At 60.7% G+C, this 68,541-nt stretch overlaps 2 protein-coding genes, 1 long non-coding RNA gene and 1 pseudogene across 3 annotated transcripts; 3 read left to right on the forward strand and 1 right to left on the reverse strand.

Moving 5' to 3' along the window:
- Window positions 1-23,464: 23,464 nt before the first annotated feature.
- On the forward strand, window positions 23,465-24,747 carry LOC123357924. Its single transcript, XR_006575621.1, has 3 exons — window positions 23,465-23,529; window positions 23,975-24,076; window positions 24,566-24,747. It is a non-coding gene; the product is annotated as an uncharacterized LOC123357924 (long non-coding RNA).
- Window positions 24,748-24,900: 153 nt separating this feature from the next.
- Window positions 24,901-34,046, forward strand: LOC123357925 (coiled-coil alpha-helical rod protein 1-like). Its single transcript, XM_045000811.1, has 15 exons — window positions 24,901-24,919; window positions 24,973-25,367; window positions 25,692-25,813; window positions 25,898-26,015; window positions 26,326-26,436; window positions 26,740-26,883; window positions 30,057-30,167; window positions 30,665-30,771; window positions 31,140-31,252; window positions 31,569-31,647; window positions 31,893-31,948; window positions 33,015-33,116; window positions 33,206-33,357; window positions 33,484-33,619; window positions 33,865-34,046. Exons 1-15 carry the CDS (start codon window positions 24,901-24,903, stop codon window positions 34,044-34,046), a joined length of 1,947 nt encoding a protein of 648 aa, XP_044856746.1.
- Window positions 34,047-36,403: 2,357 nt separating this feature from the next.
- On the forward strand, window positions 36,404-40,850 carry LOC123357927 (annotated as a pseudogene).
- Window positions 40,851-44,699: 3,849 nt separating this feature from the next.
- Window positions 44,700-48,898, reverse strand: LOC123357926 (POU domain, class 5, transcription factor 1-like). The gene is made up of 5 exons (XM_045000812.1): window positions 48,386-48,898; window positions 46,744-46,855; window positions 46,229-46,359; window positions 45,272-45,433; window positions 44,700-44,972 (listed from the first exon to the last, which is right to left on the reverse strand). The coding sequence occupies exons 1-5, from the start codon at window positions 48,896-48,898 to the stop codon at window positions 44,700-44,702; spliced, it is 1,191 nt and encodes a 396-aa protein (XP_044856747.1).
- Between the last annotated feature and the right edge of the window lie 19,643 nt (window positions 48,899-68,541).

Raw genomic sequence — 68,541 nt, forward strand, 5'->3', positions numbered from 1 at the left:
ATGACCTTTCAAGGTCCCTTCCAGTTCTAGGAGAGAGAATATCTCCTATTATTATTATTATTATGACCACCAACAGGGTCCAAGTGCTGCACATGGGGAGGGGTCCTGACTCCCCTAGCTAGTGGCTAGTTCCACGCCCCCCCTTGCTATGGGGCGCAGACCCTCCCACAGCCGGTGGGGAGGCAGCATTTACGCAGGACTCACCCCCAGCCACTCACGGTCCCAGGGCCCCTCACTGACACTCGGCGGGGGGGGGGGGGGTTGGTTGCCAGCTCCCAGCACTAAAAGGAAGTGGGAGGGTCGATGGGAAACCAGAACCCTGAGACTGACAGTCCCCAGGAGCAATGGGAAGAGGCCAACGCTCCAGGTCAGGGCGGGCGGGCTCATGAGGGAGTCAGGAGGCCGGGGGGTCCCGTGTGAGCTGGAATAGCCTGGGCAGAGGGGGGCTGAGCTAAGGGGGAGCAGGGGGGTGAGCTGAGCTGGGCGCAGAGCCGGGCCAGCCAGAACCAAAGACGCAGCCCAGGGAGCAGACCTGTGCTGGGAGCAGGGCTGCAGCCACAGATCCAGAGGGGCCAGAGCTGCAGCCACAGAGCCAGACACGCCCCAGGGAGAGCAGATCCTGTGCTGGGAGCAGAGCTGCAGCCACAGAGCCAGAGGGGCCAGAGGAGCCGCCCAGGGAGCTGGAGGCAGAGCAGCAGAGAATGGGGCTGGGCTGTGTGTGGGGAGCAGCTGGGAAGAGCGAGGGGGGGGGACCCTGGCAGAGGGCCCAGTGCAGGGAGAGGCCTCAAGCCAAGAGGCTCTGCTGGGCAGATTGGGAGGGGGATTGTAACCCTGACGGGGGGCCTGACACTGGGAAGAAGGGTCCTGCCACCTAGAGCCTGAGGGCAGGTGGCCACCACCAGCGCCCATGTCCAACCTGCAGCGTCCCTGCAGCAGGGCCAGGGCCTGGGCAGGGGCCTGGGCCGTGCGAGGAGCAGACTCTGAACTGCCCTGGCATCCCAGAGACATTGCCTGTGACGTCCCCGGGCCACAGAGCGGGTGACGGGTTTTCCTTTCACCTTTCCCGTGTTTCCTTATTCGTTCTTTTTTCATTGGTTGCTGTTTAATAAATTGTATTTGCTTTGAACTGTGTGTGATGATCAGTGGGTCAGGAAATGTCCAGTGCAGAGAGCTCCCCCGGAGTGGGGACACCCCAGCCCCTGCCCTAAGTGACCACAACAAGGTTGGGGGTCAAGCCCCCCAGGAATCCTGGGCCCAGCCTTGTCGGGGTTACGAGGACTCTGCCCCACAGGAGGGTGAAAGGGGAGCCCTCGAGGTCAGGCAGCCTCTGGATGAAGGACTCAGATCCCTTCACTAGCACATTTCACTGCGGTCATGAAGAAGCCAGGAAAGTTCCCACAATAGCGGGACCATCCCCACTGCTTACACAGGGTCTATTCACAGCTCTGCCAGGGCCCCGCTGGGTCACCTTCAGTCAGTCACTGCACTGCTCGGTGCCTCAGTTTCCCCCTCTGTACAATATGGGTAATGACACCCCCTCCTTCGTGAGCCATCTCCATAGAAGAGGGAATTTTAGTCTCGGGGTCCTGATCAGTCCTTAGCATTTCTACTGAAACTGCAAGCCAGGCTGGGAAACCCAGTCTGAGAACCTGCCAATGTACTTCATACAGTACAAAACATCCCCTGAGAGAGAATCAGGCCCACTGCCTGTGCCCCATTCCCTGCACCCCTGAGCCAGTCTTTCTCCCTCCCTGGGGCTGGATCGGAGCCAGCATTCCCTAGAGGAATAGTAGAATTCATCCCCCCCCATCCATTCGCCAGCCCTCTTATGCTTGCCAGTTTGTGGCTGGTTTTCCATGCTCAGTAGAGACTGGAAGAGTGAGAACGACTGGAAAGGAGATTAAGTGGCTCCATCCTATCGCGCCAGTGGATGGACGGACTCTCCAAGTCCTAAATCCCTGGTAGCAACTGCAAAGTGTGTGCGATAAGGCACCATGAGGCTGTAATGTACAAACAGCACAAGCCACTCACCAGCAATTGTCCCCAGGAGAGGAATAAACATCAGCCCGATGCCGATATCTCGTGTCAGTCGGTTGCTGTCTGCGTCCGCTCGTCGTCTCTGCAGCTCGGCCTACGTTTCTCCGAGCTGCCTGTTGGCCTTTTCCAGCATCTCTCTAGCCTCTCTTTCCAACCCACAGCAAGAGTTCAGCTCGATCCTTAAGCGTTTGAGGTTCTCTTTCTTTTCCTTTTGCTCGTCTTGCAGGCTTTTCTTCTTCACTACTAGCTCCTCGGTTGCGGCATCTACAATCTCCAGCTGCCTTCCCAGATCCTCTTCTGCTGCTGACATCTCTCGGGAAGCTGCCTCGATTCGTTCCCGGATTTTCTCGTGTGCATTCGGATCTGCCTCGGCTTCGAGTAGGTGTTGGGTGAAACACACCAGCTCCCTCATCCCTGCCTCAAAACGGTCCTGGACGACCAGCTTATAACCCTCATCTGGTCCAGAGCAAGTGGAAAGAGCCATGGGGGGCTGCCACGAGATGATGTCCTGCCTGCAAGAACAAAATAACTCTGAGCATCACAGACAGATGTTGGGTCCAACTGTTAGCAGAGGCCAGCTGTTATCCAGTCTGTGCAGTTACACCTGGGCAAGTACAGAGTAACTCCACTGGTGCTGCGGGGTTAATCACCAGTGTGAATCCAGAACAAGATCAGAATCCTGCCCTGACTCCACTGACATCAAGGGGGTCACTCCAGATTCACACCAGGGTCATTGAACTCAAACTCCAGCTCTGGCTTCATTGATGGCAGATTCTGGTTCTTTATATGATTCCTCAGAGGTGGAAAAGTTCTGTGGCCCCTTCAGGTCCGAGGGATCTTCTACTGGACAGATTGATTCCTTCCCTGCCTTGTATGTACGTGTCTAAGCCTCCCCTGCCGTTCTGAAACCCAAGGCGCATCAGCTCCAATAAGCCATGTCACGTCTGTAATTTAAAGGCTTTTAATGGGAAACGGTTTCATGTCACCACAGAACAAAGGGGGGCCCTGATTTCCCACCGTGATCCTAGTGTAACATGGGGGTGACTCTCCGTGTCACCTGCTCTCGTGGGGGCATCGCTGTGAAGGAGATTTTAGCCTTGACAGCAGGGAAATGTGATTTTCAGACCCAGCGCCTGTTGTGGGGTACGGGTGGGGCAGGAAGCAGCTCCCTGCCTCAGGTGGGGATAAAACCAGGGGTGAAGGTGGGTTTGTACTGATGCAGTGCAGGGGCAGATGCAAGGGCTGGGGGCTGGAAATCAATTGATTTGGCAGCTCTAACAAGCTCTGCAATTACCCATAGGTCAACAGACCAGCTGATGGCAACATTGGCATCTTCCAGCATCAGGGCCGGCCTGCGGGAAAATGGCACCCTGGGCAAACTTGTATTTTGGCACCTCCATCTCTTCATCCCTGGGCCCCCTGGACTCCCTGGGCTTCCCCCCCCATCATCCCAGGGCCCCATGGGCTCCCTGGGCTTCCCTCACCCCATCACCGCTGGGCCCCGCTGCCTCCCCCAGTGTTTAATTTGGATTGAAAGAGATGCCAGAGCTCAGCCCTGGCACAAATTAAGCACCAGCAGGGTGACCTGATACCAGCAGGTGCTGGCCGGTCTCCCAGCTCTGAAGGCAACGCCACCACCAGCAGTAGCAGCGCAGCAGTAAAGGTGGCCTGGTGTGTGGTGTATTGCCGCCCTCATTCTGCGCAGCTGCTGTGGGTTGTGGTGCCCGGTGCTTGGCGTGCAGCTCAAGGCGGGCTTCAGGCTGTCACATGGGGGCTGCATCCTGCCAGAACCCACGGCCCTCCCACAGCCCTCTGGCTACTCCTGGCTCTCCTGCGGCCCCATTTCAGATTTTGGTGGTGCGGGAAGGCAACTTTTCACCATGATTCCAGGGGATCTTAGGCACCTGAAAACTAAGGGTTTTGCAGATAATTTAGAAATTAGCTATTAACTTCACCACACACACATCTACAAACACATTTCCATCAGTAACTGAAATTTACAGATAGGGAAAGCAAGAAAAATGCTGCCTGAGAACTTCTTAGAGTCAAAATTCAGTGATACAAATTGGGGTTGTTACAAATGGACTAGTGCAGAGGTGTTCACTGTTCGGCCGCGGCTCGTCAGGGTAAGCTGCTAGCGGGCTGCGGGAGTTTGTCGATCTTGAGCACCGGCAGGCTCGGCCGCCGGGAACTCCCATTGGCCACGGTTCACTGTTTCCGGCCAATGAGAGCTGTGGGAGTGGCGACCAGCACGTCCCTGCGGCCTGTGCCGCTTCCCACAACCCAGCTGCCGATTCCCACAGCTCCCATTGGGAACAGCAAACTGCAGCCAGTGGGAGCCCTGAGCCCTTTAAAATCGCCGGCAGGGCTGTCCCTGGGGGGTGCGGGACCTGGGACACCTCCCCCCAAGTCCGCTCGAGGCCCTGCCTCTCCCCACCCGCATTGCACCCCTTTACTCAAGCCCCCTCCCCAGAGCGATGCAGCTGGGACCCAGGGGAGTGGAGTGGGCTGGTGCGTCTTCCTGTCCCTGGCCCCTCCCCTTCTTCCCCCCCCTCGCAGCCACAGTTCCCAGCACGACTGGGATAGGAGGCTGTCATAGGTTTATTCCCCACTTGGAACTTTAGCATCCACAAGATGGGGACCTGCATGGACTCCTCTAAACTAAAATCCTAGTTTAGATCTGGTTCTTGCTGCCACCAGTCAAGTTTTAAGTGTCTGACACACTCCCTGTTCCCCCAAAACTTTCCCTGGGGAACACAGATTCAAACTTGAATCTCAACACAAAGGGAAACAAACCATTTCCCCCCTCCCCTCTCCTAGTGCTTAGGAGAGATACCTGGATTCAAATTCCTTGAATCAAAACCAAAGAGGGATTCACTTTTCCCCCCTCCCCTTCCCCTGAAAATCCAAACAAGGGAAGAAATCCATCAAGTTCCAAAAAGAAAAGATTTTATTAAAAGAAAGAAAGAAAGTACACTATCTCTGTAACACCAGGATGGAAAAATTTACAGGGTCTAACTTATAAGAACTGGAGAGACTTCCCCTCCCTCCTCCTCAGAATAATCAAAGTAACAGCAAACCGAAATAAAGATATTTCTTCAGCAAACACACAATTGCAAATGCAGAAATTAAATTATAAGACTAGTCCGCCTTTCTAATACTCACTAGACTGAAAATACTTCAGGAAAACTGGGAGAACTTGAAGAATATGTCTGGCCTCTCTTAAATCCAAAAAGAGAACAAAGACCCAACAAGGAACACAGAGATTTGAAATTATCTTGTGCCCTGATTGGTCCTCTGGTCAGGTGTTCATCAGGTTACTGAGCTTGTTAACCCTTAACTATCTGTTATGACACGCCCCCCAAATCGCAGACAGTGGGGAACCCACACTGGCGGTGATTTCTCCCTAGAACTTTAAACTAAACAGATTAATAAACCACATGCACTATTACATATACTACTAAGTATGTAAACAACGAGATTTTTCACATTTCAAGAACACTTTTTAACCATTTTATTCTGGGAAACTTTCACGAGAGAGTGCATCAGCTACTTTGTTGGAAGCTCCTGAAATGTGTTGAATTTCAAAATCAAAATCTTGGAGAGCTAAACTCCATCGGAGAAGTTTCTTGTTGTTTCCCTTGGCAGTATGAAGCCACTTTAGCGCAGCATGGTCGGTTTGTAGCTGGAACCGTCGTCCCCAAACGTATGGGCGTAGCTTTTCCAGGGCATACACAATGGCGTAACATTCTTTTTCACTGATGGACCAGTGGCTTTCCCTCTCAGACAGTTTCTTGCTGAGAAACACGACAGGATGGAAGTTGTGATCCGGTCCTTTCTGCATTAAAACTGCTCCCACACCACGCTCAGATGCATCTGTGGTCACTAGGAAGGGTTTGTCAAAGTCCGGGACTCTTAACACAGGGTCAGACATGAGCATCGCCTTAAGCTGGGTAAAGGCTTTTTGACACTCATCAGTCCACTTAACAGCATTGGGCTGCATTTTTCTGGTTAGATCAGTTAATGTGGCAGCGATTTGGCTGTAGTGTGGTACAAATCGCCTGTAATATCTGGCCAAGCCTAAGAAGGATTGGACCTGTTTCTTTGACCTTGGGACAGGCCACTTTTGGATAGCCTCCACCTTGGCCTGTATGGGGTTTATGGTTCCTCGACCCACCTGGTGCCCTAGGTAAGTCACTCTCTTTTGGCCTATTTGACACTTTTTGGCCTTAACAGTTAGTCCTGCCTGCCTGATGCACTCAAAGATCGTTTCCAGGTGTTCTAGGTGTTCGGGCCAGGAATCAGAAAAAATGGCCACATCATTGAGGTAGGCAACTGCATATTCTCCCAATCCTGCTAGTAGACCATTTACCAGCCTTTGGAAGGTGGCGGGTGCATTTCGTAGTCCGAACGGAAGCACATTAAATTCATACACCCCTGCATGAGTGATGAATGTTGACTTTTCTTTGGCGGGTTCATATAGTGGTACTTGCCAGTATCCCTTGGTTAAATCTAATGTAGAGATGAACTGGGCACGTCCCAATTTCTCGCAAGGGGCAGTCAGAGGGTGGTGAGCAGGGGGGCGGGTTGGATAGAAGGCGGAGGTCCTGGGGGGCAGTCAGGGGATAGGGAGCAGGCGGGGGTTGGATAGGAGGCAGGGGTCCCAGGAGGTCGGGGGTGGGGAGTTGGATAGAGGGTGGCGGTGCTGGGGGGGGGGGCAGAGGGGTTGGATAGTGGGAGGGGGCTGGGCCATGCCTGGCTATTTGGGGGAGGCACAGCCTCCCCCCGCCTTCTCTACCCGGCCCTCCGTACAATTTCTCTATCCGATTTGGCCCTTAGGCCAAAAACTTTGCCCACCCCTGACCTAGCACCACTCGAGCGCTCAGCAGGCGGCTGTTGAGTGTGGTGTGGTGTGGTGCGCCCCCCCCCCCACTGCTGCCCCCGGCCCTCGTCTGGAGGGGCTCAGGCTGTGGCACGTGCAGTCTGTCACCCCATCGCCAGCACCCAGGTCTGTGTCCCCGTCTCCAAGTGCTGGGACGGGGGAGGAACGCAATGACGGGGGGATGGGGCAGGAGGTGGGACAGGGAAGGGAGGGACACAATGACGGGGGGATGGGGTGTGGGGGGGTTGGGATGGGGGCAGGAGGTGGGGGGCAAGGGGCAGAGAGGCATGAGCGGCAGGTCGGGGGGATTCTCAGGGGGAGAGGGGGGGAGTGAGGGTGGGAAGAGGAGCAGCACAGGTGGGGCCATGAGGGAAGAGGACGAGGGGCAGTGGGGCCCGGGGCAGAGGGCGGGCAGGGCTCCATCCTGGGGGTCCTTTCAGCTGCTCCCAAGGTGACGGGCTGGCAGGTCTCCAGAGGGAGGTTCCCCACATCCTGTTTGGGGGCCTCGCTTCCTCTGGCCTCTTATACCTGCTTCCCATGACTCAAACAGTGACAAGTCAGAAAATGCCAAATTAATAACTGGCAGGTTTAGCCCATTTGCTGAGGGTCTAACTTATCCCCGTATTTGGGATCGGGAAGGAATTTTCTGTCGGGTCTGATTGGCAGAGACACTGGGGGGATTTCACCTTCCTCTGCAGAATGGGACATGGGTCACTTGCAGGTTTAAACTAGAATCAATGGTGGATTCTCTGTCCCTTGGAGTCTTTAAAACAAGATCTGAGGACGTCAGTGATCCAGCCAGAGGTTGAGGGTCTATCACAGGAGTGGGTGGGGGAGGTTCTGTGACCTGCAAGGTGCAGGAGATCAGACTGGATGATCATGCTGGGCCCTTCTGGCCTTACAGTAACACTCAAAGTGAAGTTTGAGAAGGGCCTTCCAACAGGAGCAGTGGGGTAAACACCCAAACTAGCTCTAAAATGGGGTTTGTTGAGAGTACGAAGGGCATTATATGATGGGCTGCTGTTGTACAGACAAAACTACACAGGATCTTTTCAGGGGTCAAGACAAAGATGCCACATTTATTATGATAATTTGATTCATGACCAATAACTAATATTTTAATCCTTATACACACACATTATACCTAATACCTATATACACACACATCCATCAGATGTTTTGCAGCTGCTGCATAGTTACCAGTCCTGGACATAGCTTGAGTTTGTGGCTTGATTTTGCAGCTGGGTTCGTAGCTTATGGCGGTAACTGGCCAGGAAAGCCGGGCACAAGGACGAGCTGGGTCTCTGTTGGGCCTGCACCGATGTCCTTCCATGTTGGCAGCAGAATGTTGTAGTAAGAGGAGGCCCTAAGATATAAACCTTGGTATCAGAGGCCCAGTATGAGGCCTGAGGCCTGAACTAAAGTAATGGTCAAGACTTTGCTAACATAAAGCAAAGTGAAGCTGTGAGCCAGAGGCAGGCCCTGCTCACAGAAGCTGGCAAGGGAAGGGCTGATGCTGCAAGAAGCTACGTACCTAAAAGGTGCTGGACATTCACATACTTGCACATTCCACACAGATAACAAGAACAGGCTGGCCCATCCCAATGACAGGGGCAAAAGGGTAATATGATGGATAGAGTTGTTTTGATCGAACCAACATGTACAAGGTGAGAGGTGGCACCTTAATACGTAGAGAGGTTGAACCTCGCTGCGTAGAGGGGTTGCATCTCATATGTCAGGTGTGATGTGTAACTTGTTTGTACCTGTGTATAAGAATGCATCCTTGGGGCGGTGTCTTTGTCCGGCCGAGGGGGCAGTGGAAAGTCCCGCCACTGACTGAGCCGGGTCCATTGCCAAGAGGCACTCTGTCGTAGTATGCCCGGTAGACTAAGTAATCTACTGGGACCTTGCAAGGGTGTCCAAGATCGCAATAAACCTGGTCGACGTGCCTTCGTACCTTACTAGACTCTGTGGTTATTGGGGGTTCTCGTCGGGTCTGCTGTGTCAGCTACCTGCAGAGCTGGGGCAGCACACAGAGGGAACACACGCACGCAGCCGAGTGATATCAACATTGGAGAAAGCAGAGCACCACACCGGTAGCACTCTGACAACACTGGTGACCCCGACCTCTGATCTGGTGAGTAAGCGAGCTGTCCACTGTAAGAATCGCAATCTAACATGGCAGAAAACCTCGAGTTAGGGAACCCCCTGATCCCCTCCCTTTTGATCCCCACGGAGTTTGATAACTCTTGGACCCGCTGGATTGCCAGTAAGGGGGGTCCATATGAATTTAAAAAAGAGAGTGGGGAAACATGGACTGGCATATGTAGAGCGATGGTAGAAACCGAGGCTCTGAGAAATAGTAATAAAAGTAAAAAAGCAAGAATTTTGCAACTCATGTCTATGGCACTGAGATGGCTTAAACAGCATGCTGGCATGCTGGCCAGACAAGTAACAGTAACAAAGAAAGAGTTAAAAGAATCAAAAGAAGCTACACAGCCCTGGAATGCTCCCACCCCCCTTGCAGGGTGGCAAGCAGCCCAGAGACAACCAGTACAGGAACAGAGTGAAACACTGGAAACAGCTGTAAGGAACCTACAAAAAATACATGTGCCGTCCCCTGTTATAAATATTGGTGGTAAACAGCAGGCTTCAGGTAGCTACCCTGTGCCTGAAGAATGGGGACAGAAATGGAAAAAGGTGGGCCTAGTAAAATTAAAAGATGAAATGGGGTCCACTGCATTGCAACCATCACCTTATGATAAAAGCCGGGTTCCAGTTAAACTTAAACCGGAACCTAGACTGGTGCCTGTCAGAACGGGACAAGTGAGTGCACAGAAGGAAAGAGTAGGAAACAATACTCTCACTGAATTGGTAAATCAAATGAAGGAAAAAATGGAACAGTTCACAGAGCACAGTAGAAGACAGGAGCAGGTAACTACCCCCAATCTTCTCTCAGAACCAGGATAAAAACCAGGGGCGCAATTCCCAACTGTGCAGGTTCCCAATTGCTTTGACCCACGGAACCACACTCCGCGCTCATATCTAAAAATATAACCTTCTTTCTCAAATATTTTTACATACTGGTTAAGTTTTGTCTTTTATATGTTTTCTCAGTTTGCTAAATTTGCTGCTGCTGCCTGTACTTTCAAAGACCCTGATAGAGTTAATCTCTCTTGGCTCAGGTCTCGCTACCTTCCTAGGTTGTTCTTCACCCACCTCCTTTCCCCCCGCCTCTCCTCACTTCGGCTCTTTTTTTGTTTTAAAAGTTAAAAGTTATAGTTTTTACAGAAACCTCCAAAAAATAAAGCAATTGAAAACAGAACAAAACAAAAAACAAAAAGAAAACAAGGTAAAAACTTTAAATCCAGTAAATTAATTATTTTAACCCTTGAGGAATGCAACAGCTGGAATTATTCCTAACTTTCTTGAAGATATGGTTGCCAAGCAACAGAAATGCACTCTCTGCTAATCCTAACCACTAACTAATATTTGAAACATGGGCTTTTCTTATTTCCATATAGCAGAGTTTTAAAATAATGTTAAATATAAAGTAATGCAAAATTCCTTGTTACCAAATTCATATAATACATTTGGCAAATATTAATATATGTTTATCAAATTTATGCTTGTTGGAAAATCATAGTGCTAATGAAGCCTTTCCGTATTAGGCCTGAGTAAACCAAAGTTATGTTATGCTTCTCCAAACTGTGTTGGAAAGCTTACAGAACTCATTAGACTGAAGGCCATGTATCTACCTATGTCAGCTATTTCGATTATCAGTTTTGTTTGGCTCCCCAAGTATATGTTGGCTCCCCAAGAGTATGCAGCTGTGTTTCCATGTAAGTCTCCAAAGTATTTAGTACAAAGGGTCAATAGATGTATCCTGTCTCCCCCTTATCGTGATAAATGCATCCTCAACAGCTGTATGTATCTTGTGTCCCCCACAAAATGATATACGTATCCTGCGTACCCAATTATCCCCTAACAGATACATGTATAGGTTCTACAGGTCAACCAAATGACGCAGATGAAGGTAGGCTAAGTTGTTTGTTACTGATTATAAAAAGGCCCGTCCGGGTTTGTGGGGTGTGTCTCTTTCTCTGGCACTAGCCGAGAGGAGCACCCGCTCAGCTGACCGATCAATAAAGAGAGTGGTACTCATCTTCCTGTCTCCGTGCCTCCTTGGTGTAATTAGGTAAGCTCCGGGGGGAAACGAGCCCTTTTGGCTAACAAATTGGCGACTCCGCGCCGGGACTTCTCTCCCTGTAGGGGGTGCTGACCGGCGGCCGAGGACGGCTCAGGAGAGTGGCCACCTTGAGCTGTTGGTTTGCTCGAGCTCCGAGTCGCCGCAATCGGCCGGGACGGCTACGCCCCCTCCATAGAGAACTCCAGCAGACACGGAGGCAAGACAGTACCAGAAGAGGGGAGTCCACCTGCCGGACGCGGCCACTCCGGGTGCGGTAAGTGCATTTACCTCCTGGGTTTGAGGATTGACGCCCTCGAAGTGAGGGTTGGGACTTTGGGCCCCTAATGGTAAAAGAGTGTGGGTATAAGCTTTCTGGTTAAGGTACCTAGATTCAGACACGACTAATGAATAATTCCATTAACTCACGAGTCCGTGGGCCGTGCTGAACTATTACTGGGAGCAGCCCCAGGGCTGGCTTTTCTTTTTGGTAGGGGTACTTTTGTTTCTTGTTCTATTGGTATGCTGGAAGCTGAAACTGTGATAACCGGGTCTAGGAGTGTGTGAACCCATCTTCTCTCCCCCCCTTCCTTTCTGTGTGGGCTACTGACAGTCTGATCATCTCACTGGACGCAATCAGAGTAAGCGGCGCCGTCTCCCAGAGACTAGCCGACACTCTTTGCTGAAGGGAGGTGTAGCAGAGTCGTGGTCATCTTCGTTAGTCTCTCCTGTGTGAGTGCCCTGTAGGGAGAGATCCTTAGTTTATGAGCTGCTAGCGCGAACAGGGCACCCTCTCTGTGTGTGTGAGCAGAAAAAGGGTAAGGGACAGTCTAAACATTCCACCTCACCCCCTAAGGGTACCCCAGCATATTATATGTACGTACATTATGGTCCTAAAACCTGCAGGTATTTAGAGAATTGGAATCTTCACACGCGTGAAGATCCATCTAAACAATGTCCATTAGAAGGTACCTTTAATCTAGATAAGATCATATATCTCAGAGGAGCTTTTAATCACCAAAGAAAAGCCTCTGACACAGTGTGAGCAATTTGTTTAGGAATGGGTTAATTTGAAATTCAGCTTGGCAGAGATAAAGGGAAAGTTGCTTCATGTTCAAGGTCAAGAATCAGCACAGACTATGCTAAGTATAAAGAAAAACTGCTTTTAGCCCCAGCTGGCTGTGGAAAAATAGAGACAGGCAAACCAAAGGCAATGTAAGTTACAGAACTGAGATTATATTTGTAAAGCTTAACTGTTCGGTGAGATCCAACAGTCTTTGTAACCCCAGAGCTGGTGTGGCTTGGTAACACTGGAAAAGCCACAGGCAGGAGATTCCAGGGTGTAAAAGAACAGCCGTCCCAAGAGCGGAAGCATGTTGGAAATTCTGAACAAGCTGTATACAGGATAATCTCCCGTCTACCTATTCCCCTTTTCTGAATGTTATATACAGACGTGGCCAGTCTGGATATGTGTAAGTATGGGGCATTCATATTTTTTATGAGTGATGTGGAAGCGTTCCCAACACTTTCTATTGTTGTTTTATTATTTTTAATGAAGCTTTAAAATTTGGTTATATGGTGTGTTTTCTCTATCCTCCCACAACGTCCTGCAGTGTCAGCCTGATCACCTGACATGAGGGATAAATTGGTAACAGAAATTTGTCACAGTTTGGTGAGCAATAGAGAATGGGGGAGCCTTGCAAAATTTACACCATCTATTTGTTTTATCCTTGTTATTTTATGTTTGTTTTGCTTGGTACTGTTGGTGTTATATGTTGAGGATTTCATAATTAAAGGTGTGCCCACTCTCAGCTGCAGTAAGTCTGAGAACTGGAGAAGGGTTTAGCATTCCTCTCTCCACCCTGGTTGACCAGGAAGGGTGGCAGGTGAAAGGATCTACCCCCAGTTGTAGCAGGACTGGGCCATACAGTAGTTGCAGAAAAGGAAAGATGTGTACTTGATAACTAGAATTAAGCAATTAAGAGCATAGATCATGAACCAGGCAGCAACTCAAACCTGCGCCCAGGGCAAGTTGCAGGCCTTGAGACAGGACTTCCAGTTAAAAAGGGAAGCCCTGGCTAAGCAAGTACCAGTCCTTTAGGGACTTGTTAAAATTTAACCATTTGTGCTCAGCATACGCCGTAACAGCAGTGTGTTTGCTACAAGAGGAAATTAAATAGTTAAACGCCAGTGGGCCATGCGTTTTGCCCAGGTGACAAGCGTCACAAGGGAGGACTCGGGTAGTCTTGTGAGTCAAATGTTTTAGGGAAAAGACCAGAAGGGTGGGGGCTAGTTAAGAAGCCCACCCTCCTAGCTAAACTGGTAGTGGAACAAGTTGGTGCCCATGAAAGAAACGGTTCAGCAAAAAAAAAAAAAAAAAAGGATCGGGCCCAGGCGGGCAGGCAACAGACAGAGAGCTTGGAAAACAGGTTGGAAACTTTTGAGGGTGTAGTGGAAGGAAGGAGTAAGTATAAGCATAAGCATGGGGATTTCAAATACTCAGGAGGATATTTGGAATGGTGATTTAAGGGAAGAGCAAGTGATTTAAAGGAGTTGTAACGAGGCTTAGGGCAGGGGCTGCCTGTAGCTCACTCCCTGTGCTGGTAGGCACTGCGCACTATCTCTGTCCTTTGCCTGGGTCCTCCCCCGCTCCCCCAGCTAGTGGCCATGGGTGAGTGGGGCTTGGCCTGGCCCCTCAGACACTGCGCCCAGTGCTAACTCCCCCTCTCCCGCGCAGGAGGAGCGAGCCGCCTTCGACATCCACAGCTACGGGGACCAGCTGGTGGCGAGCTGTGGGCGGCTGGGCGAGTGGCACTCCTTCGCCAGCCTGGTGGCGGGGAAGCCGGCCTTCGAGGTGTGTCGCTCCATGCTGGCCTCGCTCCAGCTGGTGAGTGTCTGGACCCAGGCTGCCTCAGGAGGGTACCCTGCTCCCCAGGGAGAGCAGTCAGCCCCTCCACGCTGCCGTGGGGTGGCTTCCCCCAGAGCTCCCTGCAGTTAGAACTCCCCCGCAGGCTGCTGCCCTCTCCCCTTGGCTGAGCACAACTACCCAGGGTCTCTGCATTGCTGCCCCCATGTACCACTCTGCAGGCCCTGACCTGTGCCCCCTCACTGGGGTGTGCCCCAGCAACAGCCCCTGCCCCCACTCCTGGACCCCCATCCTAGCCAGTCCCCTAACCCTGCTCTTGCCCCCCGACAGGCCAATGACTGCACGGTGGAAATCAGCCAGCAGGCAGGCCTGGAGGAGGCGGTGGACACCATGCGGCTGCGCCTCCTGACCCAAGAGCGAGCACACGAGCGATTCCGCACCTACATGGCCCCCTCTGTGTCAAACTGACAGCACCCCTGGCTCCCAGCACTGATCTGCTCCCTGGGCCGTGTCTCTGGTTCTCTCTGGCTGGCCCGGCTCTGCTCCCAGCTCAGCCCCCCTCTGCCCAGGCAATTCCAGCTCACACGGGATCCCCCGGCCTCCTGACTCCCTCATGAGCCCACCCACCCTGTGCATCAGGCTGACCTGGAGTGTTGGCCTCTCCCCATTGCTCCTGGGGACTGTCAGTCTCAGGGTCCTGGTTTCCTATTGACCCGCCCCCTTCCTTTTGGTGCTGGGAGCTGGCAACCAACCGCCCCCCCCCAGGGGTTAGTGAGGGGCCTGGGACCGTGAGTGGCTGGGGGTGAGTCCTGGGTAAATGCTGCCTCCCCAATGGCTGTGGGAGGGTCTGCGCCCCATAGCAAGGGGGGGCTTGGAACTAGCCGCTCGCTAGGGGAGTCAGGACCCCTCCCCGTGTGCAGCGCCTGGACCCTGTTGGGGGTCATAATGATAGGAGATATACCAATCTCCTAGAACTGGAAGGGACCTTGAAAGGCCATCGAGTCCAGCCCTCTATCTTCATTAGCAGGACCAAGTGCTGATTTTTAGCCCACTTCCCTAAATGCCCCCCTCAGGGATTGAGCTCACAACCCTGGGTTTAGCAGGCCAATGCTCAAACCACTGAGCTATTCCTCCCCTCCAGCACTTGGCATGTTGGGGGGGGGGTGTCTGCACAGCACCTGCTGGACAGGGCCCCAAACTTGGTCGGGGGTGGGGAGATGTGCAGCACCGAGCGCGATGGCGCCTCAATCTCTTTTGGGCGGTGTCTGTGCAGGGCCTGGCATGATGGGGGGACCCGATCTCAGTCAGGGCCTCCGAGCACTAGTGTGATACCAGTAATTATCATCATCCCACCCCTAGTTATATTGGCTTCCACCAGGCTCCATCATGGTTGGCTGTGGGAAGGTAGCTTTGGATGCTGCTGAGAAAGCCGCACGCGAGGCCCAGGAGGCCGTTAATCGACACACAAACGAAGCGTCCAGCTACGCAGCAGAAGTCTGCAGGTACGAGGAGCAGGAGCGGCAGGTGGAGGCCGAGATCGCGGCCAATGAGCAGCGACTGGCTCAGATCGACGTGGAGCAACAGGCGTTGGCCGTGCTACAGGGGGAGATCGTCACCCTGCAGGACGGGCTGAGGAAATGTACCACCTTGGTGAACGGGCTAGCAGGGAAGGTCTGTGTGGCTAAGAGGCTCACCGAGGACCTGCTGATCTATGAGGAGCTGGCCAACATCCTCAGAGAGGTCGTCCAGCAGGTGCTGCCCCTAATGAGCCCAGGAGGCGAGGCTGGCACGAGATTCCTGGCCGCAGGGGAACTCCAGGGTCTCATTGGGAAGTTAGAGTCGGGCGGTTCCAGCCTCAGAGCCCTGGCAGACGCTGAGGCAGCAGCAATTGAGTTTTAAGGCCACAATTTCAAAAGCTGAAGGCCCAGGCTGGGCTGCGGTGAGCGCATGGGTTTCCCTCTACGCTTGAGAATTGTACCAGGCTACAAGGCTGGTTAGTTGGGCTGCCATCTCCAAGATCCAACACCCCCTCCCCCAAAATAGCCTTTGCTCCTCACCTCCACCATCCTGACCCTCTGCTTCCTCTCAGACAACCCCTGGGACTCAACCCCCCATCTCCGCACCCCCGTACCCACTCTGTACTCTCCCTGCTGGTGAGCCTGGCGTCCCGCCCTCCCTTCTCCACCACGTGACCCGGCTCACTCCTCCCAAGATCCCTGCGCGGCCACTGGGATTATGAGTGAAAACACCCTGGCGCATGGCAACCAGCAGGAGAAAAAACAGCCAGGTGCCAACCCCAGCCAGGGCTGTGCCATGTTAACTGACACAGAGAAACCAGCGCAGCCCCCTGTGTGCAAACAGTTATACTGGTGTGAAGGGGCCTTTACTGGTTTAGCTTAGTCCCCTTCCCCTGTGGGAACAGGCACCGACATGCCAGTAGAGCTGCCTCCACACTGCAGGGGGATAGCTAGACGGGATGAGCTAAAGCAGTTCAACTTCCTAGTGTAGACAAGACTTACATTGTTTTTTACGGGGTGGAGTAAAACCATTGCAACCCCTGTGTGGATGCGCTTTGTTCTGGCTTAGGAGTAACTGGTGTGAAGCTTGATCTATGCTTAAAACTTCTACGGGCATTGCTGTGTTGGGCAGGGTGTAAAAACAACACACGCACACACATGCACACACACACCATGGCTGTGCTGGTAAAACCCCCAATGCAGACACAACTGTCTCGACAGAGGAGTGCTTCCGGCGGGTTCACTAACATCTTTTCGGAAGGTGGTGTTCGTTGTACCATCCGAGAAGCTCCTGGTGTTGGCATCAGCTGCGTCTACACAAGGGAACCCTGCTGGGCTTGCTACACTGACTGTCTCTGCAATTTAGTTTAAGGCAATTAGATGCAAAGTGTAAGTCTGGGAACCAGTTTTGGTTTGGAAACATCTAGCCACTTTCTGAGGGGAAAAAAGGAAAGTTTTGGAGAAAAATCCCAACATTTTTGCTAAAAATGTGTTAGTTAAAAAAACAAAACCCAAAAAAGCCAACTAATTCACAGTAGAAAGTACATTTTTTTTAAAGTCGGTTTGTTTTCAAACCCAGCAGAATTAAACCTTCTCCAGAATTTGTTTGAGTTCAGGCAGCCGTAAAATTGGCAAATAATGTGTATTTATGGCCAATCAAATGGCAAACTACTCACAATTGCAGAAATTATGAATGCAAATTGTATGATTTTCCCTGCAGATTTAGGGTCTCTTTTTCGGAACATTTGTCCCTTACTTACCCTTGGTATTTCAGTCTGGAAAAAGCAAGACTTCATTAATTTTCTTGCCTCAAAGCTGTGAAGAAATATCTGATTCTAATATCTGAGGCCTTGTCTACACTACAAGACTATTTCGAATCTACTTAAGTCAAATTTGTGGATTTGACCTTATGAAGTCGAATTTGTGTATCCACACTAAATACAGTAATTCGAATTTCTGAGTCCACATTAACGGGGCTGGCGTCGACTTTGGAAGCGGTGCACTGTGGGAAGCTATCCCACAGTTCCCGCAGTCCCCGCTGCCCATTGGAATGCTGGGTAGAGCCCCCAATGCCTGCTGGGGGGAGAAATGTGTCGAGGGTGGTTTTGGGTAACTGTCGTCATTGAACCGTCAATCACGCCATCCCTCCCTCCCTCCCTTAAAGCGCCTGCGGGCAATCTCTTCATGCACTGTTCTGGTCAGTGATAGCGCGGATGCCACATCACTGCAAGCATGGAGCCCGCTGCTATCATCGCCGTTTTCTCCTCCTCGCACTTTATCGTCCACCTCTTCCACAGTCAGCTTCTGAGCAATTGGGCTACTTTTCAATGGTGCTGCAAGCACTGGGGGACCATAGGGGACGTTTTACCAACATGAATGTCGGGTGGCCGGGCAAGGTTCGTCATGCGTGTGTTCTCAGGAACTGTGGGCTGCGCATACGCCTGCAGGAAGGTAGTTTCTTCCCGGACCACGAAATAACTGTTGGGGATGTGCAGACGCCTATAGTCATCCTAGGTGACCCAGCCTGCCCGCTAATGCACTTGCTCATGAAGCCCTATACAGGCGCCTGGGACAGCGACAAGGAACTCTTCTAATCCCAGCGATCAGCGAGCAGCGTGACCTGTGGCTGGTCAGTTTTTTTACAGAGAAGCTGAACGTGCCCCTGTTTCTTTACCCAGTTACTGTTGACTCTCCTCTTCGGTTACATACCCCGTTCACCCAGTTTCCCCCACTTCCAACACACGTGTAAAAATAAAATACATGTCCCACTGTTACTTAAGAGAGGTTTCTTTATTCATGACTTTTCGTTAAAGGCTTGACACTGGGACGCAGACTGTGTTGGGTAGGGTGTGCGCTGATGTAAAGACCGCCTCTAAACTCAAGAAATGACAGGCTCCTGCTCCTACAGCGGTCCGCAGTGCCGGAATGCTTCTTTCAACGGAGCCTGCCATCCCTCTTTTTCGAATTCTGTGTGCGGGGGGATATGTGACCTTGTGGCGGAGGAGGACGGATACAGATTCCTCTGCTGCGTGACTCTGCGGTCCAGGACAAGGACCGCTGTATAAGATCTGTAACCGCCCTCCCCCGCTACAAAGTCACATCCCCACCGCCCACTCAGAACCTGGAAACCACCTCCCATACCGACCATGGTGCCTACTGACTGCACTGTGTGTGTGACCCGCTGCTGATCCTTCCCCCGTGTCTGTACCGTGGGAAAGGTGCCTGTCCTATGCAATTAACAACCCCCTTTCCCCCGCACCCCATTCAAACACAGTCTTCTGTGAAAAAAAAATCAGAAACATTAATTAACAGCAAAGTATTTTTATTACTTAAGTAGACAGTTAGGTGATGGGACTGGGATTGGGACTTGTGTGAGTCAGGAAGGGAAGGACTTCTGAAAATGTAGGGTATGAGAGCTTTTGGGTACTTGAGCACTCTGCTGGGGTGCACTGACAGTATTGACGGCCCCGGGCGCCCCTCCTCCTGGTTATTTTGGGTGAGGGGGGTATGTGACTTTGTGGCGGGGGAGGGCGGTTGAAGATACACTGCAGGGGGGCTCTGTCCTCCTGCGGTCCTGCAGAACATCCACAAGGCGCCGGAGCGTGTCCGTTTGCTCCCTCACTAGTCCAAGCAGCGTTTGAGTCGCCTGCTTGTGTTCCTCACGCCACCTCTCCTCCCGTTCGCTGTGTGATCGCTGGTACTGAGAGACGGTCTCCCTCCACTGGCTCTGCTGGTCCGCCTTGGCTAGGTAGCAGCCCATACGTTCATCGACTATCTTGTCCCTTGTCTTTTTCTTTCTCCACCTAATCTTTGCCAGCCTCTGCGAGGTGGATGCTGTGGCAGGTCTGGAGACAATGGAAGCTGTGAGATGGGAAACAGCGAGTGAATTCCTTGCAAAGATACATTTTTGCGAACAAATAACTGAGTCTAGCCTGTCTCTGTGAATTCTGTGTTGAGACCCCTGTGCCTGGTGGGGCAGAAATCATTTTCACGATGAATTCTGGGTAAATGTCACGATTCAATCCTTCCTCCGGGAAAGCAACGGCAGACAATCTTATCGAGCCCCTTTTCCCGGAATTGCCCTTGCACACGCCATAGCGTGGCAACCATGGACCCTGTTTTGCCTTTTGTGTATGTCACCGTATGTGTACTAGATGCCGCTGACAGAGGCGGGCCAGCAGCGCTACACGGCAGCATGCTTTTGCTTTTGCATGACAGCAGGGATGGTTACCAGGCATACTGCACTGTCTACCATACCATGAATTGGTAAGAAGACGGTAATAAGATGCTCATGGTTACCTGTCCTTTTGCACTGCACCATGTGGTGCTGTCATAAGTGCCCCTGGCCGATCAGCCAGGGGCGCAAAAGCCAAAATTGGGAATGACTCCCTGAGTCAATCCCTCCTTTTTGGTATCTAAAAATAGAATCAGTCCTGCCTAGAATATGGGCAAGTGTACTAGAGAACCTCTGTATCATAGAACCAGAGAGCACAGCTGCTCTGTGTCCGATAATACATAAATTTTGAGCTGAATGCTATTCACAGTGGGTGATCCTGAAACAACCCCACCTGCTCATTCCGGCCTTCCCGCAGCCTTCCTGGGCTACCATACCATTGTCCCACCACTTGTGTGATTAAGTCATAAAGAGTGCAGGAATAAGACACAGGGACTTGTTTGTGAGAAATGAGTGGAAGGAAGCCTCCAGCTGCAATGATAGTCCAGGCAGGACATTAATTACTGTGGATGAAGGAGACCATCATCCTGCTGCTAGTCCAGGGGCAATTGAATCTTTTCTTTACACATGAAGGGTGGGGGCTGATGAAGCTCAGCCCCCTGTTGCTATGATGAGGACGGTTACCAGCCATACTGCACCATCTACCAGGAAAAATTAGGGCCAGGCGCCCTTGATTGACCTGACCGATGCTAGTACGCATGGTTACCAGTCCTTTTGCACTGCCCCATGTGCCAATGGGCTGAGGATGACGATGGATATCAGTCATACTGCACCGTCAGCCACCCATGGCGGGGGGGGGAGTGAGGATGTCGTTGTTCAGTGCTGCAGCATCGCATGTATCTGCAGCATTCATTACGGATACGGTGACATCTAACAGAGTCAACACAGGACCGTTTCCCCTTTCACTTCTGGGTGTGGGGGTGTGTGTGCGTAAATTGCCGAGCTATGCCCTGAGCCACCGCGGACACTGTGTTAGACCCTAGAAGCATTTGGAGCTCAGCCAAGAATGCAAATGCTTAGCGGAGACAGCAGGAACTGTGGGATACCTTGCGTCCTCAGTCCCCCCTCCCTCCATGAGCGTCCATGATATTCTTTGGCTTTCCGTTATGCTCGTCACGCAGCTGCGTGCTGAGTCTCTGCTATGCCGTCTGTCTGGAGATTTTTTAAACATACCTTGGACCAGGCGTAAAATTACAGTAATTACCCTAAATAGATGCAGGAGTCTCCGAGCGAGATCACCCTGAGGACGGTCACTGAAGGAGATAGAGAGCGCATGCTGCGTGAAAGCTAGCACGAACCAGGGCCCGATGCAGCCGTGCTCGGGGAGGCAGTGCTCCATGAGTAATTAATGAAAGCCTCGCGCGGAAAAGTGTGCTACCACGGAGCACCCAATAAGGCAGCTCTCCCCAGGAACCTCCTGCTGATGCTTTTCGAGTAACCCCAGGAGAGCTTCGTGGAGATCTCCCTGGAGGATTTCTGTTCTATCCCCATATATAGAGAGACCTCCTTTTCACACACTTAAGATTCCTGTTACATTAATAATAAAAGTGAACATGGTTAAAGCACTTACCGACTGCTCCTTCCCCTGATTCAGGATCCGGGTTCATGGCCGGGGAGGGTTGGTAGGGGATCTCCGTGACGGTGATGAAGAGATCCTGGCTCTCCGGGAAACCAGCGTTGTAAGCGCTGTCGCCTGCCTCGTCCTCCACAAACCCTTCCTCATCTTCCCCGTCCGTGAACATCGTCGAGGAACTGTCCGTCGACACTGCCCCATCATCAGAATCTTGGACTTTAAGTCGAATACAGAATACAGTGGGAACTTTAATTTCTCTTATTCCCGTGAGCGGGCGCTAGGATCTCTCCTGCCACGATGAGCTAGGAGCCTGAGGCAGAGTTGGCCCCGCAGAGCGGGATCTGCCCAGAAGAGAGGTCGGCTGCAGCTAGGCAAGATGCTCCGGCATGTGTCTGAGCTTCCTGCCGGCTGCAGGGCCAGAGGCCGGGGTAACAGGCAGGAGAAAACAAATCAGAAGCACAGAATCATGACAGGACCAAGCACCATCTAGACCGTCTGGCTTTGTGTTACGTGGGTAGAGAGTTCTGTTGTGTGTCCTGGGCTTTTACTGGTTTTAGAGAATGGGACATGGGGCCTGTCCCCTCGGGGCGCCGGCTCCCATCTGGCCCCAGGGCAGGGACTGGCTGGCTCAGGGGGGCAGGGAATGGGGCAGGGGCCTTTCCCCTCTGCGGGGCGCCGGCTCCCATCCAGCCCAGGTTGGTGCTGCTGGGTCTGGTCACTGGTTGTCTCCCATGTGAAGTGGCGCTGGGCTGGCTCCATGGAAGGCAGCACCCGTACGACTCAAACTCTACCAGCCGAGGGCGCTGACCAGAACCGGGCCCCTTGGCCGGCAGCCCCCCCAGAGCAGCCAAGGACTGAGTGGGCCATGGAAAGTGACCCCCCCCATGGGGCAAGGGGGCTGGGTGTGCAGCAGGAGGGGGACACTGTGCCCCATCCAGGCTGCCCCTGCTCTGGCGGGGAGACACACAGGCCTCCAGCCTACAAGGACGAACCCCTCAGGGGTCTGGATCTGGGCCAGGGGAGGGTTTGAAGCTGGGTCTCCGTGGGCCATGAGCCCCCTGGGGGATGAGGTTTAAAGGAGGAGCAACCAGAGGGGATGGTTTAGACACCAGAGGGCATCACAAGCTAACAGGAGTGAATCCACTTCAGCAGGCGCTGGTTACTGGCCTCACCCCGAGCCCGGCCGGCTGGTGGGTCTGCAGAGGGGCTGTGACAGTTTTGAACCAGCTGAGGTGCAGGGGGAAGAATCACCGGACGCCTGGGTTCACTGCAAGCAGAGCTTTATTGAGTCGGCCCCACAGAGAGAACGGCAGGGAAGAATCGCAGCAGAAATGCAGCGCAGCTAGAAATCCACTCATCCTTGTACTGCTTGAAGGGCTCCTCCATGCGGTGTTTCATCTGCTTTGGATACAGCACAGCACCTCCAGGGAGCCAGGGACTGCGTTGCATGTCGGATTCTCTGCTGAAACTGGATTAGTTAAACCAGATTAAACCCCCACCCAGCCACCCATGTGGACATCCTTACCCTATTCCATTTCTTGCATCTGAAGAAGTGGGTATGCACCCACGAAAGCTCATGCTGCAAAACGTCTGTTAGTCTATAAGGTGCCACAGGATTCTTTGCTGCTTCTACAGAACCAGACTAACACGGCTACCCCTCTGATACTATTCCATTTTAGTTTAACTCTGAGCGGAAATGAACATAGAATTAAACTAAACTGGAATAAACCATTCCCTCTGCATTAAGGGCATCCACATAGAGGATTAATCTGGTTTAATGAATCCGGAGCGGGTCTCCATGTAGACAAACCCAATGGGGCAATGCAGCTAAGCACTACTAGCACATACAGGCGCCCCCAGTCCCAGGCTCACGGGAAGGATCCCTGAGCCCAGCAGCGCGGAGAGCCCGGCCTCCAGCGCCCCTCAATCCTCCCCGCCCTGGCCTCCTACAGCTGTGATTGGTCAGCACTGCCTGGGGGCGGAGACGCTGGCTCCCATTCTCCCCGTTGATTGGTCACTGATGCCTGAGTGCGTATGTCTCCCGCTGACTCCTCCCCTCGACGCGGATTGGTTAGTTAGGGGAAAGGGACGTGCCTCGCTATGACCCCGCCCCTCTGCCTGCTGATTGGCTCGTTCGGATTTCCGCGGGCCCGTGGCGCGAGGGGAGGCTGTTGGTCTCGCGAGGTTTCCCCGCAGGCCGGAGGGGGGAGCTGGAGTGAGCCGGGTGCGGACAGGTGGGGACCCGGGACCAAACTCCCGGCGTGCCCCGCGCGGGGGGGGACAGACTCCCGGCGTGCCCCGCGCGTAGGGTGGAACCAGACTCCCGGCGTGCCCCGCGCGGGGGGGGGGAGCCAGACTCCCGGCGTGCCCCGCGCGTGGGGGGAGGGGGGAACCGGACTCCCGGCGTGCCCCGCGCGCGCGGGGGGAGAACCAGACTCCCGGCGTGCCCCGCTCGGGGGGGGGGACCAGACTCCCGGCGTGCCCCGCGCGGGGGGGGAGAACCAGACTCCCGGCGTGCCCCGCACCGGGGGGGCTGTGGGGGACGAGTGTAGGACGGGAATGGGGGAAGGAGCAGCTCGCGATGTTTTTGTAGGGTCGATCATAAGTCCCCAGGCTGCGGCAGCCGCCCGCTGGGCACGTGGCTGGGGCAGAGAGACGAGCTGGTCTGTTCCCCTCTAGGGACGGGGAGTCGTCCGGCCGCCCCCGGGACAATGGACAAGAGGGAAGAGTCCAGAGGTCACCTGGACCCACCGGCCGCCTTCGGAGCCCCCAGACCCCCCAGTAACATCCACAGCTCTGAGAGTCCCCTCAGCTCAGCACCACGCGCTGCCGTCCCGGATGCCTGGGTCCCATTCCCCATCTCCAGCACCTTAGGGACGAACCCCATGCATTGCCATCCCGGACGCCTGGGTCCCATTCCCCATCTCCAGCACCTTAGGGATGAACCCCGTGCATTGCCATCCTGGACGCCTGGGTCCCATTCCCCATCCTGGTCTTCCTCCCTATAGGGGCGAGCCCCATGCATTGCCATCCCGGACGCCTGGGTCCCATTCCCCATCTTCAGCACCCTAGGGGCGAGCCCCATGCATTGCCATCCCGGACGCCTGGGTCCCATTCCCCATCTTCAGCACCGTAGGGGCGAGCCCCATGCATTGCCATCCTGGACGCCTGGGTCCCATTCCCCATCCTGGTCTTCCTCCCCATAGGGGCGAGCCCCATGCATTGCCATCCCGGACGCCTGGGTCCCATTCCATGTCATTTCTCCCATAGGTCCTAGGGGGCTGATCCCTCCCTCCCATTTCCAGAGCCGGTCGGCGCCGCCCCTGGCTGCTTCTGGAGCGGTGTCCTGGAGGGCCGGGCCGCCCTGTTGGCAGCCCCAGGAGCTCAAAGAGCTGAGGCAGGAGAACCAGCGCCTCAGAGATGAGCTGCACAGATGGACAGCAGGGGGCGCCAGGGCACCCAGGAGCGGAGACGGAGGAACCTGGAGCCAGGACCAGGTAAAAGGCTGTGTCCCATTCCCTGCCCCCCTGAGCCAGCCAGTCTCTCCCCTGCCCTCCGGCACCAGGATCAGAGCCAGTCCCCGAGAGGTGAAAGGCCCCACGTCCATGTCTCCCTCCCCTGCAGGTCCCTGGACAGGGAGGCGGAGCCCCAAGCTGCCCGTCACGCCCTGGCCATAGCCCAGCAGGCCGAGCTCATTTCCCACCAGCTCCACGAGATCCAGCGGCTGGAGGCGGAGCTAGCTGGGCTCCGAGCTGCCGCCCTCCAGCAGGAGGCCACAGTGGCCGCCAGGGAGAGCACCGTGGCCTGCCTGCAGGGGGAGCTGGAGCAGCTGAGGGGGAGGAGCCAGGCTGAGGGGGAGGCCCTGAGGGCGGAGCTAGAGGAGCAGAAGAGGCGTGGCCAGGCAGAAGTTACTGCCCTGAAGGCGGAGTTGGAAGAGCTGAGGAGGTGTGGCCAAGCAGAAACGAATGCCTTGAGGGCGGAGCTAGAGGAGCAGAGGAGGCGTGGCCAAGCAGAAGCCGACACCCTGAGGGCGGAGCTGGAGGTGGCCGCTGAGCAGCACCAGCAGGAGCTGGTGGTGGCACGGGGGGAGCTGCAGGCGGCGCTGGAGGAAGGGAAGGCCCAGACCCAGAGGGCGACAGAGCATCTGCAGGGGGCGCTGGCGGAGCACCAGGCTGAGGTGAGTGGGGGGCTGGGAGCCAGGACTCCTGGGTTCTATCCCAGCTCTGGGAGGGGAGTGGGGTCTGGTGGGTTAGAGCAGGGGGGGCTGGGAGCCAGGACTCCTGGATTCTATCCCTGGCTCTGGGCGGGGAGTGGGGTTTGGTGGGTTAGAGCAGGCGGGGCAGGGAGCCAGGACTCCTGGGTTCTCTTCCCACCCAGGTCCCCTCTCTCCCCCCAGCTCTCCCGTCTCTGCCAGGCCCATGGGGCTGAAGTCGGCTCCCTGTGGCAGCGGGCCCTGCAACTAGAGCAGGAGCTGGAGGCGAGGGGACGGGAGCACCAGAGCCTGCTGGAGCAGCTCAGGTAGGAACGGCCACGGGATGGCGCCCCCTGGAGGCAGGAAGCCCCCATCCTCATGTGTCAACCCCCTGCTTTCTCCCCCCGCAGCACGGCCCAGGTGGAGCTGGCCTCCCAGCAGGCCCTGCTGCAGCAGCTGCGGACCTACGTGGGGGAGCAGGGGAGCGGGCTGGGCCCCGAGAGGCAGCAGCTGCTCGGCCAGATGCAGGTGAGGAGGGGGGCCTCTGGAGGGATGAGCTGCACACGGGCAGTTCCTGTTGCATCCTGCAGGAGGCAGGACTGATCCCCTCTCAGCAGGGGGTGCTGGCACACATGGGGGGGACAGGACTGATCCCCTCTCAGCAGGGGGTGCTGACACACATGGGGGGGAGACAGGACTGATCCCCTCTCAGCAGGGGGTGCTGACGCACATTGGTGGGGCGGACAGGACTGATCCCCCCAGCAGGGGGTGCTGGCACACACCGGGACAAGACTGATCCCCTCAGCAGGGGGCGCTCACACCCTCCCCTTACCCCCAGTGCCTAGAAGGGGAGCGCGACGCCCTGAGGACGACGGCGGAGCTGCTGCAGCTCAGACTGGCCTTGCTCAGCGACATCCTGGCCCTGCAGGAGCTGGAGCTGACCAGGAAGGTAACGGCCCCCTGGCACCACTAAGTCGCTTTCCCCTGGCACCCAGGGCTGGCCCAGTTCCCCAGGGCGGCTCTAGGGGGCGCTGTGCTGCAGGGAGCCCAGCAGGGGTCGCTCTCCCCGGGCACCCAGGGCTGGCCCAGTTCCCCAGGGCGGCTCTAGAGGGCGCTGTGCTGCAGGGAGCCCAGCAGGGGTCGCTCTCCCCGGGCACCCAGGGCTGGCCCAGTTCCCCAGGGCAGCTCTAAGGGGTGCTGTGCTGCGGGGGGCTGCGCTGTAGCCTGGTGTTGACCCAGTGTCTCCCTCCAGCCCTGTGACCCCCTGCAGCCCGAGCCGGCCCAGAAGAGCCAGTCCCTGCTGAGCCGCTGGCGGGAGAAGGTCTTTGCCCTCATGGTGCAGCTCAGATCCCAGGAGCTCGGCCACGCGGACGCCACCAACCTGCTCCAGAGGAAGGTGAGGGCCTGCTGGAGGGGAGCGGGGTCTAGTGCTGGGAGCCCGGACTCCTGGGTTCTGTACTGGGGGAATTCTGTGCCAAAAAAATTAAAATTCTGCACACAATATTTGAAAACTCGCCAAACTTCTGCATATTTGATTTGTCAAAATAACACAATAGAATCATGCCAGTTACAGTTATTTTGGTGATTTATTTCAAACTGTCAGCGAGTATGTCTGTAACAGTACAGACCCAACAAAAAAAGATGCTGGTAATATTTTTTGACAAATAGATTCCTTACGAGGTGTATTAATACGCAACTTTGTGTAATTCATCTAAATGACACTACAGAGCTGTATGTCCTGCACCCGTGAGAAGCAGGGCAAGGGCTTGGGGGAGTCAGGGGTAACGGAGGAGCTGAGGGAGAGGGAAGGAGCCTGGAGGGTGTTGGGTGTGGGTGGAAGGTTTTTTGGGGGGCGGGGGGGATGGTTAGGGAGTTGGGAAGCCTCCCCCATGCAGACCTTGGCTGACCCCAAGCCTCTCCCATTCAGTCAGGCACATCTGCCTGTGTCCCTGCACCCGCATCCCCCTGTCCCCAAGCTCAACGCTTTTCCCCCCACTAGCCATTCTGAACCCCAGTGTGTGACACCCAGCAGCCCTGTGTGCCCCGCTCTGTCCTGACCTGGCTCTGCGGGCAGGGTGCTGTGGTGAACTCTACCCAGGGGGGATTCTGCAGAACTGGGCATTGACTTCTGTATTTTCCCTCATAAAATACATTATGAGGGAAAATGTAGTTCCGCCTTTGCCCACCAGAGGGCGCAGTGGCGCTGGGACGCAACATAGAATCATAGGACTGGAAGGGACCTCGAGATGTCACCTAGTCCCGTCCCTGCCCTCAGGGCAGGACCAAGTATTATAGACCATCCTTGACAGGCGTTTGTCCAACCTGCTCTTAACAATCCCCAATGATGGAGATTCCACAACCTCCCTCGGCAATTTAGTCCAGTGCTTAACCATCCTGACAGTTTTTCCTAATGTCCAACCTAAACCTCCCTTGCTGCAATTTGAGCCCATTGCTTCTTGTCCTGTCATCAGAGGTTAAAAAGAACAATTCTTCTCCCTCCTCCTTGTAACCCTTTACATACTTGAAAACTGTTCTCATGTCCCTTCTCAGGCTTCTCTTCTCCAGACTAAACACACCCAGTGTTTTCAATCTTCCCATAGCTCATGTTTTCTAGACCTTTCATCATTTTTGTTGCTCTTCTCTGGACGTTCTGCAATTTGTCCACATTCTTCCTGAAATGTGGTGCCCAGAACTGGACACAATCCTCCAGCTGAGGCCTAATCACTGCGGAGCAGAGCGGGAGAATTACTTCTCGTGTCTTGCTTACAAGACTCCTGCTAATACATCCCAGAAGGATGTTTGCTTTTTTTGCAGCAGTGTTACACTGTTGACTCATATTTAGCATGTGATCCACTATGACCCCAGATCCCTTTCCGCAGTGCCCCTTCCTAGGCAGTCATTGCCCATTGTGTATGTGTGCAACTGGTTGTTCCTTCCTACTTGGAGCACTTTGCATTTGTCCTTATTAAACTTCATCCTATTTTCCTCAGACTATTTCTCCAGTTTGTCCAGATCATTTTGAATTCTTATCCTGTCCTCCAAAGCACTTGCAACCTCTCCCAGCTTGGTATCATCTGCAAACTGCATAAGTGTGCTCTGTGTGCCATGAGCTAAATCGTTGATGAAGACATTGAACAGAACCGGACCCAGAGCTGAACCCTGCAGACCCCACTCGTGATGCCCTTCCAGCCTGACTGAACCACTGCGAACTCCTCTCTGGGAGCAGTTTTCCAACCAGTTCTGCACCCACATTATTAGTAGCTCCATCTAGGTTGCATTTCTGTAGTTTGTGTATGAGAAGGTCCTGCGAGACCGTATCAAAAGCCTTACTAATGATATTCCCTGTCTACCACTTGCCCCCATCCACAAAATTTCTTTGACAGGGTAACATGCCATCAGGTTGGTTTGACACGATTTGTTCTTGACAAACCCAGGCTGACTGTGACTTATCACCTTACTATCTTCTAGGTGTTTGCAAATTGGTTGCTTAGTTAGTTGCTCCATTATCTTTCCGGGTACAGAGTTAAGCTGTAATTCCCCGGGTTGTCCTTACTTCTCTTTTCATAGATGGGCACTAGATTTGCCCTTTTCCAGTCTTCTGGAATCTCTCTTGTCTTCCATGACTTGTCAATGATAATCGCTAGTGGCTCAGATATCTCCTCAGTCAGCTCCTGGAGTAGGAGGCATTTCATCAGGCCCTGGTGACTTGAAGGCATCTAATTTCTCTAAGTAATTTTTAACTTGTTCTTTCCCTATTTTAGCCCCTGATCCTACCCCGTTTTCACTGACATTCACTATGTTAGTGTCCAGTCACCAGCAACCTTCTCGGTGAAAACCAAAACAAAGACGTCATAGGGCACCTTGGCCATTTCCACATTTTCTGCTGTCGTCTTTCCCCCTTGAGTAACGGGCCTGCCCTGTCCTTGGTCTCCTCTTGCCTCTAATATATTTGTAGAATGTTTTCTTGTTATCCTTGATCTCTCTAGCTAGTTTGATCTCGTTTTGTGCCTCGGCCTTTCTAATTTTGTCCCTACAGACTTGTGCTATTTGTTTATATTCAGCCTTTGTAATTTGACCAAGTTTCCACTTTTTGTAGGACTCTTTTCAGAGTTTGAGATCATTGAAGGTCTCCTGGGTAAGCCAGGGGGGTCTCTTGCCAGACCTCCCGTCTTTGAAAAACTGCCAACTGTCTTCAATTGTTTTTCCCCTTAGACTTGCTTCCCGTGGGATCTTACCTAGCAACTCCCTGAGTTTGCCGAAATCTGCCATCTTGAAATCCATTGTCTGTATTGCGCTGTTCTCCCTCCTACCGTTCCTTACAATCATGAACTCAACCATTTCATGGGCACTTTCGCCCAGCTGCCTTCCACTTCCAAAGTCCCAGGAAAGCCGCCGGCTGTTCTGGTGCCACAGCGCCCTCTGGTGGGCAACAGACGGAACCGCAGCACTTCTTAGGCAAAACGTTTGTTATGCGGGAAACTACAAAATTGTGCGAGACCAAGGGATTGGGCACGTCCGCAGGTGCGCAGAATCCGCCCCGGAGTAGCTCTATCCCCACTCTCTGTCTAGGTCTCAGAGCTGCAGGGTGAAGTGGAGTCGAGGGACCAGAAGGTGGCGCTGCTGCTTCACAGTCTTCAGGACAAGGCAGCTGAGGCCGATATGGAACGAGTGAACAACAAGGTTTGATCCTGGCTCAAGGGGGCGGGGAATGGGGCACGGGGCCTTTCCCCTCTAGGGGGCACTGGCTGCCATCCGGCCCCAAGGCAGGCACTGGCTGGTTCAGGGGGGCGGGGAATGGGGCAGGGGCCTGTCCCCTCTATGGGGCACCACCTCCCATCCAGCCCCGGGGCAGGTGCTGGCTGGCTCAGGAGGGTGGAGAATGGGGCCTGTCCCATCTAGGGGGCACCGGCTCCCATCCAGCCCCAGGGCAGGCACTGACTGGCTCAGGAGGGCGGGGAATGGGGCTTGTCCCATCTAGGGGGCACCACCTCCCATCCAGCCCCGGGGCAGGCACTGGCTGGCTCAGGGGGGCAGGGGATGGCACCCGGGGCAGGCACTGACTGGCTCAGGGGGGCAGGGGATGGCACCTGGGGGGTGGGGTACTGACTGGCTCAGGGGGGCAGGGGATGGCATTCGGGGCAGGCACTGGCTGGGACTGGCACTCTGCTCCCTTACAGAGGCTCCGGGCCGAGCTGTCTCACCAGGAGGACTCAGGGCAGCGTCTCCAGCGCCGGGCGGAAGCAGCCGAGGGCTCCTTGCAGGGTCTTGTGGAGATCGTGAGCAGGTACCTCTCGGGGGCGCTCTACAGACAAACACGGGGGCCCTGGGGACTAGAGCCCTTTCCTCTCTAGGGGGCGCCAGCTCCGATCTGGCCCCACCCAGGATCTCTGGCTCTGATCTTGTCCCTCCATTAGCATGAACTTATAATCAGCGGCTCCCGCCACACCCCTGCTACCCAGAATCCTTTGCTGCAGTGTTTTGGCATCTGTGGACCATCAGCCCCTGGGGCTGGCGTGATTAAGGTCATGACCCCATCTGTCCCCTCATCCTCCAGTTCTGGGGTCGCAGGCCCGGCGTGTAGGACGTGAGGTGTGTGATTGGTCGGGGTGTGGAGGTCATGCCCTCTGACCCTCAGTCTCGTCCTGACCACAGGCTCCACCAGCAGGTTGGGGGGCAGGAGGCGGAGTTGAAGGCAGCTGCATTGAACCTGGCGGGGCTGGGAAACCGAGTCACCTTCGCCGCCAAGAGAGTCGACACCATCCAAGGTGAGAGGGACGAACCGGAGCACTGAATCCGACTGACTGGGCCCATCTACCCCGGTATCCTGCCTGCCCCAGGGCAGACCTACGGGCCCATCCAGCCCAGTGTCCCGGATCATATCTTCTGTGGGTCTCAACGGGGTACATGATCCCCCTTCACTTCCTGTCCCAAACTGTTGCCAGCCACCCTGCCCCAGAGCTGGCTGCATTTCAAGGCCAGATGGGCCATCCCCTGCAGCATCCCTGTGGGGCTGTTCCCAGCCGCCCCACCCCAGAGGTGGCTGCATCTCTGGGCCATAGCTCTACATCTGTGCCGTTGCAGGGCTGGTGTCTTGTAAAGTGGCCATGGCTCGACTGCAGAGAGACGAGCAGCCCAAGGCCGCTGGGTCAGAGAATGACGGGTGAGTCCTGTCCAGCCCCACCCCACCCTGGGGACGGGAACCAGCCGATGGCACAGCGCTTGTAGGGGCACCATGAGGGAGTGCGGTCTAGTGGTTAGAGCAGCGGGGGGCTGGGAGCCAGGACTCCTGGGTTCCATCCCCGGCTCTGGGAGGGGAGTGGGGTCCACTGGTTAGAGCAGGGGCAGCTGGGAGCCAGGACTCCTGCGGGGGCCATCTGACTCCCTCGCTCCCCCCTTCCCTCCCAGCCTGTCCCACGAGGCTCTCCGGGCCGAGCTGGCCCTGCTGCACCAGGAGCAGGACCGTCTGTGGCCGAGCTGAAGAAGGGGGCCCAGATCCTCGAGCAGCAGGTGGCCGAAGCCTGGGAGAAAGGTACGTGGGCCGGGTCGAGCTCGACGGTGCCCCCGGTGGCACAAGGGGAACCGCACCTGACAGTCTTTCCCCACCGCTGGCTGGGGTGCGGCCCCTACTGGCCACAGCTGGAAGTGCAGGGAGGAGGCCCAAGGTCCCGGCAGGTCAATAACAAACCCGTCCTGTCGCAGCGGAGCGGGAGCTGCGGGAGGCGACGTGGAGCCTGCAGGGGGCGCTGGAGCAGAAGGAGGAGGCGGAGCGGGAGCGGCGGCAGCAGCAGGGGCAGCTGGAGGGGGCGCAGCGGGAGCTGCGGGAGAGCCTGGAGGAGGCCGAGGGGCTGAGACGGGAACTGGCTGGGCTGCGGCATGACTATGAGAGAGGTACGGGGTGGGGAGGGCTGGGGGGGTGCTTCAGGCGGGGGGACGGGGGTCAGCTTGAGGTGCCATGCTGAGGGGAGAGGATCAGCGGGGGGTGCCATGCTACGGGAAGCAGGGCAGAGGTCAGGGGGGTGCCATACTGCAGGGCTGGGCACCATGCTGCGGAGAGTGGGGCAGGGGTCAGCGTGGGGGGCCATGCTGCGGGGGGAGGGCACCAGGCTGCAGGGAGCGGAGCAGGGGCTCGGTGGGGGGCTGCAGTGCGAGGGCTCAGTGGGGGGCTTTAGGGATTGGAGTGGGAGCTCGGGGGGGGCGGGTGCCAGGGAGCGGGGTGGGGGTTTGGCAGGGGTGCCAGGCTGCAGGGAGCAGCAGGGAATGCCATGCAGAGCGGGGTGGGGGCTCGGCGGGGGGCACTGGGCTTTGGGGAGCCGGCTGGGGGGGGTGAGTGGCAGGGGGTATTGGGGAGCAGGGGTGGGTGCTGGGCTGTGGGGAGCAGGGCTGGGGGCGGCGAGAGTCAGAGGGGGGCACCAGGGACCGAGCGGGCAGCAGCAGGGGGGCGGTGAGGGTCAGTGGGGGGGACCTGGCGGGGAGCAGCAGGGGGCGCTCTCCCCTGGCAGTCAGCCCTCCCCCCTCATTGCCCCCCAGCCCTCCAGGAGAAGGTGACGGAGGTGGAGACGCGGCTGCGGCGGGATCTCTCGGAGCTGGAGCAGCGGCTCGGCGAGGCCCGAAGGGAGCACACGAAGGCTGGTGAGAGACGCCCCCCCCAGCCAGCAGAGCCCCCAGCTTGCCGAGCCCCCGGCTCCCCCGCAGCCCCCTCACCCGCCCTCTCCCCGCAGTGGTGGCCCTGCGCCAGGCCGAGCGCCAGGCGGCCCGGGACAGAGCCAGGAGCCAGGAGCTGGCGCGGCTGCAGGAGGAAGCCAAGCGGGAGGAGACGGGCCGGCTGGGCGCGCGGCTCCAGGCACTGGAGAGAGACAAGAACCTGCTGCTGGTAGGTGCTGGCTTGGGGGGTGCCGCTGCCGGAGCCCCGCAGTGCCTGGTCGCAGCCCGTGTCCCAGGCCTGGGCTCCCCCGGGAGCCGCGTGCACCCCCCTTCCTAACCCCGCCTCTCCCCCCAGGCCACGCTGCGGCAGGAGGGGCTCCTGGCCCAGTACAAGCGGAACCGGCTGGTGGCCCGGCGGAACCCAGGGGAGCCAGTAGGGCCCGGCCAGCAGCCACCGCCGGGGAAAGGGGGAGCCCGGCCTCCCTCCAAAGGTACCGACCTGCCTCCAGCCCCCCTCCGGGATCCCACCCAGAGTGCTCCCATCCCCACCACCACCTGGGCCATGGCCCACCCAGAGCGCTCCCATCCCCCCACCACCACCCGGGCCATGGCCCACCCAGGGGCCCCCCTCCCGAGTCCCTCCAGCCTGGGCTGTGGCCCCCCTAGAGTTTCCCTGCTAGGATCCCCCTGCCCCACCTGGGCTGTGGCCCCCCTGCCTTCCCCTCCCCCCTGCCAGGATCCCCACCCAGGCGGGGCTACGCCCCCCACCCCCTCACCTGCTACGATCTCCCCCCAGAGACCCTGGCCGCGGTGCTGGACGACCTGCAGAGCCTCAGCACGGCCCTGCTGCGGGAGGAGGAGGAGGAGACGCCGCCAGGAGAGGAAGGCAGCGCTGAGGATGAGGAGGGGCCGCCCTGATGGGGGGCTGGGGGAGCTGCTCCCCGTCTGGCAGCTGGTTTTCATGGATGTGAAATAAAGATCATTTGAATTAAACACAAATACGTTCCTGTAGCTGGCTCCTGGCTCCTTCCCTCCCCAGCTCTAACCACTAGACCCCACTCCCCTGCCAGAGCCAGAGAGAGAACCCAGGAGTCCTGGCTCCCACCCCCCTGCTCTAACCACCGGCCCACACTCCCCTCCCCGAGCCAGGGAGGGAACCCAGGAGTCCTGGCTCCCACATACTTTTGTTTGTGTGTGGGGGGAAATCCTGTGGATTTTGCACACGGGCGCGCGCACACACACCCATACACACACACACACACGCACCCCCATTAGCAGGTGCTGTTAATTATTCATGTTTCTTAACGATTGGCCCCCTGCTGTTGCCTTGACCCCTTGTGCCCCCCAGCGGTTGGGCCACACCCCATCTCCCGCCCCCACCCATGCTGCCCAGCAGGGGCAGGGCCCATGTTAGGCCAGGCCCCCCCATGTCACGGGCTGAGCGTCGCCCGGCTGGTCTCGCCATGAAGGAAGGTGGGGCTGCCCCACTCCCCAAGTTAGCCACTGGGGCCGCTGGGGGGTGGGGGAGACGCCTGAGCTAAGGGCTCCCTGCAGGCTGGGCCTGGGCGTTGGCTTGGTGCCAGGGGGCCCCTGCTACTCCCCCAGCCCAGCCCAGCTGCTCCCCAATGACCCCCCCCGTATCCTTTGCTGAGGGGCGGGTTCCTGTAACACCCTCCCCCCCTGCAAAAAAAAAGGGCCTGAGCCCTGCCCCTCACCTGGGCCCCTCCCTTCCCTGAGCCCCGCCCCGCCCTTTGCCTGAGCCCCGCCCCTCACCTGGGCCCCTCCCTTCCCTGAGCCCCGCCCCGCCCTTTGCCTGAGCCCTGCCCCTCACCTGGACACCTCCCCTCCCTGAGCCCCGCCTCTCACCTGGGCCCCACCCCTCTCCTCTCAGTTCCTTCCCTTCTAGCCCCTCCTCCCAAGTGGGCCCCTCCCCTCCCTGAGCTCCGCCCCTCTCAGCCCCGCCCCTCTCAGCCCCTCACCTGAGCCCCGTCCCTTCTCTCCCTGCTCCTTCCCCGCCTGGCTCCTGCCCCGTTGCGCATGCGCGCGCGCCCCTCCCTTCTGGCTACAGTTTATGGCGCTCGCGCTCCGGCCCCGCCCCTCTCCTGTCAAGTTCGGCCAATCAGCAGTCGCCCACCGGCCCGCTCCTCACATGACTCCGCGGTCCCGGCCAATCAGGGAGCGGATGCCCAGGCCAGAGCCAATGGGGAGCAGCGACCGCGCCCACCCGTCCCGGCTCGGCCAATCAGCGGGCGACTCCCCAGGCAGCGCGCGCCGCACGGGAGCCCGGGCAGCGGCTGTGGCCGGCGGACGCTCAGCGCCGGGCCGAGACAAGGGGAGGGGGAAAACGGGGTCCCGGAGCTACGTGACTGGTGGTACCCCGTTGCCAAGGAGACCGGGGTCCTGGAGCTACGTCACCGCGGGGACCCCGTTACCAAGGAGACCTGGGTGTCGCAGCTACGTCACCAGAGGGACCCCGTTACTAAGGAGATCGGGGTCCCAGAGCTACGTCACTGGTGGTACCCCGTTACCAAGGAGACCGGGGTCCCGCAGCTACGTCACCAGAGGGACCCCGTTACTAAGGAGACCGGGGTCCCGGAGCTACGTCACCAGGGGACCCGGTTACCAGCAAGGCCTGGGTTCTAGAGCTGTGTTGCCAAGGAGGCTGAAGTTCTAGATCCTTGTTGCCAAGGCAACCCGGGATCATGCCCACCAGCCTGGCTGCCCTGGAGGCCGGGGGGCTCTAGCGCTGCGTTGCTAGGAGACCAGGGTTCTAGAGTGCCAGCACCGAGAGGAGGGGTCAGACAAGGGCTCTGGCTGCGCAGGAGCCTGGTTGCCATGCCGACCGGGTGTGAGTTCTAGAGCAGCGTTGCCAAGAGACACGATGTTCGGGAGCCACTTTCCTGTGGGGGGGGGGGCAGGTTTTCTAGACTGGCGTTCGTGAGAGGTTCTCGGTCCTGAGGGCAGAGGGAACAGCTAGAGACAAGCGCAGAACGGGGGTGTTTCTGGAGCTCTGTCAGGAAGGGGGAGTTCTAGAGCCATAGAGCAGGGGGTCTAGAGCTGGGAAAGGGCCCTGCCAGGCTCCAGAACTGCATTGCACAGGAAGGCAAAGGGAATCCAGAGCTGGGGAAGGGGGAGGGGTCCAACCCGTTCCTCTCCCTCTATCTCAGCCTCCATGGCCCCCATGCTTTGGCTCCCCTGAGCCCCCGGAGGGCAGTAGCAGGGTCCCCCTGCCCCGTGCAGGGAGCCAGTGCACTTTAGCAGCGGCCAGGGGGAGGAGACGATGCCGTGAGCTGCTGTGTCGTCAGCTACTTAACGAGGGAGGGAATGGGAGGGAATTAATTCCCCCCCAACACACGCACAGGGCAGAAGTGGCTGGGGCAGGAGCTGGATAAATTTCCAGCCACTGCTACCATGAGTTGCTCCAGTCTCAGCCAGTAAACTGTTCAGAGAAGAATAGAACCCAGGCGTCCTGGCTCTCAGCCCCCCCCGCTCTAACCCACTAGACTCCACTCCCCTCCCAGCGCTGGGATAGAACCCAGGAGTCCTGACTCCCAGCACCCCCTCCCCAATGCTGTGGAGGGGGAGCCGGCCATGCCGTCTGAGGCCCTGCCCTGCTTCCAGCTGCTGCGCATGGGCCCAGCCTGCCCGGGGGATGACCCGAACCGGGACCTGCACACCTTCCGGCCAGCCGGGCCACGCTGCACCTACCGGCTAGGGCGCTGGGCCGAGGTCTGCGACGTCCCCCTGGTGTCGGAGCGCAACCCGGGGCTGGTGTCCCGCGTCCACGCCGAGATCCACGCCGAGAGGGACCCGCACAGCACCGCCGGGGAGTGGCGGGTCTGCCTGGTGGACTGCAGCACCCACGGTGAGGGCTGGGGCGCGCTGTGCTGGGGGGAGCGGGGCGGGAACTCAGCAGGGGGTGCTCTGCCCTGGCAGTCAGCGCTGGCTCCAATGTCTCAACACCATGGTTCTGGATCCCCGCTCAGTTAATTCCTTCCTTTGCACTTCGCATCGGAGACGATTCCCTTTTCACTTCCTGTTTAAAGACTCTCCCGGATCCTCACCCCAGAGGCAGCTGCATTTCAGCCCCAGGCCAGTCATCCCAGTGCAGGGTCCCTGGGTGGCCACTAAACACGCCCCACCCCAGAGGTGGCTGCATGTCAGTGGCGACTGACAAGATCCCAGAGGATAAGTTATCACACACACAACCAATCCGCCCTCCCTCTCTGTGTTCTCCTGTACACACCCTGCTGTCTAAGGCAGCGGTTCTGGGCTCGCGGGCTGCATGCGACCCAGTTAGCACACAGCTGTGTGCTAATGGCTGCCGGGCCGTGCTGGGTCCTGGCTGTCCGGCGCAGTGCATTGGGGTCACCAGCTGGCTCCGTGGGGCCCTACAGAGTCTGGGGTCAGTGTTGGGGCTGCCGCCCAGCCCCACACAGCAGCATCTGGGGTCCCTGCCACCCGGCCCCCCGCCCCGGGCTCCACTCCTGGCCCCACTCTGTGGAGCAGTCTCTGGGCGGGAGGCACTGGGCATAGGGTCGGGGGTGGGGGGGGTGTTGTGGTTCTCAGCCTGTGGCCCAGGTAACATTGTGGGCTGCATATGTGGACCACAATGATGAATAGGTTGAGAACCACTGGTGTGAGGTAACCGTCTGTCTATCCCTCACCCCCCAGACTCCTCTGTCTGTCTGTCTATCGGTACGTCCATCCCATACACATCTACCTGTCTGTCGCCATCCCTATACACGTCCGTCTGTCTGTCTGTCCATCCCCACACACACCTGTCCGTCCGTCTGTCCCCATACACGTCTGTCTGTCTGTCTGTCCATCCCCCCACACACCTATCCATCCGTCTGGCCCCATACACATCCGTCTGTCTATCCATCCCCATACACACGTATCCGTGCGTCTGTCCCCGTACACGTCCGTCCGTCTGTCTATCCCCACACACACCTATCTGTCCGTCTGGCCCCATACACGTCCGTCCGTCTGTCTGTCTGGCCGCTACACATCTACCTGTCTGTCTCCATCCCTATACACGTCCGTCTGTCTGTCTGTCCATCCCCAAACACACCTGTCCGTCCGTCTGTCCCCATACACGTCCGTCCGTCTGTCTATCCCCACACACACCTATCCTTCTGTCTGGCCCCATACACGTCTGTCTGTCTGTCCATCCCCACACACACCTATCTGTCCGTCTGGCCCCATACACGTCTGTCTGTCTGTCTATCCATCCCCATATACCCCCATCTCTCTAATCTCTCTCCCCCAATATCTATCATCTCTCCATCCATTTCTACCTCTATTTATTTAGTTAAAATAACCCCACCTGGGAATTCCCTGACCCAAAGCTCCGTGTGTGTCCCCCACCAAACTCGGTGGTTCCCATGAGCAGGACTCGCTCCCCTGTGGCCACTAGCCCACCCCCACGTGTGCCCCTGGCCTCCCCCTTCACCCCACTCTCTCCTTCCCATCTCTGCCAGGCACCTACGTCAACGCGGTGCGGGTGCCCCGGGGCCAGCGCCTGGAGCTGAGCGACGGAGACCTGGTCACCTTTGGCCACCCGGACGCTATGCCCGAGGGCTGCGCCCTGGCGCCCCCGCCTGGCGACTCGGAGTTCTGCTTCCTCTTCCAGAAGGTGCGGGTGCAGCCCCAGGATTTCGCCGCCATCACGGCCCCCAAGGCCCCCTGGCCACTCCCCTGTGGCTTCAAACCCGTGCTGCCCGGCGGCAACCATCGCATCCGGCCGCTAGCCCGGCCGGTGGGGCCCTCCCGCCCCTCCCGCCCCAAGGCCACCCTGATCCTCAGCTCCATCGGCAGCATCAAGCTCAAGCCGCAGCCGCTGACGTTCACCCTGAGCCGGGGCCCGAGGTCGGAGCCGGCCGCCCGGCCTGGGGCCTCCAGGAACCGTCGGAAGTCGGCCCACACGCTGCTCCCCTAGCTGGAGGACGAGGTGACCCGGCTGGACGAGGAGCAGTGGCCTTGCGAGCCGGACGGATACAGCTGCCAAAGCCCGCTGCGCAGGGCGCCGGAGGGGGTGGGGAGCGGCAGGGCGCAGCCGGACGCGCGACTGAAGGTCCAGGTCACGCCAAGCGGGTGAGTAGAGGCGGTTTCCCAGCATGCTCTGCGGAGGGGGCAGGATCATAGCACCTACATCTCCCCCGAAAGGGCCGGAGATCGCCCTGCTGCCCTCAGCCGTCATCGTCTGGCCAGTGTTATAGTTGGCACTGCCTGCAGCGCTCTGCCCCAGAGCTGGGCGCACGAGAGGCCCCAATCTTATAGTACGGTGTGGGGGCTCCAGCCTGGCATCTGGACCTCTCAGAGGCCGGCGTGGGTGAAGGGGGAGCCGTCGAGTTTACACTGAGGCAGCAGTTGGCTTGTAGGATCCTGTGATGACATTAGGGGCTAGTGAAGCCAGCCAGCACCCCCTAGAGGGGACAGGCCCCAGGCCCCATTCCCTGCCACCCTGAGCCCGCCAGTCCCCACGCTGGGGCTGAATGAGAGCCAGCCCCCCCTGACCCACCCAGTCCCATGCCCTGGGGTCCAGTTCAGAGCCGGCGCCCCCTAGAGGGGACAGGCCCCTGCCCCATTCCCCGCCCCCCTGAGCCAGCCAGTCCCCGCCCTGCGGCCAGATGGGAACCAGCGCCCCCTAGAGGGGGGACAGGCCCCTGCCCCATTCCCCGCCCCCCTGAGCCAGCCAGTCCCCGCCCTGGGGCCAGATGGGAGCCAGCGCCCCCTAGAGGGGACAGGCCCCTGCCCCATTCCCCGCCCCCCTGAGCCAGCCAATCCCTGCCCTGGGGGCAGATGGGAGCCGATGCCCCTAAAGCAGGAGGCCCGGCATCGCTCACCTCTCCCGTCCCATTGCAGGAAGCGGCGGGGGCAGCCGCGGAAGCACCCGCTGCATGACACCTGCCAGGTGTTCTCGCAGACGCTGCTGGCGGTGGAGCCCTGCGCGGCCCCGCGCTGCCGCCTGCCCCAGGACGAGACGGTGCAGTGGGTGCAGTGCGACGGCTGCGACGCCTGGTTCCACGTGGCCTGCGTGGGCTGCAGCTACAGCGCCGTCCAGGAGGCCGACTTCCGCTGCGGGGGCTGTCGCACGTAGCCGCGGGGCAGTGGGGGACGGAGCACGGGGCAGCCAGGAGACCGGAGACTGTGCAAGATGGGCAGGGAGTGGTGAAACCGTGCCAGGCAATTGTGGGTGCAGACAGTGACTGGTGAAACTGTGCCAGGCGATTGTGCGCACACAGGCAGCGACTGGTGAAACCGTGCCAGGCGATTGTGCGTGCAGACAGTGACTGGTGAAACCGTGCCAGGCGATTGTGCGTGCAGACAGTGACTGGTGAAACCGTGCCAGGCGATTGTGAGCACACAGACAGTGACTGGTGAAACTGGGCCTGCCGATTGTGCACACACAGGCAGTGACTGGTGAAACCATGCCAGGTGATTGTGCGCACACAGGCAGTGACAGGTGAAACATGACACCTTAGAAGGGACTGGTGAAATCGTGGGAGACAAGCAGCGACAGGTGAAACATGACACCTTAGAAGGGACTGGTGAAATCATGGGAGACAAGCAGTGACTGGTGACATTGTGCCAGGCGATTGTGCATGCACAGGCAGTGGCGGGTGAAAACATGCACACCCTCACAGTGACTAGTGACACCATGCCAGCCAAGTGGAGACTGGGTGAAAACAACCGAGGAGCGGGAAGCAAGAAACGTAAGCCGGGCACGTGGCTGGCAATGAAAACAAGAGATGGCCGGCTTGTGACTTGTGCAAAGACGATTGTGCAAACCTGGGAGCCGAGCACGTCCCCCTGGGCTGGGATTTTTGTCCCCCTGCAGGGGAGCAGGGAATGGGACATGGGGCCTTTCCCCTCTATGGGGCACTGGCTCCACAATCCAGCCCCAGCGCACGTGAGCCGTGGCTTGTGAAAATGTGCCCGGCGGGCGAGAGCCAGTGGAGCACCAATGCATGAGCAGCGCCTCACGCTGACCGTGCCGGGCTATCACTCCTAATCGGGCTGGGCGTTTGCCCGGTGCCTCATCAGAGCATTCGGCAGTCGTGCACAGCACGAGCATTGAAGCAGACGACTCGCAGAGATTACACACGGCCCTTGTGGCAAAACAAGACAGCTGTGCAGCCTCGCACGAGGATATGACCTGGCCGTTTTCACACTCACGGGGACTCCAGGAGGACATCCAAGACGCACACACCCCCCGTGCGACTGAATCGTCCGCCAGCCTTTACACCCCATTCCCTTCCTTCTTTCCGTAGCAGCCGCTTCTCCATGCACCTGGATTTCCCCGTGCGAATAATCCCAATCATCATGGCCTCCATGGAGCCGCTTCCCCGCTCCCTTCTTCCTTCCAGGGGAGGGGAGACGGAAAAGAAGGGAGTGAAAAGGCACCGCAAAGGCCAGAAGCACTGGAGTTTTCAGCCTGTTCCTAAAACGGGGTTCTTCTTCCTACACCTAAACTGGACCTTTCCCGCCCACGACGCTGGTGAATGCCCCCCCCGGCCCCGCCCCGTGCGGTGACACGGATCCACCTCTCCCCGGGTTCTTTTTTCCTTCTTTCGCTCTGGCACCAAAAAAAAAAGAAAAAAAAAGGGGTTTCTAACCAATCACCTGTTCGTTTTTCTCCACCCTTCCACTCCACTTGCGCCCATTGCAGTCTAACCTGCACCGCTGGACCAACCCCCGGCGAATGGTTTGTGTGTAACTCCCGCCCACTCTGAAATCGCTGCAGCACAGGGTGTGCCTAGCTCCCTCCTCAGCTACTGCGCGCCTGCTGGCGGGAGGCTGGTATTGCAAGCCTGGGAATTGACTCCCCGGGGGCAGGAGAAGCCGAGGGGCACCCCCAGGGGGGAACTGTGGCTCAGGGGGCAGGGAGCTGGGAGACCAAGACCCCCTCACAGGATTTATTCTGTCATCTGTAGTTCGGTCCCATTCCCTGCTGGCCACAGCGGTCGCTTCCCCAGATCGGGTTCTACACAGCCCGGCCTGGGTTCAGGTGGGGAGCGGTGTGGGGCCTAGTGGTTAGAGCAGGGGGGCTGGGAGCCAGGACTCCTGGGTTCTCTCCCTGGCTCTGGGAGGGGAGTGGGGCCTAGTGCTTGAGGGGGGAGGAGCCAGGACTCCTAGGTTCTCTCCCTAGCTCAGGGACGGGGGTCTAGAGCAGGGGGGAACTGGGAGCCAGGACTTTTGGGTTCTGTCCCCAGCTGTGGGAGGGCCTAGTGGTTAGAGATCGGGGGGCCTGGGAGCCAGGACTCCTGGGTTCTCTCTCTTGCTGCCCCCATGACCTGAGCTTCAGTCTTTTCCTGTTACACCTGCCCCAGTGAGAAGAGGCAGTGTCAGGGCTGCAGCGCTAGCCCAGGGCGGGGGGGTTCCTGGCGGGGAAGGGATGGGGAGGTAGCCATGGCCGGGGGGGGGGGGGTGTTAAATCCTGCCCCAGCCAGGCCCCTCCCTGAGCCAGCAGCTGGGGTCCTGGGTCACGTCTTAGCTTCCCTGCCGGAGCTTGGAGCCGCACGCCGCCTCTCACTCCATGCAGCAGGGTGTGGTGCAGTCACACTGTGAGCTCTGCCTCTGAAACTAGAGGGGGCGCTGTCCCTGGCTCCGCGTGCAGGACCTGTGTGCATCTGGGCTGCAGGGAGCGGGGTGGGGGCCCAGGAGGGGGTGCTGGGCTGCAGGGAATGGGGCAGGAGGGGGTGCTGGGCTGTGGGGTGGTGGGCTCAGCAGGGTGCACTGGCCTGCAGGGAGTGGGGTGGGGGCCCAGTAGGGGGTGCTGTGCTGCAGGGACCGGTGTGGGGGGCTCAGCAGGGGGTGCTGGGCTGCAGGAAGGGCGAGACGGGGTGCTCTTCCCCCTGTTACAAAGCCAGGCATGGACACCACAAGTCGTTTGGGTAACGAGTCGTTTAATAAGGCACAAAGAGGCAGGCGCGAGCGCGCAGCAGCTTCCCGGCAAGACACGGCCCGGGATTCTCGCTCCCGCCCGGTGAAAACCGAATCACTTTCCCCACATCGGATTCAGCAGCAAAAAGAGAGAGAGAAAAGCTTGGAGGGGAAGCAGGTGGCAAGGATGCAGCCAGAGGGCTCAGGACCCTCTCACCTCCTGCTGGAGAAAGTCTTACACTATTTACACCATTCCCTAAAAAAGAGCTACAAAGTCTAGAGGAACGTGGCTGATCTAGAATCCACCCCCGAGGTTCCTGGGATGGGAGATGGGGGGCTGTGGGGTCCCGGGGGGTTGTGGAGCAGCTGGACCCTGAGGATCCTGGAGGGGGTTGTGTGGTTCTGGAGTCACGGTGGTTCTAAACTCCTCCTGTCCTGGGTCTGGAGTCACTGTGGGTCTAGATGCGACACGTGTTGGTTCTGGAATCACCATGGTTCGGTATCGTGATGTCTTTGGCAAAGGGAGCAAGGTTCTAGACTTACCGTACTTGTTCTAGAGTCAAAGAGCTGCTGTGGCTCTGGACCATCCCCCCTGCAACCCGAGGTTCCTGAAGGGGAGATAAGGTTTGGACACCCCTGCTCTAGACTCTCCATGGGTGGAGGCCTCCGAAGTGGGTGACTGGGCTCTGGAGGCAGAGTGGTTCGTCTAGATCAGCAGTTCTCAAACTGAGGATTGGGCTCAGGCTTTGGCTCCCCCACCCGGGGCACTGAGAATCAGGTGGACTCAGGCTTCGGTTCCCCCCTCTTGGGGTCATGTAGTAATTTTTACTGTCAGAAGGGGGTCACGGTGCATTGAAGTTTGAGAAGCCCTGGTCTAGCTCACGTACACACAGGCTCCCAGAAGATCACCGTGATGGAGTCCTAGTTTCACCAGGATGTTCTAGAGCCCCACCACGCTGAAGGGCTACACTGGAGGTTCTAGATCAACACCCACAACATGGGTGGCCTGATTCTAAAGCATTCATGGTTATACTGGAACCCTCCCACCTTGAAGGGCCGATGTTCTGGATCCCACAAGGTTCTAGATCCCTGACCTGCACCCCAAGATACCTGAAAGGAGCTGACAGAAAGCTCTAGTGGCTCGATTCCTTAGCTATTTCTAGACCTATAAAGATATTACGGGACTGTTGAGATACCTAGAACACCATCAGCTCCAGGTTGTCCACTGAGAGGTGGTAGCTGTTCTAGACCTCCGGGGGCTGGGACAGGGTGGGTTCTAGAGCACATCAAGAACATCCCACGTCTAGAGCCAGGGTGCTTGTGGTCCAGAGCCTCTAGAGCCAAGATGGGGCGCAGGCTCAAGAACGCTTGCTGTCTAGACAAGGCTGATCTAGAACCATTCCTTCCCCCTGCATTGGGTCATTTCATGCAGAGGCCTTTCAGACTGGGGGGAAGGGGGGAGATTTGCCTGTAAATAAAAATGTACCCACAATCCCTTGCCTTAAAATTAAAAATAGGGGGAGGGGTGGTGCAAATCATCCCCCTCCTGGGAAATTTACCCACAATCCTTTGCCATATAGTTAAGGGGGAGTGTTTCCAGTTACAATTCTCCACCCTCCCACAGGCCTGTCAGTGTCTGCCCCCGGCCAGGTCTGCCTCCCCCACCCCCACCCCCCCAGTCATTCAGGTGGAGTGCATGGGGTGGCCCATGAGGGGGGGGCCTGGGGGAGTGGGGTCGAAGGCCTCCCCCCCCGTGGTGGAACTGGGGCACGTAGAGGGTGGCGAAGGTGGCGGCGTTGTAGCCCTGGGGGGGTGGGGGTGGTGCCCCATGGGGGGCCCTGGCAGCTGGGCAGGGGGAGCGAAGGGCAGGGCCCCCCCCTCGCAGTCGTCGCGGACGGAGCAGCCCCCGCTGCGCTTCTCCTTCTGCTGGCGGTTGCAGAACCAGACACGGACCACCTGGGGGGTGGGCAGACGGACGGAGGTCAGCACCGTGGGACGGACTTCCCCTGTGCCCCTCCCCCCGACCTCCTGTGCCCCCACCCCACACAGCTCCCCCATGTTCTGCACCCTCCCCTCCCCAGCCCCCTAACCCGCAGCCCCCCACAGCTCCCCCATGTGCCGCACCCTCCCCTCCCCAGCCCCCTAACCCACAGCCCTCCATGCACACAGCCCCCCACGTTCGTCCCCCACATAGCCCCCCCACACACACACACATGCCCCCTGCGCCCCTCCCCACCCACAGGCCCCGGACTCACGTCCTTGTCGAGGCGCAGGTCGTGGGCGATGTGGGCGATCTCCTGCAGGCTGGGCTTCGGGCAGCGCAGGAAGTAGCTCTCCAGGGAGCCCCGCGCCGCCGTCTCGATGCTGGTTCGCTTCCGCTTGCGGGCCTGGAGCAGGGCGCTCTCCATGCTGCACATCTGGGGGACAGGCGGGGACCGCCCCGCAGAGTCACTGCACCGCCCTGACTCACCCCGTCCCCCCGCAGAGTTACTGCACCTCCCCGACTGACCCCGTACCCCTGCAGAGTCACTGCACTGCCCTGACTCACCCCGTCCCCCCGCAGTGCCCCCAGCTCACCCCGTCCCCCTGCAGAGTCACTGCAGCACCCTGACTCACCCCATCCCCCCGCAGTCACCACAGCGCCTCAGCTCACCCTCTCCCCCCACAGTGCCCCCAAATCACCCTGTCCCCTCGCACAGTCACTGCACTGCCCCGACTCACCCCATCCCCCTGCAGTGCCCCCAAATCGCCCTTTCCCCCCGCAGTCACTGCAGCACCCTGACTCACCCCCATCCCCTCGCAGAGTCACCCCAGTGTCCCGACTCACCCTATCCCCCCACAGAGTCACCCCAGAAGGCCATTGCCCCCTTGACATGTCAACCCCCGCACTCACCCCAGCCCCCCGCCTGCCCCTGCCCCCGGCTCCCCCATTCCCCCCCCAGTCACCTCAGCATCCCACCCAGCCCTAGTCCCTCCCAGAGTGAACCCAGTGCCCCCCATTTCCCTCCCAAGTCACACCAGCAGCCCCGCCACATCAAATCACTCACTCACCCCAGCCACCCCAGAGCAGGCCATCAGTGCCCCACAGTCACCCCAACCGCCCCCAGCACACAGCACACTGTCGCCTGCCCCATTCCCCAACATCCCACCCACCCTTTGGGCCCAGCCCCCCCGATCTCACCCACAGGTGCCCCCCCCAAAATCCCACCCACCTCCTGCAGGTTGGCGTTGCCGTCGGCCTCGTCCAGCCAGCGCTGCAGCAGCGGTTTCAGTTTGCACATGTTCTTGAAGCTGAGCTGCAGGGCCTCGAAGCGGCAGATGGTCGTCTGGCTGAACATCTTCCCTGCAGGGCGCATGGGGGGGGTCAGGACCCAGGGTGGGGGGCAGCCCTGCCCGGACCCAGGGGGCAGCCCCCCCAGCCGTCTCACTGCGAGGGGGAGCCCCTGCCCTCAGAACGGACCCCGGCATCCGGGCCCCCTTTGAAAATGGGCCCAGGTGTCCAGGGACATTCCCCACCCTGTGAAGGGACCCCGGCGTCCGGGCCCCTCCCCCACACCCATTTGGAAATGAACCCAGGTGTCCTGGGACCCCCTCACGTCTCAGAAGGAACCCTGGAGTCCCGGTGAGCCCTCCCCACCCCCACCTCGGGAGACACAGCACCCTGGCATCCCCCCAGCCCGTCCAGGAATGGACCCCGGCATCCGGGTGCCCCCTCAATGACACCCACCGTACAGCACGCCCAGGGCCAGCCCCACGTCGGCCTGCGTGAACCCCAGCATGATCCGCTTGTGCTTCAGCTCCTTGGCAAACTGCTCCATCTCCTCCGTGCTCGGGGTCTCCTGGAGGAGGGGACAGGGCCTGTCAGTGGGGAGGGGCAGAGAGAGAACCCAGGAGTCCTGGCTCCCAGCCCTGCCCTAACCACTAGATCCCACTCCCCTCCCAGAGCTAGGGGCAGACCGCAGGGCTGGGCTAGCAGGGGGCTGCAGGTCTGGACTGAGGGGCACCAGCAGAGCTGGGGTGGGGGGCTTTCCAGCCTGGAGCCAGGGCTCTGGCCTGGCCCATCGTCTGGCAGGCCACCCCAGTCCCGGGGCCACCCCAGTCCCGGGGCTGAGGACACAGATGGAGCCCAGGTAACAACCGCCCCGGCTGAGCGGATTGAATCTTTGTGAAGAGATTGTCCATTCCTGACACACCCAGAGCCCCTCCCCACCTAGCTGGGGAGAGAACCCAGGCGTCCTGGCTCCCAGCCCCCCCTCTCTAACCCACCAGACCCCACTCCCCTCCCAGAGCCGGGGAGAGAACCCAGGAGTCCTGGCTCCCAGCCACCCCCCCCCAGCTCTAACCACTAGCCCTCACTCTGCTCCCAAAGCTGGGAAGTGAACCCAGGAGTCCTGGCTCCTGCCCCTGTGTTTGGAGACCTGGGGCGCTGCATGGAGGATCTGTTCCCATCGCTCAGGAATGACAACGACCCCACACCTGTCTGACCAGTTCCGCCTGCGCTGCAGCCACCTCTGGGGAACAGCGGCTGGGTGACACCCGCCCGCCTTTGCGACAAGAAGGGAAGTTGTGTCCTGGCTCCCAACCCCCCGCTCTAACCACCAGCCCCCACTCCCCTCCCAGAGCTGGGGAGAGACCCCAGGAGTCCTGGCTCCCAGCTCCTCCTGTTCTAACCACCAGCCCCCACTCCCCTCCCAGAGCCGGGAGAGAACCCAGGAGTCCTGGCTCCCAGTCCCCCCCAGCTCTAACCACCAGCCCCCACTCCCCTCCCAGAGCCGGGAGAGACCCCAGGAGTCCTGGCTCCCAGCTCCTCCTGCTCTAACCACCAGCCCCCACTCCCCTCCCAGAGCCGGGAGAGAACCCAGGAGTCCTGGCTCCCAGTCCCCCCCAGCTCTAACCACCAGCCCCCACTCCCCTCCCAGAGCCGGGGAGAGAACCCAGGAATCCTGGCTCCCAGCCCCCTTGGGCTGGGGAGTGGGGCCAGGCCAGTGTGCTCAAGGGGGAATTCACAGCTGATCGTAAATCAGGGAGGAGTCCCAATTAGAGCACAGGAACATATCTTCCTTTGGGGCAGCTGGACACAGGGCCCAGCCTGAAGGGGGAGGGGGCTGGGAGCCAGGACTCCTGGGTTCTCTTCCCAGCTCTGGAAGGGGAGTGGGGACTAGTGGGGGCCTGGGAGCCAGGACTCTACTCCACTTCCTGTCCCAAACTCTGCCCAGCTGAGATGTGGTGGGATCTGCTGGGATCTCTCTAGCACCACAGGGTGGATCCAGCAGAGATCCTGAGGGACCCGGTCTGTAGCTTGGGGGATCTGCTGGGATATCAGGAGATCCACTGCTGGGATCTCACCCAGCCCCCGAGTCCGTCCGTACCTCGTCCCCGCTCTCGGCCTCCTCCGCCTTGACCTCGCCGGGGGCCGCCGGCGCACCGGGGCTGCCCCCGCTGCCGTCACTCTGGGGGCTGCTGGCCCCGCTGCCCTCGCCCCCCTCGCCCGCGTGCCCATACATGGGGCCCTGTTGGCCGCACTCCCGCTCCGGCTTGACATCAGGCTTCAGGCCTTCGTAGGCCGCAGCGGGTTGGGCAGGGCCGTAGGGGGGCGCCCAGCCCTCCCCGCCCATGGGGAAGGGGCACCAGGCGCGGAGCAGGGCCTGGTGCCTGGCGGGGTCCCCTGGCTGCGTCTCCAGGAGCCCCCCCTGCGGCCCGTAGTCCAGCCGGTAGCCGTAGCCCTGCCCGGGGGCCGCCCCATTGTAGGCCTCAGGCAGGAAGCTGCCGGGCCCCTCGTGGGGCGCCCCGTTGGCCGGGCCCGGCGGGACGGCGTCCAGATGCAGGCCCTGCCCCGCCAAGGGGTACGGGCGCCCCAGTTCCTGCCCCACGTGGCCAGCCATGGCGACGGGCCAGGGGATGCCAGGAGACGGCCACCTCGAGGGCACGGGCACCGGGCCAAGGGGGCAGCGGAACCCAGGTGTCTGGGGTGAAGATCTGCCAGTGGTGGGACCCAGGCATCCGGGATGAATCTCAGCCAGCAAGGGACCCAGGCGTCCGGGGGTGCAGCTAAGCCGGCGGTGGGACCCAGGTGTCCGGTGGGTGCAGCTAAGCCAGCGATGGACCCAAGCGTCCGGGGGATGCAGCTAAGCCAGCGATGGACCCAGGCGTCCGGGGGATGCAGCTAAGCCGGCGGTGGGACCCAGGCGTCCAGGGGATGCAGCTAAGCCAGCGATGGACCCAGGCGTCCGGGGGATGCAGCTAAGCCGGCGGTGGGACCCAGGCGTCCGGGGGATGCCGCTAAGCCAGCGGTGGGACCCAGGCATCCGGGGGTGCAGCTAAGCCAGCGGTGGGACCCAGGCGTCCGGGGGTGCAGCTAAGCCAGCGGTGGGACCCAGGCGTCCGGGGGGTGCAGCTAAGCCAGCAGTGGGACCCAGGTGTCCGGTGGATGCAGCTAAGCCAGCGATGGACCCAGGTGTCCGGGGGATGCAGCTAAGCCAGCAGTGGGACCCAGGCGTCCGGGGTAAAGCTCAGCCAGTGAGGGACACAGGCATCTGGGGTGCAGCTAAGCCGGTGGTGGGACCCAGGCGTCCGGGAGGTGCAGCTTGTTGTGTATTTGGTTGTCATGGTTTTGTTGCTATGGCAACTGAGTTCGATTATTATGGGTTAGCTCAACCGGTTTCAACCGGCTGTGGAGCTCTCTGTATATATGTAAATAAAATGGAGGTTTTGGTTAGCTGCCTGCTCTCTGGCCTCAAGTGATTGCTTCCTACACCGGCTGCCCCAAGGATATAACACAGCTAAACCAGCAGTGGGACCCAGGTGTCCGGGGGTGAAGCTCAGCTGGTGAGGGACCCAGGCGTCCGGGGTGAATCTCAGCTGGTGAGGGACCCAGATGTCCGGGAGAATTTGGCACCTACCGGTACCTCCTGTGCTGTCCTGGCCAAGGTTAAGTCGGATGAGCTGGTAAGAACCCAGGCGACCGGGAGCTTCTGGCCCCTAAATCCCTGCCAAGGCGAAGTCCAAGAGGAACCCAGGCGTCCGGGGAAAGTTCGGGGGTGGAAGCTCAGAGGGCCCAAGCGTCCGGGACAACGGGGCTGCCTCTCCTCGGACCCCCTGGGCAAGCAGTGAAACCCAAGGAGGGGTGGAGGGAACCCAGGCGTCCAGGAGAATGAAGCCACCACTCCTCTGACCTCCTAGTTGTCCGGTGGACCCAAGGGGGGCTGGAGGGAACCCAGGCGTCCGGCAGAAGCTGGACCCCAACGAGCAGGAGCTCCTGCCTCTGCGCCAGTGCTGCCCCCCCCCTGCCCCGTTAACCCCTCCCTGGCCAGGCCACACCCCAGGCATTGGCCGCCCCCATCCCTCCCTCCCCCGCTTCAGCTCCAAGGAGCCGGCCCCTCCCACCCGGATCAAAGCCAGGGGCTCTGCCAAGGCTGCCCCCCCGCCGCTAAGTGCCCCATCGCCGCTCAATGGGTCCCACTTAGCTCCAGACAATGGCCTCGGGGCCTGCCGGGGGGCGCTGAGAGTGGGGGGGCAGGACTCCTGGGGTCTCCGGGAGGGGAGGGGGCTGGGAGCCAGGACTCCTGGGTTCCCTCCCCAGCTCTGGGAGGGGAGCGGAGGCTAGTGGTTAGAGCAGGGGGAGCTGGAAGCCAGGACTCCTGGGTTCCCTCCCTGGCTCTGGGAGGGGAGTGGGGGCTAGTGGTTAGAGCAGGGGGGGCTGGGAGCCAGGACTCCTGGGTTCCCTCCCTGGCTCTGGGAGGGGGGACTAGTTGTTAGAGCGGAGGGGGGAGCTGGGAACCAGGACTCCTGGGTTCCCTCCCCAGCTCTGGGAGCGGAGCGGGGGCTAGTGGTTAGAGCAGGGGGAGCTGGGAGCCAGGACTCCTGGGTTCCCTCCCTGGCTCTGGCCGATGTCGGGGGGGGGGGGTGTCAGAGTCTACCCTCACTTGAAACTGGGCGGTTTCAAAGTGAGGACCCGCATGTCTTCCCCCACCCCAAAATCCTAGGGTAGGTCTCCCCTTCGGCTGCCACCACCCGGTCAATTCCGTGGGCCGGGACACCCCTGTTTCCCCCCTTGGGAACACAGATCAATTCACAGAGGAGGAACCTTCCCCCTCCCCCCTGATTCAACTCCTTGAATCTCACACACACAGGGAAGCAGTCCACTTCCCCCTCCCCTTCCCCTGAATTTCCCCAAGGGAAGGAATTAACCAAGTCCAAAGAAAAGAAAAGAATTTATTAAGAGAACAAAAGAAAATACAGAATCTCTATGAATCCAAGCTGGGCACTCATAGGGTATAACCTTGCTAAGTTCTGGAGAGAATCCTCTCTCTTTCTCAGTACAACCAGTACAAGCAGAATTAAGAATAATCAATAACAAACACACAGAATTGCAAACATAGGATTATTAGATAAGGACACAAAGTATCTTTCTAATACTCACTATCTTGACTAGAAGAAATTAGTTCAGAAAGGTGGAACTTGTAGGGACTTGATTAACTCGTCTGGTCTCTTGAACTCCAAACGGCCAAAGACAAAGACCCCCCCAAACAGAGGGAAAAGTTCCCTCCTAGGAGTTTCAAATTCTCTTCCCTGATTGGTCCTCAGGTCAGATGCCCACCAGGTATGCTTTAACCCTTTACTAACTATTCATGACAGGGGGTAACAGGTAGGATGAGTGAAGTGAGGCGCAAAAGGGTGAAATCACTGACTCGACCTTCAAAGACAGCTCAGAAAGTCAATGGCAGAACCCAGGCGTCCTGGCTCCCAGGCCCATCGGCCCCACTCCCCGGCCCATCACTGGGCTTTGGGGGCGGGTGGTTCACGGCCAAGGGCTGAGGGGGGCAGGCCCGGGGGGGGCAGCCAGGAAGCCAGCCCCCCCCCAGGGCAGCCATCAAGGCCCGGCCTGCCCCATTGATGTGAGAGCCGGACGCTTAGCAAGAGAATGGCTTTGATACATTGTGTGGGCCAGAGGACGGGGGCACCAGAAGGGCGGGGGAGGGGCTGGGTTTATCTCCCCTTGGTTTCGGTCGGGTTTTGATCACTCTGCAGCCTGTGATGGGCGTGGGGGGGGGGGGAACCTGGGAGCCAGGACGCCTGGGTTCTCCCCGGCTCTGGGAGGGGAGTGGGGTCTAGTGGTTACAGCAGGGGGGGGCTGGGAGCCAGGACGCCTGGGTTCTCTCCCTGCTCCTGGGAGGGGAGCGGGGTCTAGTGCTTACAGCAGGGGGGGCTGGGAGCCAGGACGCCTGGGTTCCCTCTGGCTCTGGGAGGGGCAGGGTTTGGCCCCCAGCACTTAGCAGGCCGTTGGGGGCTGAATGCCCCGGCCCGGGGCTATTGTGGCTGCGATGGCCAGTGACACACTCAGCTATTCAGGTATCAATGGCCCAGCCCTGGGCCCAGCTGACCTGGGAGCGGCTCATTTTGTATTGGTGGATGGGCTGTTAAACTTGGGGCCTGAGGCGTGGGGGGGCTCAGTCAGGGCTGAGGGACGGTGGGGGGGGCTCAGTCAGGGCTGAGGGACGGGGGGGCTCAGTCAGGGCTGGGGGACAGGGGGGCTCAGTCAGGGCTGGGTGATGGGGGGGGGCTCAGTCAGGGCTGGGCGACGGGGGGGCTCAGTCAGGGCTGGGGGACGGGGGGGCTCAGTCAGGGCTGGGTGATGGGGGGGCTCAGTCAGGGCTGGGCGACGGGGGGGCTCAGTCAGGGCTGGGGGACGTGGGGGGGGGGGCTCAGTCAGGGCTGGGCTGGCAGGGGCTGCGGGTCGGGAGTGAGGGGCACCGGCAGGGCTGGGCTGGCAGGGGCTGCGGGTCTGGAGTGAGGGGCACCGGCAGAGCTGGGGGGGGCTCTGGCAGGGCTGGCAGGGGCTGCGGGTCGGGAGTGAGGGGCACCGGCAGGGCTCGTGGGGGGCAGGGCTGGGCTGGCAGGGGCTGCGGGTCGGGAGTGAGGGGCACTGGCAGAGCTGGGGGGCAGGGCTGGGCTGGCAGGGGCTGCGGGTCAGGAGTGGGGGGCACCGGCAGGGCTGGGCTGGCAGGGGCTGCGGGTCGGGAGTGAGGGGCACCGGCAGGGCTCGGGGGGGCGTGGGCTGGGCTGGCAGGGGCTGCGGGTCGGGAGTGAGGGGCACCGGCAGAGCTGGGGGGCAGGGCTGGGCTGGCAGGGGCTGCGGGTCGGGAGTGGGGGGCAACGGCAGGGCTGGGCTGGCAGGGGCTGCGGGTCGGGAGTGGGGGGCACCGGCAGGGCTGGGCTGGCAGGGGCTGCGGGTCGGGAGTGAGGGGCACCGGCAGGGCTCGTGGGGGGCAGGGCTGGGCTGGCAGGGGCTGCGGGTCGGGAGTGAGGGGCACCGGCAGAGCTGGGGGGCAGGGCTGGGCTGGCAGGGGCTGTGGGTCGGGAGTGGGGGGCACCGGCAGGGCTGGGCTGGCAGGGGCTGCGGGTCGGGAGTGAGGGGCACCGGCAGGGCTCGTGGGGGGCAGGACTGGGCTGGCAGGGGCTGCGGGTCGGGAGTGAGGGGCACCGGCAGAGCTGGCAGGGGCTGCGGGTCGGGAGTGGGGGGCACCGGCAGGGCGGGGGGGGCAGGGGCTGCGGGTCGGGAGTGAGGGGCACCGGCAGAGCTGCGGGGGGCAGGACTGGGCTGGCAGGGGCTGCGGGGCAGGGGCTGCGGGTCGGGAGTGAGGGGCACCGGCAGAGCTGCGGGGGGCAGGACTGGGCTGGCAGGGGCTGCGGGGCAGGGCTGGGCTGGCAGGGGCTGCGGGTCGGGAGTGAGGGGCACCGGCAGAGCTGTGGGGGGCAGGACTGGGCTGGCAGGGGGCTGCGGGCAGGGCTGGCTCCAGACCCCAGCGCGACAAGCACGCGCGTGGGGCGGCATTGTCGTCAGGGGCGGCAGAGTGGGCCGGCGGACCTGCCGCAGTCATGCCTGCGGGAGGTCCACCGGAGCCCCGGGAGCAGCGGACCTGCCGCAGGCATGACTGCAGACGGTTTGCTGGTCGCGCGGCTCGGCTGGACCTCCCGCAGGCATGACTGCGGCATCTCAACCGGAGCTGCCGGATCAGCCAATCGTCCGCAGCCGCGGGAGGTCCAGCCGAGCCGCGCGACTAGCGGACCCTCACCAGTCAAGCCAGCGGGAGGTCCGCTGCTCCTCCCGCGCCTGACTGCTTGGGACGGCCGAATATGTAGAGCCAGCCCTGGCTGCGGGTCGGGAGCGAGGGGCACCGGCAGGGCTCGTGGGGGGCAGGGCTGGGCTGGCAGGGGCTGCTGGTCGGGAGTGAGGGGCACCGGCAGAGCTGGGGGGCAGGGCTGGGCTGGCAGGGGCTGCGGGTTGGGAGTGAGGGGCACTGGCAGGGCTGGGCTGGCAGGGGCTGCGGGTCGGGAGTGAGGGGCACCGGCAGAGCTGGGGGGCAGGGCTGGGCTGGCAGGGGCTGCGGGTCGGGAGTGAGGGGCCCTGGAAAGTTAGTGGGATCAGGCAGGGAACTGAGGGTGAAAACTCAGGGATTCAGGGAGAATTTGGGGTCCCATGTCTGGCGGGGCAGGTCCAGCTGGGGGGGTATTTACAGCATTCAAAGATAATTTGGGGAGCAAATGCCCAATATTTGGGGGTGATTCTTTGGGGGCACTGGATGGGGGCAGGGTTCACTGATGTGTCCTGGGGTCCAGTTGGAGGGAGGGGGGCTGCTGAGTCTGGGGGTCCCTGGCTGGGATTCTGGGTGCCAGATATTCCGGGGGGACGTTGATAGATGAGATGCCAAAGAGACTTTGGTGGTTGCGGGGGGGCCTGGCAAAGGACACGGGGGTTCCCCAAATCTCAGGGTCATATGACCAGCCAAGGAGGGGTGGGAGTGGGGGGTTATGGGGTGTGGGCTCCACGTCTCCCATCCTGCCCCAGTCACCTGCCCCATAGCCCGGCCCTTTGTCCTGAAGCCCTGGAGATGGGATCACATCCCACTGGCAGCCCCACGGCTGTGTCCCCCCAAGCAGGGACAGCCCCCCTCCCCCGACACATCCCCCCTGCCCCCCGATCAGAGCCAGCGTCCCTGGAGGGGCCAGGCCCCCTGTCCCAGACTCGCAGACGCCTTCGTCTCTTTTGCTTTTCACTTTTATTCCAAGTTGGAGGGTGAATAAATAGGACTTAGGGTGGGAAACTGGGGGGGAGGGGAGCAGTATCAGGGGGCAGCTGGGCCGGGGGGCAGGGGGCATCTCCCTCTGATCTCCCAGGAGCCTGGTAAAGCCGGTGTAGGGACCAGAGCGGGTTTGTGTCACTGCCCCTTGCTGGGGGGGCTCAGACCTGCCCCCTGTGTCCGGACGAGCCGGCAGCCACGTGACTGACACGGCTGTGACACGCGTGTGAGCCTGACGCCCAGGGGTATCACAGATGAGGGAACCCGGCCGCCAGCACACGTATGACGCCGCGGGGCCGTTGTGCACACGGCCGGGATCTTCCAAATCTCTCTTGCTTGGCCGTAGGGAGAAGGAGAGTGTATGGGGGAGGGGAGGTTCCTGGTCCGTATCCCCCTATATCAGCCTCCTCCCCAAACTACTGTTGGGTGGGGGGGGGGGATCTGCTGGGATCTCTCTAGCACCACAGGGTGGAGCCAGCAGAGATCCTGAGGGACCCGGTCCGTAGCTTGGGGGATCTGCTGGGATCTCAGGAGATCCACTGCTGGGATCTCACCCAGCCCCAGAGTGTCACCTCAAAATGGGTCCCCCTAAGTCCCGTCCCCTCTGAGTCTATGACGCCTCCCAATATCGCCCTGGGGTGTCACATCAATACATGTCCCCCCCCCCGCCCCAGCAGGACACCACCCCTGGTTCCTTCCCTGTTTAGGTTCCCCCGGTCAATATACCCCTTATAGAGGCCACCCTGGCTGTCTCCTGGTGTCACCTCAATACAGCCCGGATCTCATGGTACCCTCCAGCCCCCTCCTTGGCCTGCTGGGAGTGGGCTGTTTCGGGTGGGAGGGGCCCATGGTGTCCGCCCCAAAGAGCTTCCCCCCCCCACACACACACACTGTTTAGTTGCAGTCAGTATCCTTCTATATGGGCCCCCTGGTCAATTTTCTCTTGGTGTCACCCCAAATCCAATCCCCCCAACTCCTGAACCCACTCAGACCCTCTTACGGTTCCTACCTTGTGTAGTTCTCCCCAGTCAATACCCCCCCCATATGGACCAGCCCCATAGCACAGCCCCTGCCCCCTGAAAGGAACCATGCTCTGGACCGATGGGTCTGCAGGGAGGGTAGAGAGCAGGGGAGCGAGGGAGGTCCTGGGGGGGTCCCCAAATCAGAGTGATGACCCTTCACCTTTAACCTCCCCCCGCCCCGAGTCATTCTGGGGAGGGGGCAGGTTCTTGGGAAGATGCTGCCAAAATCTGAGCAGATCCAGCTGCCCCCCCCATGTCTCCACCAGGGGGCGCGGTGCTGCTCCGGGGGAGGGGGGCTGAATGGTGGGGGGCGGGGTTAGGGGGGGCAGCGCTGCCGGGCGGACGCCGTGCTGAAGAGCGGGTTGTGGATTTCCATCTCCCCACCCTGGGAGCGGGGGAAGGGGGGGGAGAAAGAGAGAAAGGGAGACGTTAGTGAGGGCACCGTGCGAGGGGAAGAGCGCAGCGCCCCAGACCCGTCCCCTCAGCCCGGCGCCCCCTGCTGCCCCCCCGCTCCCACCAGCCCAGCGCCCCCTGCTGCCCCCCACCCTGCTCCCCGCAGCCCAGCACCCCCTGCTGCCCCCCCACCCCATCCCGCCAGCCCAGCGCCCCCTGCTGCCCCCTGCTCCCGCCAGCCCAGCGCCCCCTGCTGCCCCCACCCCCATCCCGCCAGCCCAGCGCCCCCTGCTGCCCCCACCCCCATCCCGCCAGCCCAGCGCCCCCTGCTGCCCCCACCCTGCTCCCCACAGCCCAGCACCCGCTGCTCCCCCCCGCTCCCGCCAGCCCGGCGCCCCCTGCTGCCCCCCCCACCCCCATACCCGCAGCCCATCGCCCCCTGCTGCCCCCCCGCTCCCGCCAGCCCATCGCCCCCTGCTGCCCCCCGCTCCCGCCAGCCCGGCGCCCCCTGCTGCCCCCCCGCTCCCGCCAGCCCGGCGCCCCCTGCTGCCCCCCGCTCCCGCCAGCCCGGCGCCCCCTACCGGTGCCAGTCCGGGACATTCGTACACAGTGAAGTCCCTGTTCTCAGTCTCCGACTCCGTCGACAGCTGCTGGACGGGCTTTGGGGGGCTCCTGGGGGGGACAGATCCAGACACGGGGTGAGGAACCTGACGAGCCGGGACCGGGGCCGCGGCCGGGGTCTAACCCGGGGGATCTGGGGGCTCAGGCGGCTCCATAGCTAGGGGAGGAGATCCAAGGGACCCAGGTATCCGGGGGGGTGGGGGGTGCACCTAGACCCGAGCGCCAGCGTCCCATGGACCCGGCCAGACGCCGGGCGAGCTCCAGTCCAAAGGGAGGTGTGGGAAACCGGGGGTGGGGGAAGGGAGTAACTGTCCCCAAGACACCCCCAAAGTGGGGGCAGGGTAGAGGGGGCAGCTCAGGGGGCTGAAGGACTGGGGGGGGGAGATTTTGGGGTGCAAAGTTTCCGGGTTGGATTGTGGGGGGAAGGTCGGAGGGGACAGAATGGGGGGAGGGGCAGAGGTCGGGATGACTTGGGTGGGTTTGGGTTGTGGGGGAGGGGCGGATTGGGGGAAGTGGGGGATGGGAAGGGGAAGATTCAAGGGTGAGTCTGGAGTTGGGGGTTGGTTTGAGGTCATGCTTTGGGGGGTGCATCCGGGTGGGGGCAGATTTGGGGGGATAGGAGGCTTGGAGGTGGGGCGAGGGGGCATGGGGCGGGGGAAGGGAAGGAGTGGATTCTGGGGGGCAGATTCAGGGGGGCCCTCCCCAAGCCCCTCCCCCTCCCCACCCATAGCCAATGGGGTGAACGGGGGTGGGGAAATGGAGGGGAACTCACTCCTCATTGGTCAGGATCTTTTTCTGGCGCTGGTACTGGTGCACCTGGCAGGACTGGGCCAGCCGGGCGTCCATGTACTGGGGGGACAGACAGACAGATGGGGAGATGGTCACTGGTCAGGTGAAACTGCCGTCCCGGATGCCTGGGTCCCATTCCCCGTCCTGGTCTGCAGCCCCCGAGGGCTGAGCACCCTGCAGTGTTGTCCCGGACGCCTGGGTCCCATTCCCTGTCCTGACCTCCGACCCGCTGGGGTGAGCGGGGGGAGGGGTCTCACCATTCCGGGCTGGTGGTATCGATAATGATTCCCCCGATACGCCGTATATGCCAACTTCTGGGCCAGACACACCTCCCGCTGCAACCTGGGGGCACGGAGTGGGGGGGGGTCAGAGCGGCGGATGGGGCAGTCCAGGGCTCGGCTGGCAGGGGCTGCGGGTCGGGAGTGAGGGGCACCGGCAGGGCGGGGGGGGGGCAGGGCTGAGCTAGCAGGGGCTGCGGGTCGGGAGTGAGGGGCACCGGCAGGGCGGGGGGGTCGGGCTGGGCTGGCAGGGGCTGCAGGTCGGGAGTGAGGGGCACCAGCAGGGCTGGGGGGGGCAGGGGCTGCGGGTCGGGAGTGAGGGGCACCGGCAGAGCTGGGGGGGGCAGGGCTGGGCTGGCAGGGGCTGCGGGTCGGGAGTGAGGGCACTGGCAGGGCTGGGGGGGGCAGGGCTGGGCTGGCAGGGGCTGCGGGTCGGGAGTGAGGGGCACTGGCAGGGCTGGGGGGGGCAGGGCTGGGCTGGCAGGGGCTGCGGGTCGGGAGTGAGGGGCACTGGCAGGGCTGGGGCGGGTAGGGTTGGGCTGGCAGGGGCTGCGGGGCAGGGCTGGGCTGGCAGGGGCTGCGGGTCGGGAGTGAGGGGCACCGGCAGAGCTGGGGGGGGCTCTGGCAGGGCTGGGCTGGCAGGGGCTGCGGGTCGGGAGTGAGGGGCACTGGCAGGGCTCGGGGGGGCAGGGCTGGGCTGGCAGGGGCTGCGGGTCGGGAGTGAGGGGCACTGGCAGGGCGGGGGGGGCAGGGCTGGGCTGGCAGGGGCTGCGGGTCGGGAGTGAGGGGCACTGGCAGGGCGGGGGGGCAGAGCTGGGGGGCAGGGGGCTGCAGTGGGGGTGCATTTCCTACCTGTACCAGCAGAGGGCAGCCACCAGCAGCCCCGAGACCCCGGTCACGGAGCACATCAGCACCAGCACTGGTGGGAGGGGGAGAGAAACATTAACCCCGTGAGCACTGGGCCCCCCCAACCCCCTCAATGCCCCCTGCCCCCAGGCGCTCCATCCCCCCCATTCCCGACTCCCCCCGCCCCGTTACTCACGCACAGACACGGCCTCATTGAGCCGGGAAGTCAGGGGACCCGAGTTCAGATCTTCCTCCGGCCGGGGGGGGGCTGGAGCCGGGCGTCAGGGCGGAGGGGGGAGGGGGAGACGTAGGGGGGGTCTCGGTGACCGAACGAACCTGGGGGTCAATCTCCGTGGAGCCAACTGCAAAGATAGAGATGTTAGAGCCCCCCCGCTGACCCCCTCCTGCCCCCCAGCGCCCCCTGCTGTGCCCTGCCCTGCCCCCCACAGCCCAGCGCCCCCTGCCCTGCCCCCCAGCGCCCCCTGCTGCCCCGTGCCCTGCCCCCCACAGCCCAGCGCCCCCTGTTTTCTTCAGTCTCTACCATGCTCAGGGGTCTTGGTCCCAGGGGTCCTGGATCCCTTCTGTTTGTTGGCCACCAGGGAGTGGATGAGGGTGGCCAGGTCACTGGGTCTAGTGTCCGACTGGGCCCCGTCGCCTGAGGGAGAAACGTAGGGAGATGGGCCGGTGCCCCTCACTCCCGACCCGCAGCCCCTGCCAGCCCTGCCCCCCCCAGCCCTGCCGGTGCCCCTCACTCCCAACCCGCAGCCCCTGCCAGCCCTGCCGCCCCCAGCCCTGCCGGTGCCCCTCACTCCCGACCCGCAGCCCCTGCCAGCCCTGCCCCCCCCAGCCCTGCCGGTGCCCCTCACTCCCGACCCGCAGCCCCTGCCAGCCCTGCCCCCCCAGCCCTGCCGGTGCCCCTCACTCCCGACCCGCAGCCCCTGCTAGCCCAGCCCTGCCCCCCCCCAGCCCTGCCGGTGCCCCTCACTCCCGACCCGCAGCCCCTGCTAGCCCAGCCCTGCCTCCCCCACCCCGCGGGTGCCCCTCACTCCCGACCCGCAGCCCCTGCCAGCCCAGCCCTGCCCCCCCAGCCCTGCCGGTGCCCCTCACTCCCGACCCGCAGCCCCTGCCCCCCCAGCCCTGCCGGTGCCCCTCACTCCCGACCCGCAGCCCCTGCCCCCCCAGCCCTGCCGGTGCCCCGCACTCCCGACCCGCAGCCCCTGCCCCCCGCAGCTCTGCCGGTGCCTCTCACCATTCCTGTGCGGTGTCTCGAGGACACAGTCCGCACCGGGGTCCTCGCGGTAGGGGCGGATGCAGGGGCCGCAGGTCCGGATCCCCCCGGGGCCGCAGCCCTTACGCCGCTGTAGGAGACAGTTCAGCCGGATCCGCAGTGGGCAAACCGCAGCCGGGCATGGGGGAGAGAACCGGGGCGACCCCCGCTGTAACCACTGGGCCCCGCTCCCCTCCCAGAGCCGGGGGAGAACCCAGGAGTCCTGGCTCCCGCCCCCCCTGCTCTAACCACCAGCCCCCACTCCCCTCCCAGAGCCGGGGAGAGAACCCAGGAGTCCTGGCTCCCGCCCCCCCTGCTCTAACCACCAGCCCCCGCTCCCCTCCCAGATGTTCAACATCTGTCCCTGCTTCTTAAAATCATAATCCCCTGACAGCCGGAGCACAAAAGATCAGAGGAGAAAATCTTTGATTAAATAGTAAGAGAGATGGAAATTTGCTCCTGTTCTCCCGATCTGCAGCCCCGCCCCCAGCCCTGCCCCCTCAGCCCTGCCGGTGCCCCTCACTCCCGACCCCGCAGCCTTGGGGACCAGGCAGTAGAACCCAGGAGTCCTGGCTCCCAGCCCCTCCTACTCTCCTCCACCCCCCCGATGCCCCTCCCCCTCCCTGTCCCCCCCTCACCTGCCGCCCCCCCGGCCCGCGGGGCCAGCCCCGGCCCCAGCAAAGCTGCCAGGGCCGCCAGCCAGCGCAGGGTCCGCATCGCTCCGAGCTGGGGGGGGGTGTCCCCGCCTCTGGATCCGCCCTCCCGGCTGGTGGGGGGGGGGCGGAGCGCGAGGGGGAGGGGCTGGCTGGATTTATGAATGAACCAGGGATGAAGACAGACGCGGGGGGGAGACCGACCCACAAGTCGCCTTCATTTCCTGTCCCAATCCCCCGCCCCCCGCGGGGTGTTCTGTGCGGCTGGTACCCGCTTGCCCCACCCCAGAGGTGGCTGCATCTCAGTGCCAGGCGAGGGCTCCTGGGCTCTGCCCCGGGTCTGGCTCTGGGACCCCCTGGGACTCCCAGTGGGGAGATCAGTGACACCCCCACCCCCAGCTGGTATCCATGGTGCCTGTCTCCAAGGAGACGCACCTGCCTGCAGTGGTATATGCAGCAAACAGCTTCCCCCCCCACACCCCCAAGAGATGGAACCCAGGAGTCCTGGGTCCCAGCCCCCCCGCTCTAACCACTAGACTCCCCTCCCCTCCCAGAGCTGGGGAGAGAACCCAGGCATCCTGGCTCCCAGCCCCCTCTCACACCCACCAGCTGTCACCATGGCAACCAGCTCCCTGCACTGATGGACCTGGGATGAGGTTGATGCAGCAGTGGGTTGTCATGGTGACAGGATGGAGATGTGGGGGGGGATCCCCAGCTCCCCCCCCTTAGTTATGGGGGATGGGGAAAAGGCTTCATTATCTCCCCCCCAGAAGCTGAGACCCCCCACAAGCTCCCACAGGATGGGGGGACCCAGCCCTGGTGACTGGCCAGACCCCAGGTGTGTGAGGGAGCCCCCCCCCGCCACCCCCAGACCCTCTCTGCCCCATGGGCAGCCCAGGGGAGGGACACAGGGGACCTGGACAGCCCTCCATGGGGCACCCTTTGCAACACGAGCCAGCTGGGGGTGATAGCGGGGGGGGCCGGAGTGCGGGGTGCCCCACCGGGGGGGCACGGTGCTGGCATCTCCTGGGCCTGTTGGCTACCAGACCTGATTTCTAGCCTAAATCCACCACCCAGCCCCCTACCATTCGTTAATAATTAAAAGCGAGAGAAAAACGCAAGCGGGTAGCAAAGAAGGGGTCACAAGGGGGCGCGGCCCCCACAGGCTCTTTCTTTCCTTCCACAGGCAGGTCTGACCAGGAATCCGAGCCCCCCCGACAAGCGGGAGTGGCCAGGCCAAAGCCGGCTTCGCGGGAGGGGACGGGGGGCTCCGGCAGACGGCAGAGCTCCGCGATGGGCTCCCCTCAGGACCCCGCATTACGCCTGTCACCCAGTAAGGACGTTGTCTCGTCGGCGCTCCTGCGAGATTCTGCAACGAAAACACAGACGGGGGGAGTCTTCAGCCAGCGAACCCACCGATCTGCTGGTAACGGGGTGGGGACTAGGAGTTAGAACAGAGGGGGCTGGGAGCCGGACTCCTGGGTTCTCTCCGGGCTCTGGAAGGGGAGTGGGGTCTAGAGGTTAGAGGGGAGGCTGGGAGCCAGGACTCCTGGGTTCTCTCCTGGCTCAGGGAGGGGAGTGGGGGCTGGTGGGTAGAGCGGGGTGGGGCTGGGAGCCAGGACTCCTGGGTTCTCTCCTGGCTCAGGGAGGGGTGTCTACTGGTTGGATCAGGCTGAACATTCCCTTCTACCTCCAACAGCAGCAGCCGCACCCCACGGCCATGTCCTGTCTCAGCTGCCGCCGGATCTCCTACAAATACCTTTGTGCCTCAGTTTCCCTCCCTCATGACCAGCGCTGGGGTGGATGATTCTCCAGAGCTGCTGGGCCTGACTAGCTTCATTCCAACCCTGACATGGCCCAATCAGCAGATTGGCCAATCGCCGGCTAATTAGTGTCACCAGCCTCCGCCCAAGTTTGCAGCTGGTCCAGCCAGTTGCAGGGGAACAGCCGCTGTTCCAGCCGGTCTGGAGCCAGATCCTGAGCCAGTGTCAATCTGGAGCAACCCCACTGCCCTCCAGGGAGTCAGGGCGGGATTCTGTGCTAAGAGTAACTTGTTCACCTGGCCTCAGTGGGAGCGAAATAGCAATTCAAAGGGAAACTGAGGCACGGAGAGGAAAACCAGTGATAGAACCCAGGAGTCCTGGCTTCCAGCCCCCCTCTAACCGCTGGGCCCCTTCCTTTCCCAGAGCCAAGGACGGAACCCAGGAGTCCTGGCTCCCAGTGTCCCTGCTCCTCTGCAGATGGGAACGGTCTAGGGCCTGGGAAGATTAGCAGCGCAGTTCTTATTGCACCCAGTAGGGGGCAGTGCAAAGCGCAGGCATCACTGCAGAGATGGAAACTTAAACCTAAGCCCAATAATATTCTATCCATCCCCGTACACGGGCTCCATATCTGTGTATCTGCTCCATCCCGCAACCCCTCACCCCCATCCCTCCAGCCGCCCCCCGGATCCATATTTGTGTGTCTGCCCCATTCCCCACCCCCCAACCCCGTCCCTCCAGCCTCCCCCCGGATCCATATCTGTGTGTCTGCCCCATTCCCCCCCCCCGTCTCCCCATCCTCCCCCCGGATCCATATCTGTGTGTCTGCCCCATTCCCCCCCCCGTCTCCCCATCCTCCCCCCGGATCCATATCTGTGTGTCTTCTCCATCTGCAACCCCCCCACCCCTGTCCCTCCAGCCTCCCTCCGGATCCATATCTGTGTGTCTGCCCCATTCCCCACCCCCATCCCTCCGTCCTCCTCCGGATCCATATCTGTGTGTCTGCCCCATTCCCCCCCATCCCTCCGTCCTCCCCCGGATCCATATCTGTGTGTCTGCCCCATTCCCCACCCCCCAACCCCATCCCTCCAGCCTCCCCCTGGATCCATATCTGTGTGTCTGCTTCATACCTTCCCCGTCCCTCCATTCTCCTCCCAGATCCATAGCTGAGTGTCTGCCCCATTCCCGCCCCCTGTCCCTCCATCCTCCCCGGATCCATATCTGTGTGTCTGTCCCATTCCCCCCCCGTCTCCCCATCCTCCCCCCGGATCCATATCTGTGTGTCTTCTCCATCTGCAACCCCCCCACCCCTGTCCCTCCAGCCTCCCTCCGGATCCATATCTGTGTGTCTGCCCCATTCCCCACCCCCATCCCTCCGTCCTCCTCCGGATCCATATCTGTGTGTCTGCCCCATTCCCCCCCATCCCTCCGTCCTCCCCCGGATCCATATCTGTGTGTCTGCCCCATTCCCCACCCCCCAACCCCATCCCTCCAGCCTCCCCCCGGATCCATATCTGTGTGTCTGTCCCATTCCCCCCCCCCGTCTCCCCATCCTCCCCCCGGATCCATATCTGTGTGTCTGCCCCATTCCCCACCCCCCAACCCCATCCCTCCAGCCTCCCCCTGGATCCATATCTGTGTGTCTGCTTCATACCTTCCCCGTCCCTCCATTCTCCTCCCAGATCCATAGCTGAGTGTCTGCCCCATTCCCGCCCCCTGTCCCTCCATCCTCCCCCTGGATCCATACGTGTGTCTGCCCCATACGCCCCTGTTCCCCCCGCCACGGAGACCCCCCCCACCCCCCCGGGTGCCCCGCTCCCCCCCCCAGCCCAGTACCTCTCTTCCTCCTGCACAGCCGCTTGATGACGTGCCACATCCATTGCAGCAGGAGACAGAAGCACTTGCACTGGTTGCACATCGTGGGTTCACCTGCGCCTGGTGGGGGGGGAACGCCGGGGCCAGTGGTCAGGCAGCGCCGGGGCCAGGGTGTGAAGGAGTAGGAAGCACAGACTGTCTGGGCGGGGGAGGGGAGAGCCAGAGGTTTAGGTGAAGATGCAGGAATTCAACTGTGAGCTGAGCTTGGCCTGGGGGAGGGGAGGTGACACCTCTGGCCAGGGGAGACAAAGGAAAGGAGCTGAGGAAAGAGGAGGGGCCGGAGGGAATGGGCAGACGAGTGCGGGCTGGAGAACAGAGGGGAGGCAGGGAGACCGAGCTCTGATCCCCAAGGGGGGCTGTGGGGCCCCCCAAGATGGACCTATCCGGGGGATCCGGGTATCTGTGCCTGCAAGACCTGTGTTGGACTGTGTTCCTGTCGTCTAAATAAACCTTCTGCTTTACTGGCTGGCTGAGAGTCCTGATGAATCTGCAGGGAGTGCGGGGGTGCAGGACCTGACTCCCCCACACTCCGTGACAACTGGTGGCAGCGGTGGGATCAGCGGCACCCCGTGGACGGCGCTTCCTGCAGTAAGTGACTGGGGAGCAGTAAAACGAAGGGGCGAGTCACCCCTGGGCGAGTGTGGCCAGAGAGCAGGACTTTGCAGTAACAGGGTCCCCCGGGGGATCACAGCGAGCGATCCCAGGGGCGGAGGAGTCTGCAGCTCGACCCTGGCAGAGAGGTGGTGAGCTCAAGGACTGGCACACTAGGGGTCCCCCTGGAACCCGTGGGGAGCGGCGAGCACCCCAGCCTGCGAGTGGCCAGCAGGAAGATGTATGCCACGCAGCGCAAGTGTGAGCTGGTGGAGCTGTGCAAGCAGAGGGGGCTGCACTGTGGGAAGCTCACCAAGGCCCAGCTGATTGCCCGGTTGGAGGAGGGAGATCGCAGGAATGAACCGGTCCCTGTCTCTGAGGGAAGCAGCCGGGCAGATGCAGCGCAGGCGCCAGTGTCTGTCCCCGCTGGGAGTGGTCAGCCGGCCGCTGAGGGCGTCCCGAGACCCCCCACCCCTAGGCCTAGAGGGAGGGGGAGGAGGAGCCCAGCTACGGAGGGCACCGTGACCCCCCCGGCCAGCAGGGGATCGTCCCGGCGACGCTCGGCCTCCGTGGAGCGCAGGCGGCTGGACTTGGAGAGAGAGATCAAACTGAAGGAGATGGAGATGGAGGACCGGCAGAAGCAACGGGAATACGATGAGAGGGAGAAGGAGAAGCAGCGCAGTCATGAGCTGGCCATGGCCCAGCTGAACAACAGGGAGGCCCCGGCTGCGGTGAGTGAGGGGGGGCCCAAGCCTACAAAGAGCTTCGGTAAGAGCTTCCTGGCCCCGCGTAAGGAGGGGGAGGACATAGACACCTTCCTGACGGCCTTTGAGAATGCCTGCGAGCTGCACCAGGTGGACCCTGCAGACAGGATCCGGTGCCTCACCCCCTTACTGGACTCCACCGCCGTGGAGGTGTACAGCCGAATGAGAGGGGAGGAGGCGCGGGACTACAACCTGTTCAAAGAGGCCCTGCTCCGCGAGTTTGGGCTGACCCCGGAGATGTACCGGAAGAGGTTCCGGGGTCAACGTAAGACCCGGGAGGTCACATACCTGCAACTGGTCAACCGGGCGCAGGGGTACGCCCGCAAGTGGACGGCTGGGGCCCAAACTAGAGAGGACCTGCTTGACCTAGTTGTACTGGAGCACCTGTATGCGCAGTGCCCATCCGACCTGAAGCAGTGGCTGATGGACCGGAAGCCGGAGAACCCGCAGCATGCAGGCCGGCTGGCCGACCAATACATGGACAGTCGGGCGGCGGATGGCAGGGAGGCGTCTCGAAGGAGCAGGTCTGCCTCAACGCAGAGAGAGAGTCACCATGGGACCTCCCGGAAGGAGCCGAGGGAGGGCCCCCACCAAAGGGAAGCATCTGGCGTCAGGTCCAGCCGTCCCACTCGAGGGGACCCACGAGACATGGGCTGCTATCAATGTGGCCAACCGGGCCACGTACGGGGCCAGTGCCCCAAGCTCCGGGACAAACTGAGCAGACCAACCCCACACTGGGTCAACTTGGTAGAGACCCAGCCGGATGAGGGGCAGCGTTCGCACGAAAGGGGGGTGGGCCGCGTACCCCCTGCGAAGGAGGGAGGGGGGCCCCGGGTGGACCCCTCCGAGGGGCTGGATGCTCCCAGCCCTGAGTTTGGGGTTTACAGGGTGGGCACGGGACTACCCCTCCGGAGCGAGTGCCTTGTTCCCCTGGAGGTAGACGGGAAGGAGGTCACTGGGTACTGGGATACGGGCGCAGAGGTGACGCTGGCCCGGCCGCAGGTGGTGGGCCCAGATCGGATGGTGCCCAACACCTACCTGAACCTGAGGGGTGTGATCGGGACCCCATTCAAGGTGCCTGTAGCGAGGGTGCACCTAAAGTGGGGGGACAAGGAGGGCCTCAAGGACGTGGGGGTGCACCCACATTTGCCCACGGAGGTGTTAATGGGGGGGGACCTCGAGGACTGGCCAAGTAACACCCAGGGTACCCTGTCCGTGAACCGTAGTCAGGGTCGACGCAGGGCTCTGCACCCTGACCCCGGGGAACGTACTCTGGCCGAGACACCGGACCCTGACCCGGTAGGGAGGGAACGCCCAGGGACAGGGCTCAGAGAGGCTGTGGCCCCAGACCCAGCCGGGGAGAGAGAGCAGATCCCCGTCCCTGCCCCAGCGGCTGAGTACCAGGCCGCGGTGCGGGAAGACCCCTCCTTGCGGAGGATAAGGGACCTGGCCAACCTCGGGGGGGGACAGACCATGGGACGAGGTGGCCGGAAAAGGTTCCTGTGGGAGAAGGGGCTCCTGTACCGAGAATGGGCTCCCCCAGGGAAGATGGAGTCAGGAGGGATCAGGAGGCAGCTGGTGGCACCCCAGGAGTATCGCCGCCAGCTGCTGTGCCAGGCCCATGACATGTCCCCCTCAGGGCACCAGGGAGCCTGGCGTACCCAGCAGAGGCTGCTGCAGAACTATTACTGGCCTGGGGTCTTTGCCCATGTCCGGCAGCACTGCCGCTCCTGTGACGTCTGCCAGAGGGGGAGGAAGGCCCGGGACAGGGGGGAGATGGCTGTAAGGCCCGGGCCCCACCCCGAGGAGCCTGTCCGGAGGGGGGGCCAGGGTCAGGAGGGGGGCTCTGAACCGAGAGAGCCTGAATCACAGCCCCCAGACTGGAACGTGGGGGGAAGGCCCCAGGCCCGTGTGCACCCCAGGGGTACTGGGGTGGGGAGAGGGCGCGGGCGGCATAAGGTTGTAGGTGGGTCCGAACTTCCCCGGGTCACTGGCTGGAGTGACCCCGCTCAGTTCAGTCTCGGAGGGGGGAGAGGTGTGAAGGAGTAGGAAGCACAGACTGTCTGGGCGGGGGAGGGGAGAGCCAGAGGTTTAGGTGAAGATGCAGGAATTCAACTGTGAGCTGAGCTTGGCCTGGGGGAGGGGAGGTGACACCTCTGGCCAGGGGAGACAAAGGAAAGGAGCTGAGGAAAGAGGAGGGGCCGGAGGGAATGGGCAGACGAGTGCGGGCTGGAGAACAGAGGGGAGGCAGGGAGACCGAGCTCTGATCCCCAAGGGGGGCTGTGGGGCCCCCCAAGATGGACCTATCCGGGGGATCCGGGTATCTGTGCCTGCAAGACCTGTGTTGGACTGTGTTCCTGTCGTCTAAATAAACCTTCTGCTTTACTGGCTGGCTGAGAGTCCTGATGAATCTGCAGGGAGTGCGGGGGTGCAGGACCTGACTCCCCCACACTCCGTGACACAGGGTCCCTCCTGGCTGCCTCGCCAATCCCCTGCCGGGCTGGAGTCTGGGGCTCGCGCCACGCCAGGCGCAGACCTCTCGCGCCCCCTCCTGCGCTTGGCTGCCCGGCTCGCCTGGGATGGGGGGGC

Source organism: Mauremys mutica, unplaced genomic scaffold (assembly GCF_020497125.1).
Source record: "Mauremys mutica isolate MM-2020 ecotype Southern unplaced genomic scaffold, ASM2049712v1 001204F_np12_obj, whole genome shotgun sequence".
NCBI classification, from domain to species: domain Eukaryota; kingdom Metazoa; phylum Chordata; order Testudines; family Geoemydidae; genus Mauremys; species Mauremys mutica.

Bases quoted from the DNA above. Each gene is read 5' to 3' on its own strand.
- LOC123357926 (XM_045000812.1), bottom strand. From the start codon at position 48,898: ATGGCTGGCCACGTGGGGCAGGAACTGGGGCGCCCGTACCCCTTGGCG. The intron at 46,856-48,385 runs GTACGGACGGAC...CCCCTCCTCCAG, and splicing joins AGGCCGAGAGCGGGGACGAG to GAGACCCCGAGCACGGAGGA. The intron at 44,973-45,271 runs GTGAGTCCGGGG...CCCACCCCCCAG, and splicing joins ACCTGCGCCTCGACAAGGAC to GTGGTCCGTGTCTGGTTCTG.
- LOC123357925 (XM_045000811.1), top strand. The intron at 25,368-25,691 runs GTGGTGGCACGG...CTCTCCCCCCAG, and splicing joins AGCAGCACCAGCAGGAGCTG to CTCTCCCGTCTCTGCCAGGC. The intron at 33,358-33,483 runs GTAGGTGCTGGC...CTCTCCCCCCAG, and splicing joins GAGACAAGAACCTGCTGCTG to GCCACGCTGCGGCAGGAGGG.